At 58.3% G+C, this 68,213-nt stretch overlaps 4 protein-coding genes across 4 annotated transcripts in view; 1 reads left to right on the top strand and 3 right to left on the bottom strand.

Moving 5' to 3' along the window:
* The window catches only part of LOC116647807 (E3 ubiquitin-protein ligase RNF213-like), an 11,168-nt gene extending 4,099 nt beyond the window's left edge, over nt 1-7,069 (bottom strand). Inside the window, exons 1-2 of the mRNA XM_032429329.1 lie at nt 6,998-7,069; nt 5,131-5,272 (exon numbers count right to left, since the gene is read on the bottom strand). Of these exons, the coding sequence (XP_032285220.1) occupies nt 5,131-5,227 (97 nt within the window). The 5' untranslated portion in view covers nt 5,228-5,272; nt 6,998-7,069. The remainder of the gene's footprint in view (nt 1-5,130; nt 5,273-6,997) is intronic.
* Nucleotides 7,070-14,097: 7,028 nt separating this feature from the next.
* Nucleotides 14,098-31,881, bottom strand: SLC26A11 (solute carrier family 26 member 11). The gene is made up of 17 exons (XM_032429807.1): nt 31,793-31,881; nt 30,561-30,796; nt 29,852-30,044; nt 29,414-29,499; nt 27,033-27,112; nt 25,783-25,925; nt 24,316-24,491; nt 23,836-23,908; nt 21,933-21,983; nt 20,015-20,075; nt 18,431-18,486; nt 18,215-18,355; nt 17,054-17,181; nt 16,724-16,823; nt 16,157-16,290; nt 15,677-15,749; nt 14,098-14,930 (listed from the first exon to the last, which is right to left on the bottom strand). Exons 2-17 carry the CDS (start codon nt 30,792-30,794, stop codon nt 14,839-14,841), a joined length of 1,821 nt encoding a protein of 606 aa, XP_032285698.1. The 5' UTR covers nt 30,795-30,796; nt 31,793-31,881; the 3' UTR covers nt 14,098-14,838.
* Nucleotides 31,882-31,999: 118 nt separating this feature from the next.
* On the top strand, nt 32,000-39,723 carry SGSH (N-sulfoglucosamine sulfohydrolase). The gene is made up of 8 exons (XM_032429871.1): nt 32,000-32,109; nt 33,034-33,194; nt 34,599-34,704; nt 34,945-35,095; nt 35,417-35,573; nt 35,943-36,024; nt 36,716-36,919; nt 37,720-39,723. The coding sequence occupies exons 1-8, from the start codon at nt 32,013-32,015 to the stop codon at nt 38,277-38,279; spliced, it is 1,518 nt and encodes a 505-aa protein (XP_032285762.1). The 5' UTR covers nt 32,000-32,012; the 3' UTR covers nt 38,280-39,723.
* Nucleotides 39,724-39,774: 51 nt separating this feature from the next.
* On the bottom strand, nt 39,775-62,820 carry CARD14 (caspase recruitment domain family member 14). Its single transcript, XM_032429989.1, has 20 exons — nt 62,610-62,820; nt 61,264-61,401; nt 59,820-60,145; nt 56,502-56,669; nt 55,501-55,620; nt 54,844-54,969; nt 54,463-54,612; nt 53,344-53,460; nt 52,720-52,862; nt 52,480-52,574; nt 50,836-50,896; nt 50,431-50,623; nt 46,818-46,944; nt 46,310-46,547; nt 45,391-45,454; nt 44,544-44,667; nt 43,806-43,979; nt 41,936-42,057; nt 40,889-41,004; nt 39,775-40,344 (listed from the first exon to the last, which is right to left on the bottom strand). Exons 1-20 carry the CDS (start codon nt 62,818-62,820, stop codon nt 40,137-40,139), a joined length of 3,021 nt encoding a protein of 1,006 aa, XP_032285880.1. The 3' UTR covers nt 39,775-40,136.
* Nucleotides 62,821-68,213: the final 5,393 nt, after the last annotated feature.

The raw sequence follows: 68,213 nt of genomic DNA, 5'->3' as shown, positions 1-68,213 counted from the left end.
CACAATCCAGGGGCAGCTCTTCCTGCCCACGGATCCTGTCCCTGTGTTATAATAAAACCACCCTTTTTGCACCAAAAACGTTTCAAGAATTCTTTCTTGACCGTTCGCTCCTGAACCCCACTTCAAATCACATCAATTCACACCAGCATGTGATATTTCTATGATCATCAAAATAAAAAGGAATGTAGCTGGATTCAGGAAGAGCAAACCTTCCTTGGCACTTAGTAGACACTCTGCATGTTAACCCATTAAGTACTCGCAGCCACCCAATGGGGGAGGTGCTTTTCCTGGCACCTTACTGTTTGGTAGACACAAATATGGAAGAACAATGGGGGAGCAGGGTTTGAACCCAGGCATTGGGCTGCCTCCCATGGTTTCACAGAAGCCACGACAGGCCCTGGGGACAGCTGTTGGGGCCATGGTCCTTGCCCACAGGACATTTTGGCTGAATCAGAGCAAATTCCTGTGCCCCACCCCTGAAGCACGCATGCATGCTGGGAGGCATGATCTCCCCTGCGTTGCTCCTGCAAACAGGCATTCCTGCAGGCAAACAAACCTAGGGCTATCCAGAGAGCCAAGTGGGTCTGAGCGCCTTCAGATCCCAAAATCAGGTCACTGGCTGATTAGTACAGGAATGAGGGAAGAAGGCAGAAGCCTCACCAGCAACCCCAAATCATTGCTACAACAAAATGTCACACAAAATTAGCTCAACCGAAACCAGTCAGCCACGCTGACTCTGACACCCAGGCTTCCTTCCAATGAGAGCCCCAGAAGCAGGCCTGGGTCTGCAGCGCATGCGCCCTTGGGACGGCCACCAGCTAGCCCGGGGGCCCCCAGCCATCCGGGCCTAGCCCTCAGCTGGAAAACACGGGCTGCAGCCTTCCCTGTCCTGAAGGCTAAAGCAAGTAGGCACGCTTCCCACTCTCTCACGAGGTCCATAGGGGAGTCACATTCCCAGAGTCAGAAAGAGGATGGTGGGTACCAGCGGCAGTGGGAGGCGTTAGTGTTTACTGGGGACAGACTTTCAGTTTGGGAAGATGAGAACGTTCTGGAGGGGGAGGTGGGGATGGCGGCACAGCAGTGACAATGTGCTTCCTGCCACTGAACAGTTACACGCCGTTAAAACCGTAAATTTCAAGTTATAAATGTTTCACCACAATTAAAATAATAAAACCCAGCGCACTGAAAACACAACCCTCCAGGTCCACCTGGCCCCCACCACCACCTAAGTCGGTGCAGCGAGCACACACCCACAGCCTGTGCGGGTGGCCACCAGCCCCAAGGCACGAACAGGCAGGATGGCTCCATCCCTGACTGGTGACCCTCCGCTGCCTCCTCAAACCCCCCTGGGGCCACCCCCATCTGTACCTGTCCTGCCTCCGAGCTCCCCCGGTGGGCCCAGCCCTGCCCGGGATGCCTATAGGGCCTCAGGCTCTCATCTTTTTCCCATTATAAAAACATCAAGGACACTGGGAAATAGCGGAAAATAAAAAAGTGAATATCATCTCCTGATAATAAACTTCTAACACGCCAGGTCAAGTCCCACTGAGTCCCCTGGGGCACCTGACCCTCTCCCCTGGCCCTACCCTCCACCATCGGACTGGCCCGACATGACCCGGGCAAAGTTGGTCACCCTCTGCCCAGGATGGGCTGGGACTCTCCACACACTCCCCTTCCACGCCTTTATCCACGTGGCCCCCCACACCCCCAAGACCCAGTCATCCAGTGACGGGGGGAGCCAAGGCAAAAAGAAATGGTAGATAAAACTAAATTTCCTTGACAAACGCTTGAGGCAGGCAGAGGATGAAGTTCCTCCAGGAACTCCCAAGGGCTGTCATGTTAATGTCTTGCCAGACCCAAAAACTACCTTAGCTCAACAATGGCCAGGCCTCCCGGATCCTATAAGTCTTCTTTAACATGAAAAAACCCTTTGAGGGGGGTGCCTGGATGGCTCAGTCGTTAAGCGTCTGCCTTCGGCTCAGGTCATGGTCCCAGGGTCCTGGGATCGAGCCCCGCATCGGGCTCCCTGCTCCGCGGGAAGCCTGCTTCTCCCTCTCCCACTCCCCCTGCCTGTGTTCCCTCTCTCACTGTGTCTCTCTCTGTCAAAAAATAAATAAATCTTTAAAAAAAAGAAAAACCTTTAAGAAAACCCTTTGGGAAATCTCCTTTGTCTCTACCCGTCCTAACTTAAAAGTATATAATCAATCGCTCCTCACGACCTCAGCACAGCTCTTTCTGCCCGTGGGTCCTGTCCCTGTGCTTTAATAGAACCACCATTTTTGTTTTAATAGAACCACCATTTTTGCACCAAAAACGTCTTCAGAATTCTTTCCTGACCATTCACTCTCTGGGCCCCCAGACCCCGGCCCTGCCCACCACCCCAGAGCCCCTGGTCTGGCGTGCCCCCAAGCCCCGGCCCGGCAGCCCTGGGAGGGCCTGACAGGAAGAAGACTCTCCGGGGCAGCTCCAGCCCTGCCCCGGCAGCTTGGTTTCACTTTGCATTCCTGTAAACAGAGGCACAGCCCGGCGTGAGGGAGGGGCGAGGCGGCGGAGGGGCGGGGAGGCAGGAAGCACCGTGCCGGGCGGGGGTGCTGGGGGAGATCGCCATCGCTCCTGAGACCCCGGCCCTTGGGGATCCCCCGTGCGCCCCGCCAGAGGGACCAGGACCGGCCCCGCTCCCGCCAGCCGCAGGGGAGGGCCCCCACGTGAGAAGCCAGCGCCCCGGCCGCTCTCCAGGCCTTTGCCAGCCTCTCGGAGGCAGGGGTGGGGACGCTTGGGACCTGACCAGCCCTCCCTACCTGCTGGGATGAGCAGCGCCGTGGACGGTGACCCCCGGGCTACTGTGAGGACGGGGAGACTTCATGGCATCCTGTAAAAATGCCACACGCCCAGGCTCCCACACAGACCTTCCTTTGCCGGTTCTGTTGGCGAGCGCCTGGGCTGCCCCCTGCAGCGCGCTGAGACCCCCTCGCAGAAAACCGGAGCAGGGCAGAGGTACTGCGCTCCCCCGGAGACCCCTGGGAGGAGCGCGCGTTCCCCCAGAGAGGTGGATCTCCAGGAGGCACCAGGCACTGGACCCAGACTCCAGGAAAGCCCATCGGGGTCCTCGGCCTATCCGTCCAGGATCCCCCTGCTTTACCTGGTCACAGTAATTCATTTCCACCCTGGAGACCCACACTCAACCTCTGCCCCACACTCACCCTGCCTCACCCCTGACCCCTGACCCCCACTACAGGCAGGGCCAGCAGGGGCTGGAGCTGCTTATCCACGCAGCCCAGGTGGTGGCACTTCAGAGCAGACAGAGGGGGCCGCCAGCAGCCCCCCTTCCCTCCCTTCCCTTGGAGGCTGCAAGACCACGGCTTCCCCCAGGGCACAAGCCCTCCAGAGCCGCTGGCCTGGGTTCAAATCCTGTCTCTGCCAATTGCTGGCCGTGGGACTGCACACAGGTTACTTAACCTCTTTGCGCCTCACCCTTGGCATCCGTAAAATGGGAATTTATGATAGCTCCCCCCTCAATACTTAGCACAGCACCAGGCTCTCACCAACTGATCTGATTTGGGGTTTTTACTCTCTGGGGTCCCAAAGACCCCCCTCACAAGGTCTCCCACTCAGGATGTTGTAGTGACCAGGGTGTGGAGCCCTAGCAGGTGGGAAATTCCACCTGGACACCGGGAGCTCAGCTACGCCCCGGTTCCATATCCAGACAGCAAGGAATCCATGAGGACAGCGGACACCAAGCCAACTCAAGCACGACTGCGTGAGTCCAGTCCCTCGTGTTCCAAAGGAAAAGACAGACTCCCCAGGTCTGACTCCAGCCAGAGCTCCCCCCTAAAGGGGCAGGAGCAAAAGAAAATCAAACAAAAATTGATAACAAAAGCAGTCGCCTCTTCGTACGTCTTACAGTCAGTCCAATAAAAACATCTGTGATGTGAGCACTTCGTACGCACACAGCAAAAACGAGTGAGTAACGAACCAGTGACTCCCCTTCACACCTAACACACAGTGCACCCTTGCCGATCACCCAGAGGTCGGCAAGCAAGAAGGGCTGGTGCCGAAAGCATTTACTGACTCCCGTGCAAACACACACAAGCTGTATTTAGAAAACACACATGATCTTCTAGAGGACTTTCTTTGATTGGTCCAGAAATTATTAGTCAAGCACCTACTGTGTGCCAGGGACTTGGAGTAAAGCAGCCAACAAGAGAGCAAAGGTCTTGTCTGGAGCCACACACTGCCGTGGGCTAATGCTAGAAGGACACACAGCCTGGTAAAGTGCGGGCGGGGAGGGGGGGCGGGCAGGTGTAGTTCTCAATGGGGTAGTCAGAGTGAGCCTCCAGAGGAGAAGGTGGAGGAGCAAAGACAGGTGAGGGGGTAATGGTGCTGCCCTCAGAGGAAAGGTATATTCCAAGCTGAGGGAACAGGCAGTGCAAAGGTCCTGTGGTCCAAGAACACCTAGGAAAGGAAGGAAGGCAGCCTGTGGTCCTGGACACCAAGAGAATTAAGGACTGACCTGAGCCGGCTGGTGAGGGGGCCACCTGACATGATTCCCCTTTCAGGCACTGACCTGCCACCGGGAAGGGTCCCGTCCAGGCTGTGGGGACCCCGCACTCCATCACAGCACCTGGGACACCACTTCCACACAGCATCCTCTGAAATCCACTAAGATCCCTCAGTTCAGCCTGACACTTCCCAGTCCCGAGAAGGAGGAGAACCCTCAAGTTCTCTCCAAGAAATGAAATTGAAAGTTTTGTTTTTGTTGTTTTTTTTAATTTGTCAGGGAGAGAGAATGAGAGCACAAGCAGGGGGAGTGGCAGGCACAGAGAGCTGAGCAGGGAGCCCGATGCGAGGCTCGATCCCAGGACTCTGGGATCATGACCTGAGCTGAAGGCAGCTGCTTTACCAACTGAGCCACCCAGGCACCCCTGAAAGTTTTTAAAAAGCAACAAAAGCTTCCAGCAAAGGACCAGATGAAACTGTTCTTCTAACAAAAGCGCTTCTAGTAAGAGTTCCTCCAGCCATAGAAGACCTCATACTACCCGACTGAGCTGCCTGCTGGCCACAGTTTCCATTTCAGCGAAGGGAAGTGGGACTGGGCTGCTGCCTACCCCACCGCCCCCATTCGGCCCTTACCGGCTACGGGGGCTGCAGGAAGCAGCCTCTGTCCACACTGGCTGCAGAACTTGGGGGCTTCATCTTTGGAGACATGCCCACACGAAAGACACTTCATTCCTCCCGGGATGGGTCTTCTCCAGGCGGGAACGCTCCTGCAGATCTGGAAGAAAAAGGAAGGGTCCCCAGGCAGCTGACTATATACTGAGCCACCTGTCATGTGACCACAGCCCTGCTTCAGTTTCATTTTCTGGGAAAGTGAAATAACAGCGCCCAGAAGGTCCTCCGGCTCAATCGAAACCTAGCGCTAGCACTTCCCCACCTGCAGCACTCATAGCCCTGGGCCCCCGACCAAGTAACCGCCCCACCCCCGGCTCCTGACCGGGGGCATCTCCCCCTCCCCCACCAGGGGCTCCAGCACCCTATTCCCTTTCTGCTTCCCCAGCCAGGCTCGCCCCTCCTGGGCTCTCCGTCACTCAGTGAGTCTAAAACTGTCCCCCCTGGCTGAGACTGGGGGCTGGGACAACTGAGAACTAGGTGTGGGCGGAGGGGGGTTTGTTCCGGGCAGAGACACAGCCCGTGCAAAACCCTGAGATAAGGCATGGTGTAAGAGTGCACTGGACAAGGGGCACAGAGACAGAAGCACCTGCTCACAGGTGACATGGGATTAGGCGAGGCCGACAGCACCGCAGAGATGCCGGAGCGGACCGAGGGACCCGCCTGCGCGGGCGGCCCAGAGCTAACAGGACTAGTGCTCAGGACTCCTAACAACGGGCTAACGGGCTGCGTCCTGCTGCTTCCAGCCAGCTGCCCGCCCCTGCCTCCCCCCGACTTGGCTCACTGTCCACCAGATAGTGAGCTCTCAGGGGCAGGGCAGAGCTACACTGGTGTGTGCCAGGCTGCCCGGCTCAACCCGACACCGCCAAGCCCTGGCCCCCACCTCGCCCCTCACCACCACATGACCACGGAAGTGACCACCATCCTGGTCTGGGCTTTCGCTCTGTGACTTTCAGTGACTCCCCACGGCCCAGGCCTCTACCCCTAAGCTGTCCTCCTCCGCAAGGCTCTGCTTCCCCACACACCAAAAAAGTCACAAGAAGGCTCAGAAATCCTCCGTGAAGCGTCCCATTGTTTCTCGCCCCCACCAGGGGCCTAAGGGCATAAACGAGAACCCAAGAGAACACGCACAACACTATCCAATCGCTTCCGGACTCTTCCCAACTTCAGAACTGCGCCAAACTCAAAGCCCATCCTCCCAACCGCCACCAAACCAAGCCTACCAGCGGGGGTGGGCGGTGGGGGACAGGGAGCGGGGGCGGGTCAGGGGCGGCCGGCCGCCCCCATCTCTGCACTCGCTCCTTCTCTGGCCTCCCCGCGGCCACCTCGTGGCCCTCAAGGCTGTCGCGGCAGAGGTGCCCACCCTGGCCTGGTGACCGTGGCCGTGGGCAGCCCTGGAAACCGGGGAGGACGCTGCGCTCCGGGCGGCGCGGTTACGGGGGCGGGGATGCCGTTCTCCAGAAAGTTACTGTGGACACACATAGGGGCACAGCGTGGCTCCGGTGTGGCAACTCGAGAGAGCAAGGATTCCGCTCCCGGGGGAGGCGCGGCGCCCGGGACTCCCCCGCGCACGCCGCGCGCCCACCGGTGCCCGCGGCCCGGGGGTGGGGTCCGCACGGCGCGGGGCGGGGCGGGGCGGGGCGGGGCGGGGCCGGGAGCCCGAGGCGAAACCGAAACCAGGCGCCGCCGGAAGAGGCAGCCGGGAGGGGACGGCCCGCAGCGCGCAGGCGCCACGACCCAGACCTGAGGACCCGGCGGCCCGCCCCGCGCCCTCTGCCCGGCGAGGCCCGGCGCGCCCCCAGCGGCCCCGCGGCCCCGCTCCCGCTCGCACCTGCGGCGCCCCGGCGCGCAAGCCTCCGCCGCCGCCCGGTTTCGTTTCTCTGGTCCGGGTCCCGCCCCTGCGGGCGTGGGGGAGTTCGGGCGGGTGCGGCCAGAATGCCGCCCATGGCGCCCCCAGCGGCCCCGGCGCCAGGCCAAGGGGGAGGCGCCGCCTGCCGCTTCCCGCGGGGCGGGGTGCCGGGGAGCCCGGATTCCGGCCCAGCAGGGGTCTGCACCCCCGTCTCCCCCAGCAGCCCCCAGCCCTGGAGCCCAGCACCCTGGACAGTGCCCCCCGCCCTGGAGAGCCAGCGGCCGGCCAGGGAGGGGCACAGAGGACGCGAGGTGGGTCACTCCGGTGCAAAGAGGTCACCAGCCCCGTCGCATCGGGACCTTGTGCAGATGAAGTGACCGCAGTGGCCGATAGTCGTAGAGGGTTTCCAGCCCGCGCTCGACCCTGGATGGTCACTGATAACCAAGAGGCCACCCCAGCCTGCGTTTGCACCCCCTACCCCTCCATCCCTCAGTGCCCTCATCTGTGAGCTCATAGTGCAGCATCCTAGGGCTGCTGGAGAATTTATCATTAACAACAACAATACAGCCAGTGCCGGTGTTCCACGACCCAAGCAAAGTGCGTGATGTGTATCACTTACTCCCTACTTTCCTCACGGCCCTCTCCCCCAGAACCAGCGCGGCCTGAGAGCACTTGTGGGCCCCTGTGCTGCTACAAAGTCCAGCTTGGATGATTATGATCAAATTTAAAACGCTGGGGTTCCTGTGCCGCCCGTCCCCAGCTCTCTCCCTTCCACAAGCTCCAGACACATTACCCTTCCTCTGGCCTATGAACAGCAAGCTCAGTTCTCCTTGGGCCCCTCCGCAGTGCCCAGCCCTCGCAAGTCTGGCTTCTTCATTCAAACCCAGCATCACAGAGTTCAGGCGGGGCTTAGCGGGTGCTCAGCACAGGTTGCCATGATTGATCTCGTATTTACTCAAAGCCACAAACCCCAACTCACGACCAGCCACCCCCACTGTCTAGTTCATCGGGATCTGGGCAGGATCTAAGCCGTGTCCACTGCTGTGGCCTTTGACCTTGTACTGACCTCATGTGGGGCCCAGGAAAGAGAACTTGTTCTGAAAGAAGGGGGCTCCAGGCAGCGTGCCAGGCTGGGCAGACTGGACTGGGCTGTCCCTGCTGGGTCCTAGCAGGAGAGGGGGCTTAGTCAGAATGCAGGGAAGGCTCTGGGAATCTGGGGAATCCTCTGGGAATGGCAAGTGAAGGGAGAGCCCAGCCCTACCCTACACTGTCCTGTGCCACCGTTAGATTTGGGGAGACGCCAGCAGAGCAAAACCCAGATGCCCTTCCAGGCCAGTGACGAGCTAGCCCTGCTGGCCAGGCGGCACTTCCTGCGTGTGCTCCCACGGGAAGGCGTGGCTCGTGGGCTCCAGAACCCTGAGCCTGCCCCAAGTAACAGGGAGTGGTTGAAGGACCGGCAGAGCGGGCACTGTGGTCAGCACTCTGCAGCCCGGCAGGGTCAGGAAGCCACATCCTGGATGAGTCAGGTGGCTGAGAAAACACCCTGACCTGCGTGGTGCAGCCTGTTTGTCGTAAAACCCAACACAGCCTTAGGAATGAGGATGCTTCCAGTAGAAACACCCCACCAAGGGAGACACCCTTTGGATTTTAAGGCCATTTTAATGTCCCCAGGGAATCTTTCCTGTTCCCTTCTCTATGTTCTTGACCACTCCCTAGCAGGAAGCAAACTGTAAAAGGATGTTTAGAATCTCACCTTTGAGAGACGGCGATTGCTGTCCTGCCTTACCTGTCTCTGCACTCCCAACTTAACTTGTGGCTCAAGATCAACGAGGCTTCAGCTGGAGTATCAGGTCACCTCCTCTTCCCTCAGCTGCTAAGAGCGCATCTAGCCAGGCTACCTCAGAGCTGGGTTGTCACCTGCATTTGCAGGGGTGACTTTGGGTGACACCAACCTCCAGAAGAGGAAGCCTGCCTAGAGCCAGGCTCCGACTCCCTACTTTCTGAGAAGTCTTAGGTAAGTGGCATGGTAGGCGTGGACATCCTGTTCTGACAGGCGCAGAAACAAGCCAGCAGGTGCTCCGAGGAAAGCAGAGGTTCCGAACCCTTCCTTCTCTAGGCGCTGAGAACCTAGCGTAAGTGGTCCTGTCGTCAGGACACCTGCACCATAAAGATGGTTAGCGACCCAAAGAACCAAATCAAAACTCACGCAGTACACCAAATAAAGACAAAACAAAGAAAAGATGGAAAAGCCAGGTGTTACGAGCCCGTTGTGAGTACTCAGAGAAGACCCCTTACATTCTCTGGTCTTGACACATGCAATAAACGTATACGTTGGAATAGGCACGCAATATTTGAAAAAATAATATATATATAGTATGACAAAAAATAACATATATGATCTAATACCATTAGGAAATAAGAGAAAAATAACAAAATATGAGGACAACAGTAGATGTGGTTTCCTTTGCGGGGCTGAGCCAAGATCAAAGACTGATGTCAGTGCAGGAGGAGGATGGGGTCATGGGATGAACAAAGGAGGGGGTGAGGAAAGGTTGCAGGTCGTGTCAACCTCAGCCTTGTCCCTACACATATGGTGGCGTGGAGCCTGCAGCCTTGAATCTCTCCTTGGCCCAGCGTTCACAAAGAACCTGACCCCTTCTTGGGGAAGATCTGCTGGTGGAAAGCCTGCCCGCACACTCTTCCCAGGGTCAGCTGCGTGACGTCAGCGGGGAGGAGCCCACTGACTGAGCCATGTGGTCTGCCTGGCCAACCCCGGCATAGAACATCTTCCAGTTTCCATGGATGTTGGAGCGTTTGAAACGTCCTTGATCTTGATCTGGCAGCCGCCAGTGTTATAGAATGGATGCAATGGGACCCAAACTTATCTTGTTGGCCGGCCTTGCTCCTCGCCTGCGTATACTGAGACTCCCGGGGTCGCCTGCAGGAAGGACGCTCCCCTGCCCGGGTGCAGCGAGCAGAGAGGCACCCTTTGCAGGGAGCGTGAGTGCGGGAAGGGGTCGGGGGAGGCCGAGAACAAGGGGGCCTTATGAGGAGAATCCAGGCCCGAGGGCATGTGGTTCTGCCGCTGCCCGCAGCACAGCCCTGTGGCCCTGGTCCGGACTGGCGCATCCAGCCATCTCAAAGCCGGGCTTGTATGGCCAGGCAGGGCTGAACAAAACGCTCTCATTTATCCCAGAGCTGTATAAATAAAAACCATACAAAACAAGAGGGGCCTGCAGCTCCCGGCTTTGGCTGCGTCTACTCACCAGCCTGCCTCAGGTCTTCTCTTCAGCTCTGGTTTTTCCCACGAGAAGACCACAGATCTATTTGAGAGAGGCTTGGCAGTCAAGAAATAGGCTTTGGGGTGCAGATGTGTTGGGGCTGAGTTTGGCTGGTGGGAGTCAGTGTTCTGGGCCTGGATATTCTCGACCAGGGATTGTACTCTTGACCCCATGGAGCAAGAACCGTCCCAGAGTCAGATGTCCCTCAGGCTGAAACGGTGGGGTCCAAACACCTCCTCCACTGGCACCGACCGAGCCCCCACGTGGGCTGCAGGCCCGCACAGACAGAAGGGCAGCCTTATGGAGGTGCCATGGCTCCTTGTGTTTCGGGGGCGGGGGGCACAGAACTGAGAAGAGTAACCAAGTGACTTCATGGCATTCTCCTTACCTGTGTGTCTCCGTCCCCCCAGCCGTCCGATTTAGGGCCACCCCGATCCAGTGTGACCTCCTCTGAACACAACTAATGACATCCTCAAAGACCCTGTTTCCAAATGAGGTCAGAGTCCCAGGCTTCTAGGGTGAAGAACTCAACTCTTTTCAGGGGACAGAATTCAACCTACTGCAGGCACCAGCTCCGTGGGCTTCGCCAAATCTGCTCTAAAAGATGCGGCCACCTGGCACCGCAAAGGGTTCCTATGGTTTGGATAAACTTGGGTCCTTCCACAGGATTAAAACTATTCTAAAGTGGGGGGGGGGGCAGGTTCTCGGCCAGCATCACTAGCTGAATTTACAGAGGGTAGGTAGATCTACGCAGAACAGAGTTTCTACAAGTAATTACATTACAGCCAGAAAAAGGTTTGCTGTTGGCTCCCAGTCAGCCTAGGCAGGGTAGCCCGGCTCCAGGCCGACTTTCTATTGAAGATGGAGGTCCCCGCCCCACTCTGGCATTCACGGGGACACCCACTGCTCCCCACATCAGCATGCAGAGCACCCTGACCCATGAGGAGGCTTCCCTGGGTGTGGGGCCTGCGGGGACGTGGCCACCGAGCCTACAGCTGCCACCGTAAAAGCTGGTGACACTGGGGGGCCCCTCCACGGTGGCTTCAGACTGCAGGCAAGATGGAGCAGTCACACGGGATCCCCTCACCCTATCCTGGTTCATTTCTCTGGGGCAGGGGAGGAGCACGGCATGCAGCCTGAGGCCTAAAGCTTCCCTCCTACCCTCACCTCCACCCTCCCCGATGTCTCCATCCTCAGAGTCCTCCATCAAGCTGCCAGAGTTAGGACAATGCCAGGAGGTCCGGTTCCGAGTAGCGGCGGTTCCTCGGTGCCTGATACACGCCGGTCCCTCCTCACCCTGCCCCTCAACTCCACCCCTGCAACGGCTCTTCGGAGGAAATTAAGGGCCAGGGAGATTAGACAGTTTACCCAACGTCACGCAGTGGGAAAGCAGAACAGCCTGGACTCAACACCGCTCTCTGTGAGCCAGCCACAGCATGCTGCCTCCTCCTCCGTCACCACGTCAGAGATTCTCACAACCACCCCCAGGGACGGAGTACAGGCAAGCACGGGCATGAGCCAGGAGCTCGGAGCAGCCGGGGCCTCCAAACCACCTTGGAAGCGGACATCTCAAACCTGGGGTATCCGACACGGCAGCCACGGGACACGTGGCACGCAGCCCTCGAAGCGTGGCTGGTCTGAACTGCGGCGCGCCGTGGGCGCACAGTCCACAGCGGGTTTCGAGATGTCGTGTGAGCAAAACAAGGTCAACTGTCTCACTGCTGAGCTGTCTATAGATCACGGGCTGAAAGTAGTATTGTGGGTGTAATGGGTTCAATATAATATTAATTTCACCTGCTCCTTATTCCACAAGGCGACTGGAAGTGGGAAGCTGGCCCGCGTGGCTCAGTGACGGCGTGTGTTGTACTTCGTCGAGGGCGCGGATCTGGGTCACTGTTCACTGTATAGTCGGGGCTCTGGGAGCTGCTGTGACGGGGGCAGTGCCCATGGGCCGCTGCTCAGCAGGTGCCCTCCTCCATGCCCGCTGACCCGAACTCGGCCATTCTCGGCACGTGGCTTCCCAGGGCACCGGTGAGGTCCCGCGGGCCAGCCAGCCGGCCGGGGAGCGGAATGAGCTTGCACGAGCCAGCACCGAACGCCTCATTAGTCTGCCCGGGCTGCTGCCTCAAAGCAGCACAGACGAGGCGGGGCCGAAGGCCGGGATCCTGGGGTCAGCACGGCGGTCCCTCTGAGGCTGAGGCCTCTCTCCCAGCTGCTGGGGGCTTGCTGACAAGTCTTCGCTGTTCTTGGCTTATAGAAGCATCACGCTGACTTCTGCCTTCTTGTTCAGGTGGCCTTCTCCCTGGGTGTGTGTCTGGGCCAAACCTCCTCTTTTTTTAAGGGCTGAGCCATACGGATGAGCCATCCTACTCCAGGATGGACTCACTTAACTAATTACACCTGCCATGACCCTATCTCCAAATAAAGGCATATTCTCAGGTACCGGGAGTCAGGTACTTCAAGTCAGCGTATGAATGTCGGGGACACAGTGTGACCGCACATCTCAGGGACATGGCCATGCTCCCCAGAGGGGCTGGGACTGTGTTGGTGCGGGGGACACCGTCACCCCGCCAGCCAGCTGTAGGCGACTACACCAGCCAGCAGCACCGTCAGCCCCGCCCCGCGGGCCCTGGGGCACAGGCCGAGGCCCGGGGGGGCGCGTCTGCTGACCACCCAGCCCCACATCCTCGGGCACCGAATTCCAAAGTCCTTCCACACCGTGGTCCATTCCAGTCTTTTCTCTTTTTCTGAAATGAAGTTTTAATTATAACTTAATTATAAATTTAGTAAGTTCATAATTTAATAAATTATAAATTAATTTTAAACTTAACAAGTGTATAATTTAATTATGTTTTATAGTAATATAAATTAATTTTAAGCCATAATTTAATTTTTAACTATATACTAATGTATCGTTGAGAAATTAAACCACTCATAGATGGTTAAAATCAACCCAAGCAGTGTAACGTCAACATAATTCCTTTTATCAGTTTGATGTGTATCTTTCCAGGACTTTTTTTAAACTCGTACAGACATCGCCGCATCGTTCCGTGGGTGTGTTCACACAAATGTCTCTTAAGATGAGCATCGCTCTGCAACTTGCTCTTTTTCTTCAGACACCAGTGTGTAGAGATGCACAGCTCCACCCTGTTCCTTTAACTGCCGCACAGCATCCCAGCGCGTGTTGCGTGGCTAAGACATTCCTAAATGGAGACATTCAGCTTGCTTTCATTTTCTAAAATTGCTAATGAGGTTGTGCTAACCATCCTTGGATCTGCTTCCTGGCAGACACGCTCGGGCTTTGTTGGAGTGGATTCCGAGTCACAGGTGCGGCTCTGGGTGAAGATCCTAGAGCCCAGGTCCTAACAGAGCCAACAGATCCGCCTCCTCTGCGAATGGGAGGTCTCTTGGCTCAAGAAGGGGCGTGCTTGGCTTGGGGGCCAGGAACCACTGGATGGATGCTCCACGGGGCCCTGGGCAGGGGTGGCCCAGCGCACAGGGCTCCAGGACATGCTCGTTTGTGCAGAGAGAGAGCTGCTCGAGGTAAGGAAATGCAGATTCAGGGGTGGGGATTGGTCGGGGGGCCAGAACATGTCTTGGTGGGAATGCTGGGGAGCTCCACGGGGCCTACCCGCACACTGAGTTCTTTCTCGAAGAAGGCCCGGGAGCCCAACGTTCCTTGGCTGTGACGGCAGGGGTGGAAAGGTATACACACCTGGGACGAGAGAAGTCCACACGCAGAGTCTCGGGGAGTCCATTGTGACACAGACACAGAATAAAGCACGTTGCAGATGCTGCAAATCATGTATTCTCTATTTATTATCACAATGAGTCATTCACAGCAAGGACTGCATGAAAGTATGGGTCACAGAGCACCATGTATGCAATGACCCCATCCACACGCGGCTGGGGACACACACCCGCATGCTGACGTACAGACGGGGCGGGGGGGAGGGGGCCTGGACTGCCACCCAAGTGGATGGAAGAGAGGATTTCCTGTACGTTTTACAATAAGCATTTACGGTTTTTACAAAAACAGCAAAGCTCTTGCTTTTTTAATTTAAAAAACACTGACAAAATTATCTTTCACAGACACGTTAAGTCATTTCACACATCTCGGTTTCCTTCCCCACAGCAGGACAGACGCCGCCACCCAGACTGGAACCCTCCTCGGAGCTGCCCAACCCCACCGCCCCCCGTAGCCAGGAAGGGGCTGGGCTGTGAGGGCCCTTCCCCTGGACCAGGTGGAAATCCTGCCCCTTTCTTCTCACAGGTCTGTCGTTCTAGAAGGCTCTCTCCAAACTGTTCTTCAGAAAAAGGTTCCCGCACAGGGAACAGAAGGGAGGTGATTTTTCAGTCACCCCAAAGAAAGCCAAAGAGTCCCACCTGTGGATCTCGATGCATGCATGGCTTCCTTCCTCCTTCGGGGGTCACCAGCTCAGAGCCCTCGGGCCAAGGCGTTTATAGGGCAGCATCCAGCATCACAGCGTGGAGAACCTTCCGCAAGACTCCCCAGGCATCAGACGCCCATCAGCGCCCCCATCAGGCCTTCAGCAGGGCGATCTTGTGCTCCGGAACGGAGTCTTCGCTGACGTTGTAGGGCTGGGTCCCTGGTTCTTGCCTCAAGTATTTCTCTGCAAAAAATACGAGGCGTGCAAGCACAAAAGAGGTAAAGTGAGGAAGGGTCACGTCCCAGGATGGAGTGAAGAGCCGGCGCTTCAGAGTCCTGGTGCACAGGGAGTTGGGGTCCCCCCGGCCAGCACCCCCAGCCCGGGCAAGGTTCCGCCTAAGTCCCGGTCAGCGCCTCATCACTGTCCATGCCCGATGACCCTTCCTTAGTGCCGCGTGGTCCCCCAGCATGGCCAGGCCACGTCTCTTCCCTGTCTCCTGTGGGTCGGCATGTGAGCTGCTCCCAGCGACGACACCCCGTTAAGCCCAAGAAATCAGACACAGAGTCCTTCTGATCCCAGTTACGTGACATTCTAGAACAGGCAGAGCTGACCCATGAGGGAAGGAACCCGAACAGCGGCTACCCCTAGTGGGGGTCCTGAGAACGGACTGACGGCACTTTCTGGAATGATGGAAACGTTCCACATCGCCTCTGGCTATCCCCGCGCACGTGAGGCCTGTGCATCCACGGAGCGGACGCCGCACGTGAGTAAAACACCCCCTACAGCGACTCCCATCACAGGAGAGCCCTGACCGTGCCCTCCGCGTCGCCCACCGTGCCGCACCCGTGCTCCCCACGCTTACACTGGGGCGCCCGACCCCCTGACCCTCCTGGTGCTGAGTTTCGGTCCTGCGGTCCTGCCCCCCATCCCGCGGGCTGTGGGCGCGCTGCGCTGCCGTGGGTCTCTCCAATGGCTCGGCCTGCACCCACCTGCCTCTTCCAGGGTGGAGAAGTACTGGACACCCTTCAGGTCGGCGGACAGCAGGACACGGAGGACAGGAACCTGCGGGGCAGAGAAACTCTAATTCCAGGCAGGGTGCCCCTGCTGCAGCGCGCAGGCACGGGTGGGCTGGGGCAGGCCCCCCGGCCCAGCGCCACCGTGTGTCACGGCCTCCCCCAGTCTCCCGGCAGGGACAGCTTCACCTCCGCTCAGGCAAACGGAGAGAAGAAACTGCCCCTCGGCTATGCTAGAGAAGGGAGACTTTTAAAGTGATTATTCTCTGAGAGACACAAAAACGAGCTCTCTGCGAACAGAACAAAGGATGTAACAGGAGTGAGCTCTGGAGCCGGGGCGCCCAGCACCCTCGCATGTGACCTTGGGCAGGTCACGCAGCTTCTCCGGCCTCGGCGCCTGCGTCCTGCCCCAGGGAGGATAACAACACCGACTCACAGGCCGGTGACGACACCCACCTGCAGGCCGACGAAGGCGAGGGAGATGCCGTGCCTGTGGAAGTCCCCCACGAGCTCCTCGAGCCCCAGCACCACGGTGTAGTCAATGCTGCAGACGTGCGTACACTCCAGAACCGCGCAGCGCGGGGGGGATGCTGCGGAGACGGGGGCCAGCCGGTCACACGGGGCCCGGGCGGCGGCACGCAGCCCTGGCCAGAGGCCTGGGGCACGGTGAGGCCATCAGAGCTCCATCCCCCCGCAGGGAGGGGGCGGGCAGGGGCGGCAGGATCCCCGACGGCTGCAGAGAGCAGCAGTTTCCTTCAGAAGACGAACAGGCCCCCTTTTCTCCCCTAAATACCAACTCCCCAGAGAAAGGGATGGGTATTTAGGAACGGACATTGGGAACAGCCCCCCGTGCTGCATGCGGACACACACCACTCCAAGATACCCAACGTCCTGGACCCAGGAGTGGGCGAGCTCCCGAGAGCTGAGGACAGGGCCTTGGGGTCCTGAGGCAGCAGACTGGGGTGCGGAGTCAGCGGCAGGAGCTGGGGGTGACTGCAGCCCACCTCATCCTGGCCCACGTACCTTCCAGGGCCTGGGTGAGTAAGGCCTCCCGGAGGGCCTCCACCGCGGGGAAGTGCAGACCACTGGCTGGCTGCAGGACCAGCACCGGCCCCTCTGACACCTGGGGACAGGGGGACAGAGGAGGGGCAAGCCTGTATGTCCTGGAGGCACATCCGACCTGGCAGCTCGGCTAGGGTGGCCTGCCCAGGCAGGAGGCCCCCACCCAGACCGACAGAAGTGAGGGGAGCGCAGAGCTGACGAGCGGGCGCGTGAAGCGTACGGCACCTTCACCCCACCAGGCCCCCCAAGGCCAGCGGATCCCTCTTGCAGGGAGAATGGATAGGCTGGTACCTGCATCTTGGGTCTGGCCACGGAGTGCAGGAGAATCAGCACAGACACCAGGGTCCCGGCCAGGATGCCGTACTGGACCTCCCAGAAGCAGAGCAGGAACGTCAGGCAGAGGGGCAGCAAGTCCAGCCCTGGGAGAGAGCGGTCCAGCTGAGGGGCAGTCCCCCCTCGGTAAGCTTGGGGGGGACTTGGGGACTGTTCTGTCGGACACACTGGTCACCTCGGAAGTCTCCCATCTTCCCCCCAGCTGGGCTGGGCTTGGAGCTGGGAAAGGGGAGAAGAGAGCTGAGGGGGAAGAGGCGGAGGAGGAGAGAAGAAGAGAACAGCAATGCAGGGAGAGGGGAGGTGGGGAAGTGGAGAGGAGGAGGAGGAAGAAGAGTGTAGGAGGATGGGGAGGAGTGCAGGAGGAGAAGGGGGAGGAGGGAAGGGGAGGTGCAGAGGAACAGGGAGAGAAGTGGAGGAGAGAAGAGGATGGGGAGGAGTGCAGGAGGAGAAGGAGAGGAGTGGAGGGGAGGAGGAGGAAATGGAGGTGGAAAGGAGAAGTGAGAAAGGAGAACAGGGAGGAGTGTAGGAGAGGAGGGAGAGGAGTATAGGAGAGGAGGGGGAGGAGTGTAGGAGAGGAGGGGGAGGAGAAGAGGAAAAGAGGGCGGTAAGGGTGCAGGAGGAGGGAAAGGGGATAGACAGGAGGAGGGAGGGGAGAAGGGGGAGGGGAAGGGGTGGAGAGGAGGAGGGAGGGGAGGGGAGAGGGGAAGGGGGTGGAGAAGAGGAGGGGGAGGGGAAGGGGGTGGAGAGGAGGAGGAAGGGGAGGGGGGTGGAGAAGAGGAGGGGAAGGGGGTGGAGAAAAGGAGGGAGGGGAGGGGGGCGGGGAAGGGGGTGGAGAGAAGGAGGGAGGGGAAGAGGACGAGCAGCGGGGTACCCTGTGAGTTGCAGACTCGCTCAGCACTGCATGGAGCTGGTCTGGGCGCTCCTCGGCCAGAGGAGTTGAAGGAAGCCCTGACCCAGGACCCCCTCCCAGAACAAGGATAATGCCCAGCTCCAGCCCTACCACCTGGGTCCCGGAAGGCAGCGGGGGAAGAACCCAGGATGCGCGCACGCGTGTGCGAGAGAGAGAGAGAGAGAGAGAGAGAGAGAGAGAGAGAGAGAGAGACAGGCGAGGGCGCGTACTCTTCACGCGCCAGAGCGTCCCGAAGATCCTGGTGTCAAACAGCGGAGCCACCGCCGTGATGATGACGGCAGCCAGCGCCGACTTGGGGATGTAGTAGAACAGCGAGGTCAGGTAGTCCAGCGACAGCAGCACCAGAATTCCTGCGGGGAAATGGGGCACCTGTGACCTCCGGCCGCGCCCCCGCACGCGCCCCGGGCACAATGGGGGGTGCTCACCTGTCACCAGGCCCCCCGCTGGGGTGCACACCCCCGACTGGGCGTTCACAGCCGTCCTGCAAGGCGACAGACGCCGTTAGTGGCTGTGGGAGCCTGGAAGCGCAGGGGAGGCGGGTCTCCCGGGACAGGAGCGCCGAGGGGACATCGGGGCCCCGCGGACACTGGCACGTAAGGGGGAGACGCTGAGGAGCACCCTGACCTCAGACTTCCAGCCTCCAGCGGGGGAGGAAATAAATGTCCCCAGCCCGTGTCACGGCAGCTCGAGGAAACGCATCCACTCCCCGCTGCCATTAGAAAGGATGACCCTTGTGTTCACGGACAAGGAGAGACGCGGTGACACCTTCGAGTGGGGCGACATCCCGCTTATGACCCTGGCATCTCCCACACGCACACGCACACGCACATACACGCGTGCGCTCGTCAACGCAGAGAAACACCAGACTCTGACTGCAAGCTCCTGCCAGGGCAAACCTGGAAGTGAACTTGGCTGTTCTGCCTTTTCAACTTTCCTTTTTCCTTTTGTCTGTTTGGAAAACTGCATTCAGACCCGAATCTCTGCCGAAGAACTGGTCCTGGGCCCACGTTTCCCTCTGCCACCGTGAAGACCACAGAGGAACGGCCACCTGATTTCCGCGACAGTGAGGATTCTGCCTCGCACGCGCTCCCCACCACCCTGGCCGTGACCTGTGCCCGCCGGCACGTCCTCTGGAAATACGTCCGTCCGTCTGTACACGCCCACAGAAAGCCCAAGTCTCCCTTCGCTGCTGCGCAGTTAGGCAGGGACCTCCTTCCTTAAGGACGCACCATCACACACGAGGTGCCGTGCCGGACCTGGGGCAGAGACCCGGCGAGCCTGACGCACGGCTCGTCCAGCAGAAACAGCTGAGAAGTTACATCAAGGAAACCGAGCTTTTATTCCACGAGCGGCCCCTGGCACTGCTGTGCACACCCTCCGTGTAACCTCCAATAACTCTGACAAGGCCCCGCTGTGACTCCTATTTACAGGGGGAACACTGAGTATGCCCTGGAGCCCCTCGGATGCCGTGCTGTGGGCGTGTCGGGGAGGTCTGGTACTCAGACTGGGTGGGGCCAGCGGTTCCGGGTACTTGGGCCCCGCTAGCTGATGCCCCCTTGCCTCTTCTCAGCCCCAGGTCACCCTCTGTCCTGCCCCCTGCCTTGCGAGGCTGTGTGTGACCCACCCCCCTCTTCTCCAGGCAGAGTGCGGAGCTTCCTGCCCCCACTTCCTTTGGGAATGCACTCTGTCACGAGATGCAGGAGCACTGCCACATGCTGGGAACATTTTAGAAATACAGCTCGGGGCTATCAGAGAAAACCACATGAGATCATGGTGAAGGACAGCAGAGCAAGCCCCACTCCTGCCTCCCACGGACACCGCTGATCTAGGGATCTCTTCTGCCCCAGCTGCCGGCATGGGCAGACTTCTGCCCCAGAGAAGAACGAAGTGGCATCGAGACGTGGCCAAGGACCGGGCAGGCTCTTTGAGGTGGACGCGGACCGTCTGGCCTGGGCTGGGACTCCCCCCTGCCCCCTGAGGCACAGGGAAGGAAGGACATGGTCACTCACCGTCCAAAGCTGCCTGTGACCGGGTAGGAAGAGACGAGGGAGCCCAGCACGTTGGTCAGGCCTGGGGAGAAAGCGGAAGGAAGGGGTTTATCCAGGAGGGAGAGGGGTTTAAAACAGATGGGGGGTGGCAGGGGAAGGGAGGCCAGAAACCAGAAAGGAAACAGAAGATAGAAGGCCAGAGGAATCACCCAGGAGGGTCCTATGTCTATGTCCGTGTGTCTGTCTCCGGGAAGGAAGAACAAACCATGATCTCTGCCAAGTTCACTGACCCTCACTGTAACATAACTCTGGCCCCGGCCCTGCCCCGGTGAGCTAAATACACCTTTTCCCACGTGTAACAGGGAGAGGAACCCACCTCCCCAGGAGGGACCAAGGACACTTAAGACTGCCTGGCAGCCAGCTGCCCACCCGCCGTACCCGAGTTCCTTCAGACCCACACTTCTCTCATGAGAGGACCAGCTGGGACAGGAGGTCATGGCTAGTAAGTGTCCACCCCGTTACATTGACCCACCCACACCTGACAGAACCCTGCCAGCATCTGGCTTACCCTGGCACCTTCACAAACACCACAGTGGGGTCACAGGTCCAAGACCGGCTCGAGACAGCTCAGGGTGGGGCCCGCTCAGAGCCAGGCCCTCTCGGGTCCCACAGCCCAGCACATGCCGCGAGAGCAGGACAGACATCGGTGGACGTGGCAAAGGCCATGAATGGACCACACGTGGTCACCCTGACTCCTTACGATGGCCCCTCGAGACTCAGGTCAGGGGCCCTACTGCTTGAGGAGCGGGGATGTGTGGATCCCTCCCCGTGCGGTGTTCTGTAGGGTCGATGGAGGCCTCTTGCTACGTGGCTGCTGGAGCGCTGCCTGGCCTCTCTTACACCCCGGGTCAGCAGCCCCTGGGGTCCACGTGTCCACCTTAAGAACCTCAGCTTCGTGACTACTCCTTGCCCATCACTGCCGAGAAGCAGAGGAGTCCTATGCTATTTGCGGAAATGGAACGGAGAGGCTCCCAGGACTCCTACCCGGAACTGCTACTACTGAGTGTGGGGAAGGTCAGTCTACAGACTGCCTCTGCCTGGGGGCGAGCCAGGCCCGGCTAACTCCACCTCACCAGCCACCCAGGTGATGCCCGCCACCACGGGCTCAGAGAGGAGCCCCCCCAAAGCTCCTGTGACCCATCCTGGGGCCCCACGCCCTCTGCTGTTGGGAAAGCCAGTGGCTCGGGTCCAAACAGCTGCCGCAAGGTGAAGTGGTAACGGGGGAGGTTCCCGTGGACTCCGCTGGGAAGGCACCCGGGGCTGCTGCCCGCTCCGACCCATGCCCACCTCACCAGGGGCAGGAAGCAAAAACAGACAGGCCTGGTGTCCACAAAATTAAAAGCGGTCATGACAACTGAATTTAAGATTCATGTCACGTCCTCAGAACGAATCACCAGAGAGGTCAGACAAAACAAAACTGGGACGCCGGGCACAGATCCGTCCACAGTGGGCCCTCCCCAAGTCCTCACGGAGCCACCTGCCGGCCTGGAGGGAGGCCCCGGGGCGGGGGGCCAGGGCAGTCAAGGTCCCACTCGACCAGCAGGTCCCGCCTGGCCACGTTCCTCAGCAATCTGACCCCAGGTGGGACATTCCGGCGCTCCCTGACACGGCACAAGGCTACGGGCCTCGGGGCCGGGTACGGAGCCAGCGCTTAACAAGCCTCGGTCAGCACGGGCGCCACAGCTCAGCGGCCTGCTCCCAGGGATTACACCGAACCGTCTGCAGGCGTAAGGATGACTCCACACAAGGCTTTCAAAGGGCCCAACTCAGGGCCACCTCTGCTCCCTGAAGCTCACCGCGACCATCCCTACGACCTGCGCAGCTCAGGCGAGCCGCACAGAAGCATCTCGGCCTCAGAGAGCCACCGCGGGGGGCTTACCAATGGCCAGCAGCTCCTGGTTGGCATCGATGCGGTAATTATTTTGAGAAGCTAAAGAGAAAGGACAATGAAAACACCGTCACTGGACATACGACGCCACTAAGAAAATATTCATGAACCGAGAACGCAGATTATAAACCTCTGCCCACAGCACCGTCTCCTTGTCGTAAATACGGCACGTGAACACGTATAAAACACATGTGCATACGCGAGCATACACGTCTGTGTCGCTGTGTCACACGAAAAGCAGACAGACGTGAACCGTAGATAAGCGGGGGAGCGGTGGACGTCGCAAGCGATTCGCTCCTTTCTACGTTTCGGCACTTTGGACGTTTCCTACCACAAACACACGCTGCTTCTGTGAGAAGCGGAGAAAGTCTGAAACTAAACCCTGACTACAAGTGCCGAGGACCAGAGGTCCCAGCCGGGGCCGTGCAGACAGAGGGGCCGGCAAGCTTGCAGCGGGGACACAGGGCGGGTGAACGTTTCTGGGAAGGGCCGGCTGGGAACACTGCAGGCGCTGCGGGCCACGGCCTGTCGCGACGAGTCGGCGCCTGTCGTAGTTGGAAGTGGCCGTGGGGACCTGAAAACACGTGAGCAAGACCGTGTTCCACGAACACCTCTTTATATAAACACTGCGATGCAAATTCCACACGCTTTTCGTGTGTCACAAAATCCTCATCTTTGGAAATTTTTTCGAACGTTTAAAAACGTAAAAGCCACTCTTACTCTTGGGTCGCGGGCTGTGGTTCTCCAACCCTGGTTTCGGAGAATGACAAGCTTACGAGTTAGGACGGGACATCAAGTGATTTCAGAAGAAGACAGTTTTAAAGTCACAAGAGGCATAAACGCTGTAAGAGGCAGACTCCAAAATACGCCCAAAGCTCCCCACCCGGAAAAAGATCATCAGAAAAACAGAAGCTGCACGAGGAAGGCTTGATCGGAACGTGCAGCGGGACCCGGAGCAGCTGGTGGTTAGCAGGGATGGGCCCTCGGAATGCGCATCAGGCACGAGTCTCCTTGGCAGGACGGGGTGGTCGGGATGCTGCCACAACCAGATCCGGTCCATGTAGGTACGGCAACGTGCATGCCCTTTATTGGGTTTCACCTTTAGAATCGACCTGTACCCCAGTGCGACAAGAGCGTAACCATCGTAGAACGAAAGGAAAATGCCATCCACGTGCACAACACAAAGCCGGACGCCCCGCGGACCCAAGGGAGTGGACACTCGAGGGATGGAGCAGCCTCAGCTCTGACGGAGGAATCCGAGTTCTGGGCGAACAAATAGGCACTTAACTGGATTACTGCGTCCCGGCCGCCTTGGGGGCGGGGAGAGCACAGGCCAGGGGTGCTCAGCCAGCTGGAAAGAGCGCATTGCTAAATTTTTAGGAATTTTGGGGACCTGTCATTAAATACGGCCATTATTACCTATTAGGTAAAACCTTTCAATGACATAAATTACATCAAAACTAAAGACAGACCTAAAACGTATCCCTTCCTGACCTACTACGTTTCACTACGACCCACGAAGTTATTTAACCGCGCGTGTCCGGCGGGTGGACGCCGCGGCATCTCACCCCGAGATGCGATCGATCAAACTCCGCGAGCCCCTGGGAGGCAGCCCGCGGGAGGGCACGATTACGCCACGAGGCGAAGGCGTTGAAACGCAGGGCCTTCTCCTTCCGGACAGCAGGCTGGCACACGTTACCAGCCACCACTACATGGGGGTTTTTGTCATAAATCCACTTTCACTACACGTTTTTTTGTTAAAAACACAAGCATGTGTTACTTGGATAAAAACTTAAGCTGTTAAAAACCAAAGCAGATAAGAGCAAGCGAGAGAGCAGGCAAGCAAGGCCGGCTCCGGGACACCACGAGGAGGCCCCGACGGCGGGCATCTTACCGAAGGACTTGGCCACCGCGATGCTCTCCAGGAGACCCACCAGGGGCACTACGGCCAGCCCAGCACCCATGTCCTGAGAGAGGAGAGAAGGACAGTGAGCGGGCCTCTGGGGAAGGCGAGGAGGGGCCGGCCAGGCAGTGACCCACCAAGGCTGGCACGCGCTCTTCCGCGTCTGACCGGATGCTGTGCTTCAGCTGCAGGGCCGGGAGCTCAGACGCGGGGCCGTACGCAGAGCAGAGCACAGGACACATCCCTGCTCTGCCAGTGTCCACTGTGCAACTAAACGTGGTGTCCTTTGAGGTCGGGCCCAGACCCTTCTGTGCCTGTCCCTGCACCCAGAGGCCCTCGGTCCCGAGGACTCAGCGGTCCTAGCCGGGCTCAGAGCTCCTTGTTACGAAGCAGATGCATGAGAGGCACGGAACCAGGCCCAGAGGCCACCTCAGCCCCACCTGGCAGGCCTGGCTCCCCGTCTCCACTCACCTGTACCATCTCGGTGAAGGAAACTGTCCCATTGGCCGTGGTCACTGAGAAGGGCGGAATCCGGACTGGAGGGAGCCCCTCGGTGGTCTTCCCCGTTAGAACGAAAGGCTGGTATCCGGTCACCTCGAAGGAGTATGCGACCAGGGCGGCAAAGGAGACGACCAGGGCGTTGCGGGCTAGGACAGAAGGCAGACCTCTTGGTGAAATCTGGCTCCTCTGGGTAACTGGGGCAGTAAATACACCCGGGGAAGCAGGACACCCACCCCCAGCCACCACCCCCATCACTGCAGCCTGGGAAATAGCACACACACCAGCGACCGAGAGGCAGGCATGAGCACATGACGCCACAGCAAACGTGAGATGGCGGGACAGGCCCACAGTGACACACACGTCGTCTACTGGTCACCTCGGGTCCCGCCTCTCGGCTCTTGCCTGAGCTGTGCTGCCCTCTTTCCTATTTTTTTTTTAAGATTTTACTTATGGGGCGCCTGGGTGGCTCAGTTGTTAAGCGTCTGCCTTCAGCTCAGGTCATGATCCCAGGGTCCTGGGATCGAGCCCCGAGCCCCGAGGGCTCCCTGCTCTCTCTACGAGACTGCTTCTCCCTCTGCCCCTGCTTGTGCTCGTGCTCTCTCTGACAAATAAAATCTTAAAAAATATTTTATTTACTTATTTGAGAGAGGAAGAGAATGAGCAGGGGGGAGGGGCAGGAGAGGGAGAGAGAATCCCAAGTAGACTCCCCACTGAGTGCGGAACCCAACACACGGCTCGATCCCACCTGATCAGGACCTGAACCAAAACCAAGAGTCAGACGCGTAACGGACTGAGCCCCCCAGGTGCCCCTGTGTGGCTTCTTAAATGGGGGTGATATCTCTTCCCAGAATATGAGCCCCATCACCGACCCAGCTCTCAAAAGGCCACATCACTCTTATCACGGATGTTGTCGTCAGGACTACAACTATTTTAGCTGTTTACAACCTTCCAGGGCGCAGGAAAGGCCCAGGGCCCTGCTACCCATTTGTGTGATGGGAAACCCAGGCTCAGAGCTGCGCGGCTCAAACAGAAGCACGTGATCCATGTGATTTCTCCCTCGGGGACCAGCCAGGGCTTCCCAGCCTCACACCATTGACATTCTGGACCAGATCTTCCTTCGCCATCGGCTGTGCACTGCAGGTGTTCGGGGGCCTCCCTGGCCTCTCCCCACCAGGTGCCCATGACAGCCCCACCCAGTAGTCTCGACCAGAAATGACTCCAGACATTGCCAAGTGTCCCTGGGGGTGGAAATCGCCTGTGCTTGAGAACTCCTGCTACTAAACGCCGTTCTGCACCCTGGCCGTGGATCAGAGCCTGCTGGCAAGTTTCAATATCCAGTGCCCAGGTCACGCCCAGCCCAGCGACAGGAGAATCTCGCGGGGTGCACCCCGGTGTGCAGAATGGCTGTGGCCCGTCCTCGGCCGGAGCACCGCTCACCTGTGGTGGCAGTCCAAACCAGCCCGTGGCTGAGCCGCACGCCCGGGGGCATCTCGGGGTGCACGGGGGGTACGTGGTCCCGCATCAGCTTCAGCACCAGCAGCAGCACCATGCACACCAGCCCCAGCACGGCATCGCCCACCCTGCGGACAGACACCGGTCACGCCCAGGCCAGCCCGGGGCGGACACCTCTGCCCCTCCATCGCCCCTTCTGCCAGAGAGCCTCTCTCTCGACTGCTCTGCTCGCTTCTTCCCAAGACACATGCATCCCTGTTCTCCTTCAAGACTTGATTCAGCACTCAGCGACCACGCAGGCCTGGGAGTCGAGGCCCAGATCACAACGGCGGTAGGGCTACGGCTCACATTTACAGCCACGTAGCTCTGTGGCTTCGGGTGCCTCATCCGTTCCAGAAGGTTCACTTCTCACAGCCTCTGAGGCTCTCTGACCCGTCAGTCTCCAATTCCCCTGCCCCCCCCATGAGGACCCCCCCCCCCCCCCACCAGGCTGCACGTCCTGGGCCAGGGAGCCCCTGGCTCGGATGGATTCAGCCCCGGGAAGCTTCACAGCTGATCAGAAGCGGAGGAGAAGACAGCCGGTCACAGGTGTCCCACCCCCTCCCCCCAGCAGCTCCCTCCAGATCACTGCATCCTTTTGTTCCTCCAGCCAAGGAGAGGTCCTGGCTTCCAGCTGCGCTCCTCTAGAAGCATCTCCTGTCTGCCCTCTGGGAGAGGCCCTTCATCTGAAGGAGCCCCAGAAGCGGCGGTCTGGCTCTCATCCTCTCTCCCTGCACGTTCTGTTTGCACCTGCCTCCCCCGTGCCCTGTGTTCTCCTCACTGAACTACAAACCTTCAGAGAGACCGCTACTCTTCCTCTGCTTGCGGCCCTCCCACTCCTACCACCCACAGAGGCTGTGAGCAGGGGCACGCTGACCGGCTCTCAGGCCCCGGGGCAGAGCTTCTCAAACTTCAGGGTGCACACCCACTCCCTGGGGCTGCTGCTGAACCCCAATCGATGCAGCAGGGCTGGGCAGGGCTGAGGGTCTGCGTTTCTAACCCGCTCCCCTGTGGTGCTGCTCTGGGACCCTGTTTGGGCGGCCAGGCCCCAGGGGACTGGAGTACATGCCACCTGGGGGGGGGGGGGGGGGGGGGGGAAAGGGCCGGGGGGGGGGGGGGGGGCGCAGCGGGAAATGGGGCGGGGCCTTGGAGAGGGGCTCCGGAACCAAGAGCGGGACCACACAGCCGGCAGGTACCTGGTCTCTCCGACCTTGCGGAAGGTCTGATACACTTGCAGGAGAAACTGTCTCGGGATATCTTGCAGTCCCAGGAGGTTCTGTCCAAACAGAGACTGGATTAGACAACCTTCCCCCACAACATCTCAGCACATCTCGGCCCCCTTCCTTGGGGGCACATCTAGAGGCTCTCCGGAGACCATCTGCCCATTCCCAAAGCCCCCAGGGGCAGGAGAGCAGAATTATCCTCGGGAGAAGAGGCATTTCATGTTTGTGGTCAAAGACATCTCTTGGTGAGTAATTCTCCTTTGTGAGAAAAATCAGTCTGGGTGATCTCAAAGCAGCCATGCCCTGGTCAAGGGTCCAAGGTCACTGCCTGCCTGCCCTGTGGGCCCCACGGCCCTTGACACACCCTGCCCTCATTCAGTGCGGGCCCTGCCCCCCTTTGCCATTGGCCAGAGGCCCACCTGCCGGGCACTGCCCCCAGCAGAAGGAAAATGAGTGGAGCTGTGGGCAGAACCACCAGGGGCTCTGAGGGCCTCCAGGGAAGGACCGCTGCGGGGGCGCAGGCAGGCAGGATCCTTGGAGGGGAGAAGAGGCTCTCCTCTGTGTTTTAGTTCTTTATCCCACTTGACACCGAGTGGGGAGTGTTAGTGGGGTGGTTGAGGTGCAGACCAAGGATCCCAAAACCCATGCACACAGCCCCGAACGGGGACAGACACCGGTGTGGAAACACAGAATTCTGGGACCCAGGGGGCTCCTGCCAGGGCCGGTCAGGAGAACCCCCCACTCCTGACCCCAACCCTGGCCTAGGGCTCTCAGATGGCTGTCATGACTCAATCGAGGTGTTAAAGATTTAGGGAACCTAGCATTGCCAAGCACGAGTACATAAAGAAGCTATCTTCTGTGTGTTACAACTGCATAAAAGAACATTCCTGACACCAAAAAGGAAAGATATTGTTTCCAGAATAAAGGATGGACCATCCCACGAAACAGCACTTGCTGAGCTTACCATGACATATGTGTGTATAGCATACACAAACCGTGTCCACCCACACCTAACAAATTCCCGCCTCTCTACGTGCAGATGATGATGAGCCTGCCTCCCGGAGGCATCAGGACAATCCGAGACAAGGGAGGGTTTAACCCAGCATCCGGCACACAGTAGGAATGCAGAAAGGGTCTGCTCCTTTCCTCTCGCTCACACCCCCCCGTCCCTGACTCTCAGTCCACCTCCCTCAGGAAGGCTCTCCCGGGCCAGCCCGGAGCAGAGCCTGGCCACGGGAACCATGCCTTAGAGAGGAGCGGTGCTGACGGCAGGCCCTGAGACGGGGGTGGGCCCTCAGGCTGCTGTACAATCTGGCTCAGCTCCGTTCTGCACACCCAGCTGAGCACTCACCTCCTTTCATACAAAGCTCGGGGCTGGGTGGCCACAGCCGCAAGCAAAACCATACCTGCCCTTCGGGAACCTAACACCCAATCAGAATAAATGATGTCCTCGGCACACTGATGATGATCGCTTCTAATATTTTTTACAGATTTTTTTAAAGGTTTTATTTACTTGTTTATTCAGAGAAAGAAAAAGTGCAAGCGGGGGAGGAGCAAAAGGAGAGAAAGAGATAATCTCAAGCAGACTCCACGCTAAGGATGGAGCCCCACAGGGGGCTCAATCCCAGGACCCTGAGATCACAATCTGAGCCGAAATCAAGAGTCGGATGCTTAACTGACTGAGCCACCCAGGAGCCCCTCTGTTCAGTATTTTTCAAATGCCTTGCCTCTTTATATTTCTGTTTAAAACATCATCTGTAAGAGAGATGCCTGGGTGGCCGTTGGTTAAGCATCTGACTTCGGCTCAGATCGTGATCCCGGGGTCCTGGGATTGAGCCCCGCATCGGGCTCCCTGCTCAGCGGGAGTCTGCCTCTCTCTCTCCCCCAGCCCCTCCCCCTACTTGTGCGTGTGCTCCCTCTCTCAAATAAATAAATGAAATCTTAAAGAAAAAATCCTGAACAGAAACTGGGGGAAAAAAACATTAAAATAAAATCACCTAGCTAAACAAGCATGGAGGAATAATTTGCTCTTCAACACGTTAATGGTATGCTGACGGCCTAAGAGGCCGAGGGAAGGCAGCAGAACGGAATCGCCTGGTGAGGTGGACCAAGCATGCTGGCCCCAAAGCTCCAACAGGGGTGGGGCTGCTGTTACCAGTCACCCCAGTTACCTGTCGTACGGTCCCACCATCACCCAGCATCTCCCCCGAGGGCTCCCGGAATTGATGGAGACCCACTCGAGCACCTTGTGCTCTGAGCTCTGGAAGAGCAAAACATGAACTGGCCCACACGTAGGGAAGCCAGCCTCGGTCCTACTACCCAGGAGGGGCCTGGCCGCCAACTAGCGTGCCTACCTTGATCTGCCCGAAGCCGATGGTGATGGTGGCAGCGGATGTGAAACCCTTGATGATGGGGCAGGAGATGAAGTCCAGCAGAAAGCCTGGCCAGCCAAGAGGGAATACTGAGCTGGGACCACCAGTCCCAGAGAACGTGGGTGGATATGGGCTGGGAGAGGTGGTCTGGGGGGACTGGGGCTAAGCACTGTTGGACCACACACCCTGTCTGGACAGGTTTGGACAGCGGGGAAGGGAGGGTAGGGTCTGAGGCCCTGGACACTTCCCCAAGTGTCTTGGCCTCTAAGCAGAATAGCGGAGGGCTGAGGAGAACCCCCCCACCTTCACACACGCACAGGAACAGCCCTTTAGAGGCAAAGATGGAAAGGCTGAGGGCCAGGGCATCCCCAGGAGGCAGGTGCCTGGGTACCCCCTGGCAGGAAGGCCCGACAGTCTTACCCAAGCGCAGGAAGCCCATGGCTAACTGGATGCAGCCAGACAGGAAGGCCAGCAGCACAGCATAGGCAGGCTCGTGGAAAGTGTAGAAGGAGACCAGGAGGGACATGATGGCCGTTGGGCCCAGCGTCACATCCCGGGAGGTGCCCAAGAAGAAATACACGAAGCATCCCGTGAAGGCAGAGTAGAGGCCATACTGGTGGGGAGACAGCACTGAGCATCAACGAGGTGCACGGGGGCCCACAGAGTCCCGGGGGGAGATGTCTGAGCACAGGATCTGTGGGGGCCGCTGTGACTATGGGCACAGCAGCACACACAGGGCAAAGCGCTCACCCCGTTAGCCATGGTGCGGACCCACGGCGATTAGGGGCCTCTTTTCTACCGTACCCCACTTGGGTGCCAGCAGGGACGCAAAGGCCTGGATGCTTGTCTCAGTCTGTGAGTCTAAGAAAGTGTCCTTGAGCCCATGGTGAGTCATCCTGCTGGCCCCCTCGGACAACCCAGAACTAGCTCAGTGCCTCGCGGGTTACGGGGGCGTGCATCTGCCCCAAGACAGTCACGTGCTATAGACAGTACACCAAGACCTCTGGGGCCCCACGGGGCTGGAGTTCTGGCGCACCGCTTGTCTGGAGGGGGGGTGAGGCATTCCTACTCTGCTTCTGGGCAGTTGCTGAGGCTGGGGTGGGGGTGGCGGCCGGGGCAGCCATCTCACCTGGGGCGGGAGTCCAGCCACCTCAGCATAGGCCAGCGCCTGGGGAATGACTGTGAGCCCAACCGAGAGTCCAGCGATGAAGTCCATCTTCAGCCACTGCAGGGAGTAGTCCGGCAGCCAAGCCAGGATGGGCAGCCGCCTCTGCACGGCCGCAGGGGAGCAGCAGTGGGTCTGGGGGGCCATACTGGCACCCGGGGGCCTGGCTTGACCCAACGCCTTCACAGAAGACGGCATGCCTGGGGTGGGCATGGGGGCCACAAGACCAGCAGTCAGGGTCTGGGCTTGGGAGAATGCAGCAATAGGGCGGGGTCTAGGGCCCTCAGGAGAGGCACATCTGTCTCCCCCAGGGGGTCTAAGCCAGATGTTCTGAAAAGAAGCCAAACCTGTGCAGAACGGGCCTCAAGAAAAGGTAATCCCCCACCCTGGCCCCTGCTCGCTGCTCTCGCTGAACCCCAGCTGCCCCAACCAGCGGCCTCCTTTCCACGGACACTTGCCAGGAAGAATACGGTATACGATTTCTCAATGAGAAACTTAACACACTAATGAAACACTATATTTCTCCTCCCGAAAAATTGTATTTCTTCTCTTTCGCTCCCCGAGGAATTTAGCGGGGAGCAGTGCGAGAAGTAGCAGGATCCACGGGGGCACCCTCGTCCGGCTGGGGGCGTGTGCGCGGGGGCGGGGGGGAGACTGCAGCCATGAGCACCCCAGGCTTTCCAAGTGCGTAGCACGGCGGACTCCACCCACTGCGGCGCTGGCGGCTGGGGGTCTCCCACCCTGAGGCCGCGCCGTACCCCACCCCCCACCTGTGGCTTTCCCGTCCCTACAGCAGCGCCCAGAGACTCTAGCGGGCTCTGGGAGAGCGTCCGAGGCCATTAATTCAGGACGCGCAGCATCCTCTAGGGTCCTGGCGCCCCCCGCGCGCAGAGCCGGCCGCATACCACCCCTCACCCCCCAACCGGCTCTGGACACACCCCGCCTCCCACCCCCGAGGACGCCTGCCCCGGACCCTGCGGTCTAGGGGGACCCCACGCCAGCTGACCAGTCCAGCAAGGCCGAGGGCGGCGGGGACCTGGTGGGGACGCGGTGGAGACACAGTGGGGAAGGGTCCCCGCGGGAGGAGCCCGCACCCTCGAGCCCCGCGCCACCCCCGGCGACCCCGGCCCGTCCCCCGAAGCTCGCCCACTCCGCCCCGGGCCGCAGGCCCCGCTCCCCGCCCGCCGTGGACTCACCGGGCGCCGCAGCTTGGGGTCTCCGGGTGTCGCCGCAGCGGGGTCCGCAGAAACCTCAAAGGGAGCGGGAGGGAGGAGAGAGAGGGGCGGGGCCTGGAGCGCACGTGATCACCCGGGGGCGGGACCTGGGCGCGCGTGACCACCGGGGGGCGGGGCCAGCGAACGCGTGACCGCGGGCGGGGCGGGGCGGGGCGGGGCGGGGCGGGGCTGAGCCGCCGCCATGCGCCGCCGAGGGCCGACCTGCTGGGTGCTGCTGCTGGCCCTGGTCCTCTGCCGCTTGCACCGGGCGCGCCCCCGGAACGTGCTGCTGATCCTCGGTGAGTGCGCCCCAGCCAGCGAGCCCCGCAGCCCTTCGCGTCTGCGCTTCCCGCTGCCCCAGACCCTTCGTGGTCGGCTTCTTGGAGAGGGAGGCAGGGGCGGCCTCACCCACCGCGGGTCGGCCAGCTTTCAGCACCCGAGTCCTGCCCCCGGCTCTGACCCCCCACCCCTACCCGTGCCCAGATCAGCCAGGGCGCCCAGCTCGGGAAGCTGGGCGGTTTTCCAGAACGCAGTGTTGTACAGTCCCTAGAGGGGATGCTGGAAGAGGGGCTGATGCCCAAGTCCCCAGAGACGTGGCTGCGTCCCCGGGACGCCCCGCTCTCCTCTCCTCCCCAGCGGTGTAACCCTGTAAGTTTGCCCTTGCGTTTTCAAACCCGGGAGCCCTGCGGCTCAGATCTCCTTCTGGCAGAAAAGCACAGCCCACCCTGCCCTCTCCCCTAACCCCAGCCCTTCCCGGAAATCACAAGTTCCTCTAGTGCCCAGCTGTTCACGAGACTTGGTGACCAGGGCTCCAGCTGTCATAAGACAACCCTATTCTTTCCTCTTTTGAGGTCTGGCGTTGTGCCAGACGCGCTCTCTGATTAACTTTGTGGTCTCCAACCAGGCCTTGCAGCTGATTGTAGCATAAAACAGTTCTCCCCTAAGGGCTCCCATCAGCATCTCCTTGCTGGGGACACAGGTGCAGAAACCGCATCCTCATGCAGCGTCTGCCGAGCTCGGGACTGCCCAATCGTGCCCACTTGCTAACAGGGCCACCTGAGTATCATGCCCTCTGGGTGTCATGACCCCCGGGTATCAGTCCCAGGCAGGTGTCAGGCCGCCTAGATGTCATGCCCGCTTGGGTCATGCCCATCTGGGTATCCCACTTGCGTGGACCTCACTGGCCCAGGCCACCACGGCCTCAGTGTCTCTGCCTTCCTCAGCGGATGACGGAGGCTTTGAGAGTGGTACCTACAACAACAGTGCCATCAGCACCCCTCACCTGGACGCCTTGGCCCGCCGCAGCCTGATCTTCCGCAATGCCTTCACTTCCGTCAGCAGTTGCTCTCCCAGCCGGGCCAGTCTGCTCACTGGCCTGCCCCAGGTGAGGGCCGCAGGGGTGCAGGAGGAGGGCGCGGGAGAGGGAGAGCCCCTCCCTGACCTCTCCTGGGATGTGCTCACCTTCTCTTCCCCACCACCTGCCCACCATGAGCCCTGGCTCCACTGCTCTGTGTGACTGTGAGCAAAGCACTATTTGTGCACCTCGATCTTCTTACCTGTTAAATGGGGTCATGGTAATACCTCGTTCATGGAATCATTATGGGGTTGGCCAAGCTCGGGGTTTATACGTAAAGCACACGGGAAGGTGTCTGACACGCACTTGCTCAGCGTTAACTCGTGTTACGATATCGTCCAGGAGCTTGAGTGCAGGTAAGAGGTGCCCTGTGAAGCACTTCCTCCGTGTTTGCTCTGCTAGGATACGCAGAGCGTAGAACTTACCCTTTCAATCGTTCACAGATGTGCAGCTCAGTGGCATCAGGTCCATTCACACTGTTGTGCAGCCATGCGTCCATCCGTCCACCTCTAGAACTTCTTCATCTTCCCAAACGGAAGCACTGTGCCCGTTAACACTGCTCCCCGCTCCCCTCCCCTGGCCCCTGGCAACTGCTCATCGCCTCTCTGTCTCTCTGAACTTGGTTACTCTAGGGGAGTCCTACAGTGTGTGTCCTTTTGTGACTGCCTCATCGCACTGAGCAGAGTGCCCCTCAGGTCCCCACACACTGTAGCACAGAACAGCCTTCCTTCTCGTGGCTGAAAGGGCTGATGAGCGTCCCGTCCTGTGGGTATGGCCCGTTTTGTTTACCCGTCCATCTGTCCGTGGACACTTAGGTTGCTCCTACCCGTGATTGTGATGAGTAGTGTTGCTATGAACGTGGGGACGCAGGTACTTACTTTGGACCTGTTGCCTCGTGACATCCTCTGACGGTGAGCCGCTGTGCCCTATGCGTCCCCATCCGAGAGACCGAGGCGCACATGGAAAAGGAAGCTGTGGCCTGTGCCCCCCCCTACCCCCCCGGAAGGCTCCTTGGGCAGCCGTGGGCCGCAGGAGTGAGGACAGGGCTGCCCCATCGCACCTTACGTCTTTTTGTAGTCTGACTTTGTGATGAGTCAACTATTTTCTTTTTTTGCACTGTAAAAGATCCAGTTAATAGAGGTTTGCTGCCCTTTTTCCCACCATGGTACGTACTCATGACAAAAAAGTTGGGAAGTACAGGTAGACGAGAAGAAAATAAAAACCACTCCTAATTACGGGTACGTTTTCCCAGTCTGTCGTGTTTCCTGCTGGTGTCCCATGAACGGGGTGGGGCCCAGGAGAGGTGGTGAGACTCTCCCAGGATGCTGGCCGCCGGGGTCTCCAGGGGGGCCCAGGAAGGGCCGGGTTGAGGAGCCGTGGGGAGAGTGGGAGCAGGCAGGGCGGGATCCCGCCTCACGGGCGTCTCTGCCGCAGCATCAGAACGGGATGTACGGCCTACACCAGGACGTCCACCACTTCAACTCCTTCGATGAGGTGCGGAGCCTGCCAAGGCTGCTTGGCCAAGCCGGCATTCGCACAGGTGAGCGGCTTCGTGCCCTGGTGGGGTGAGGCCTGGTCCTGAGCCACCCTCCGCCCATGTCACGTGCTCTGAGCACCCAAGGTCCGGGGCCTTCTCCCTGGGCCCTGGGTCCGTGAGAACAAGGGCCTGGGCTGATCTCATAGCGGCCACGCCAGGGCCGTGGGGTGTGGGGGCGGGGAAGGGAAAGGAGGACAGTGGGATAGCTCCGGGACTCTGGCAGGCCCATGTCCCCACCTCCAGGCATCATTGGGAAGAAGCATGTGGGGCCCGAGACGGTGTACCCGTTTGAATTTGCGTACACGGAGGAGAATGGCTCCATCCTCCAGGTGGGGCGGAACATCACCAGAATTAAGCTGCTGGTCCGGAAGTTCCTGCAGACTCGGGATGACAGGTGTGAGGAGGCCCCTGTCCCCTCCCTCCCACGGCCAGACCTCTGGGCAGTTAACCTGTGATGCACATCCCAGAGTCTTTAGTGGGGATTCTTGGAGGCCCCAGGTGGAGGAGGGGGGGGGAAGGTTCCAGAAACTCAAGTTAAAAGGAGAGGAGACACGGGGAACCTGAGACGGAGGATCCCAGGGAGACTTTCAGTTCTAGAGGAGTGAGCGACGCTGAGGGGTGTTCCCTCCTAAAGAACAGGGCTCCCCAGAGTAGAAAGCCAGGTGGCATGTACACCAGCTGACCTCAGGACTTAAGCCCCTCCCTCCCTGGGCAGGCCCTTCTTCCTCTACGTCGCCTTCCACGACCCCCACCGCTGTGGGCACTCCCAGCCCCAGTACGGGACCTTCTGTGAGAAGTTTGGCAATGGGGAGAGCGGCATGGGGCGGATCCCAGACTGGACCCCGCAGACCTACGACCCACAGGACGTGCTGGTAGGAGCCCCTCGCCATGTTTCCAAGATGCTCGCTTACCCTTCCTCCTCCACCTCGTAAATCAGAGGACTTGGCTGCCCTGGCCCCGGGTGTGTGACTTCACCATGTTTAAGAGGAGACTCTGTGACTCAATGGATCTGGGTTCCCGTCCACGGGGCCAGCAAAGAGAGGCGTCAAGATGTGGAGTGACGTGTCCAGAAGCAGGGACGTTCTGGGCTCAACCGTTCACTGGTGGAGGGTGATCTCAGGCCCTGGAAGGAAGGCTGACTCCTCCATCTCCTACCCCAATTCAAGGACTGGCCACCCCTTCCCCCTGGCTTGTCTGCCCGTGTGTTCTAGCCCTGACTTTGTACCCGCGTGCCCCTCTAGGTGCCTTACTTCATCCCTGACACTCCCACAGCCCGAGCAGACCTGGCTGCTCAGTACACCACCATCGGCCGCATGGACCAAGGTGGGTTCAAGGAGCCTGGATCATGGGGTATGCCCCAGCGTGGGCCCCCATCCCAGACCAGAGCTCCAAAGTCACAGTGTTGGCGGGGCCGTGTCCCCCCTGCAGGCCCTAGGGGACAGGACAGTCTTCCTGCCTCTTCCAGCGTCTGGTGGCCCCAGGTGTTCCTTGCTCCTGGTTGCATCCCTCACCTCTCTGCCCCTGTCCTCACACAGCCTGTTGGGTGTCTTCTCAGTGTCTCTTCTATAAGGACACTTGTCATGGGATTTAGGGTCCACCTGGGCACTTCGGGACAATCTCCTTGAGATCCTTGACGATTGCATTCGCAAAGACCCCTTCTCCAAATGGGAGAACAGCTATTAGGTGGTGACCTGGGGAGGGGACAGGCGTAGAGGGAGTCCTGTCTTCCAGCCACCGCCCATACTGCCCAGTTAACCCTGCGGGACAGGCATGAGATTCTGGAAAACAAAACAAAAACCAGCGTCTGCAGGTAGCAGCTGCACGGGGTGACGTGGACGTGCTGAGGGATGGCCGACATCCCTGGCCTACTGCTGGATGGGGTGCTGGGTGGGAGGGAGGGGCGGCAGGGGCGCAGGGTCCAGCAGCCCAATGAAGAAACGTGTGAGCGCACGCACGTTCCCGCCCTTGCGCCCCCGGCCGTGGCTGAGCTCTGTTGTCCCCTCTGCACCCCCAGGGGTCGGACTCGTGCTCCAGGAGCTGCGCGGAGCAGGTGCCCTGAATGACACCCTGGTGATCTTCACATCCGACAACGGGATCCCCTTCCCCAGCGGCAGGACCAACCTGTACTGGCCGGGCACGGCCGAACCCTTGTTGGTGTCGTCCCCAGAGCACACGAGACGCTGGGGCCGGGTCAGCGAGGCCTACGTGAGCCTCTTAGGTACGGCCCTGCAGCTCACACGGGCAGGGGCGGGGGAGGTGGAACGAGCAGCACCACCACGTCCAGGCAGTGCTCTGCGCCCGCTGCCTTACGTGGTGCCCACACCACCTGAGCAAGGAAGGGACGGCCACACCCTTCTACAAATGCAGCAGTGAGGATCAGAGAGGTAAGTTGCCCAAGGTCCCACAGTTCGTAAGCGCCGAGCTAGGATTCTAGCCTGGGTCTCGCGGTCTTTGAGACTGCTGCCCTCCCCACTGGCCCGCTGGTGGGCGCTGGTGGGCGCTGGCCTCGGCTGGAGCGCTTGTTAACGCCCACCCGGCAGGCCCCACCCCCAGAGCGTCGGGTGAAGTAGATCTGGGGTGGGGCCCGAGAAGTAGCATTTGTGACAAGCTCCCAGGTGATACTCATGCTGCAGGCCCCTGTTTTGAGGGTTCAGGGCAGCAGGGCCCATGCAGCTTGGGGCCCACATCTCCCTTTGGCCCCAAAGCACAAGTCGGGGAGCACTGTGGCCACAGCATAGGGCAGGGATAGCTGTGCCCCCTCCGTGGGGGCTTCCTTACTGATCCGAAGGATTCTGGTAGGATCCTGAATATCACCAAGTTGGGGCCCTTTTGTTAAACCATTAAAGGCATCGTGTGCTAGAGGGCTGAGACAACCTTGACATGTGGGGGGCCCACAGCGGCTCCTCCCTGTTGGTGACCCGGTGTGCGAGGTGGCCCACCAGCGTTCCAGAGTGGCTTGGAGTCAGAGTGGCTTGGTGGCTGGAGGGCCGCCGTGCTGAGACACCACCTCCTTTCCAGATCTCACGCCCACCATCTTGGACTGGTTCTCCATCCCTTACCCGAGCTATGCCATCTTTGGCTCAAAGACTGTCCGGCTCACGGGCCGGTCCCTCCTGCCGGTGTTGGAGGCAGAGCCCCTCTGGAGCACCGTCTTTGGCAGCCAGAGTCACCACGAGGTCACCATGGCCTACCCCATGCGCTCCGTGCACCACCAGGCCTTCCGCCTCGTGCACAACCTCAATTTCAAGATGCCCTTTCCCATCGACCAGGACTTCTACGTGTCGCCCACCTTCCAGGACCTCCTGAACCGCACTGTGGCCGGCCGCCCCACCGGCTGGTATAAGGATCTCCACCATTACTACTACCGGGAGCGTTGGGAGCTGTACGACAGGAGCCAGGACCCCCACGAGACCCGGAACCTGGCTGCCGACCCCCAGTATGCGCAGGTTCTTGAACTGCTGCAGACCGAGCTGGCCAAGTGGCAGTGGGAGACCCATGACCCCTGGGTGTGTGCTCCCGATGGCGTCCTGGAGGAGAGGCTCTCCCCCCAGTGCCGGCCACTCCACAATGAGCTGTGAGCATCCCTGGGGCACGTGCATGGCCTCCCCAGACCGGGTCCCCACGCGGCCCATCTGATGAGGGCTCTCCCCGATGCTGGTGTCATTCTGCCACCGCCTGGAGGGGAGAGCAGGGCGTGTGTCCCGGTCCTTCACCCCTCTGTGGTAGGGGACACTGCTGTCCTTGTGTCTGAGCCCTATAAGCGTAGACATTCCAGGGGATCCTGGAACAGGGTGGGTCCGCCAGTCCGTGACAGGTGAGGATGGTCTGGGCAAGGAGGTCTCGTGTCCTGGGTCAGGCTGGGGACCTGCAGAGAGAAGGGGCTGGGACCTGGGGCTTGAGATCCTCTTCATTCTTTGGAGCCCCCAGATGTTCCCACTTCCAGGTACCACATGGGTGGCGGGAGGGTTCAGACTACACTCTATGTAGGGACACGGTGTCTGCCTTTTATCAACCTCTGGTCTTGAAAAAATCTGTGAACACGCCTGGGGCTTGTTTTGCTCTGCCCCACGGTCAAGTTCCTGACCCTGGCTGGGTTTCCACTAGGCCGCTGATTCATGGCAGGCTCCCCACGTGCCGAGCTTCATTCTGTGGTCTATAGAGGCAAGCTCGTCCTTTTTGAATGTCCGAGGGGGAAGAGCCCGTCCTCTGGCTTGGGTTAGTTCTGTCCGGTTGGACTCCAGGGCTGTGGCACGGATGTCGCTCGCAGATGCTCCACACCTGCCCGGCGCCCACCTGCTGGGAAAGCGGAAGGTCTCCCTGGAAAGCCCAGAACATGGGGGCTTTTTCCCTTGAGTGGTGGGCTCCCGCTCTCCCCTGCCCTCCCCCACCAACGCCATCCTGGGGGCGTGGAGGAAGAGCCACAGTCTAGGACACTGTAAAAGCCTTTTATTTTAGTAAAACATGCAGAAGGTCATTTTCTGGCTTGTTTATGAGCACGCCGGCCTGAATTCTAGAACAACTTCCTGAGGCACTCGGGTCCAGGCGAGTAAGATCACTGCTGCCAAAATGATATTCAGTCCCCACAGTAGGGGGCAAAGCCAGGTGCTGGGGGCCGGGGGCTCGGCCCAACCGTGCCCATGTGTCTCCTGAGCCCTGGAGGTGGAGGAAAGGTGCTTTGCCCTGGAGAAGGGGCTGAGTGGGCTGCCCGGTAAAGGGGGCAGATCTCGGGCTCAGGAGGAGCCCGGCCGGTGTGCAAGGGTGTCTGTGGGAGGCTTCTCCGGGACACCCCCGTGGGTCCCTGAACCAGGTATGGTGGCCACCAGGCAGAAACCCACGAAAATACTGTTTCCTTTGCTGGGAAACCATATTTCCCAGTTTGTACACACGACTTTCCAAACTTGAGTCACTGAAGCAGGTATCAGCCATCAGAAGCTGGGAAAGCCAGGTTACCTTACTTACAAGGGGGTCTGTTCCTCTGCTCTGGGCGGGGATGGCAGTGACTTTGGGGGGCACCAGGGCTACCAGCCCGCTGCCTCGGTGGCTTTGGAACAAGCCCTTTGGCACATTGAAATGCAAAAGGGAAGAATTGGGTCAGACAGGTGGTTTTCTGGAGACCTCTGGGGCCTCCCGCTGTGGGAGGGTGCAAGAGATGCCAAACCCCAGACGTGTTCTCGAGGCCTCTGGTTCAGACCCTGGCAGCCAAGCCTTGGAGGAGGGGGAGATGGCTTGCACAGGAAGGTGGGCGGATGGTTTGAATGCCCACCTGTGACCTGCACAGAGTGGGGTTCAAGGTTGGACCCCAGTGAGAGGGGAGCAGATGCTCGGAGAGCTGGGCTTGTGTGGTGAGCACCCCCAAGGCTGTGCCCGCGAGGCTCTGAGCTCAAATCACAGGGACTCAGAGGTCCCCACAGGCCCTGGAGGGGACTGCGGGGCCGTCAGCGGGGGCTCTGCTCGGTCCACACGACCTTCTTCTGCTCATCTCCGATGGCGTAGCGCACACAGCCGAGCAGTGCTTCCGGGTCACCCCAGCCGTCGGGGGCCACGCTGCCGTATAGACAGGGCGCTTTGTCCAGCTCGGACTCCTCCTGCCTGCCCGCCTCCAGGAGCTGCTCCTCGGACGTGCCGAGCCGCTGCAGGGCCTTCCTGCGTGGGCCGGACACGGTGGGACACGCTTAGGGAGAGCCGCATGCTGGCTGCCCGGAGCAGAGCCCAGCTCGGAGTCCAGGGGCCAGCGTACAGACCCCCGCTTCAGGGGCCCAAGTGCCTCGTAGAGGACACGCGAATCAGGCCCCAGATGACTTGCACGGGGCGGGGGGTCTGGTTTACAAGCTCAGCTGACACATTATAAGGGGGCAACAGGACGTCTGGGTTTGTCCCCAGCCGTAAACCAAGTAATGGTTTTCAGCCTCTTCTCACCTAGCGCAGGTGGACTGTCAGCTGTGTGTACCCCAGTGAACACGGGCCCTTAGTCAAGTCAAGGCAGGCTCCAGGTCTCGCCTCACCGTCCCCCAGGCTATTGCCTGGGGGAGGGCAGCAGGTCCTTTGTCCCAGAAGCTGTGGGGGAACTGCCCTGCCACGCTTCCAGGGGCTGGCGCAGGGCGAGTTCCCGGAGACCCCCCGCCCCATGCCCTGGAGGCACGTGGCGCCAGGTGTAGACCCCACCGCCAGCCCTTGGGGGCACACCTACTTGAGTTTCTTTGCTGCCCTCTCATTGATGTGGATGTGGATGATGATGGGGAAGATCTCCATCCTGTGCAGGGCACAGATGCTGTCCAGCTGGATGTCCAGGAGGGCGTGGGTGTTCTGGAGGGGACGGGGGAGATGGATGGGTCAAGGTCCTTGGCCTCGGAGACAGCAAAGGGAGCCCACGCCCGGGGGGGCGCTGGGAAGAGAAGCCGGGGATGCTCTGTGGTGGCCGAGGGCACTTGTTCTACAATCAAGTCTGTCCCTTTGGTTTGCCATCTGGAAAATCTAGGAACTGCAAGCCATTGGAGTTGAGGGAGACTTTGAGGGGGGCTGGAACCCGAGGGGTCGGAAGCCTCCATCAGCCTCTGCGGTGGGGGGGGGAGGCGAGGGGGCTGTTGGGAAGGGGGCGTCTGCCTCTGGTGCACAGCTGGGCCTGGCCCTCTTAGGTCCACATAAAACTGCACGGTTCACTGTAAGCTGCCTTTCATATATTTGTGTGAGCCTCAAGTCATGGGGTGTTATCTCTATCTTACTCATTATTTAACAATATTATTCGGCATTTCCTGTGTTGAGGAACCGGGCTCAGGGATGTTAAGAGGCTGGCCCAGAGTCCCACGGATCCCAGATGGCAGAGACAGGCTGGATCTTTCTGCACTCCTCCCTCTGAACACAGAGCCAGAGACAAGCTGAGCACCAGCACTGGGGGTCCCTGGCCTGCAGGTTGGTGACCAGGGTCCCCCAGATCTCAAGGTCAGTCCTTCCTGCCCTATCCCACCACCGTCCTCTGGAGATGGTCCCCAAGCCCCCAGAGCAGCCCCCACCCGCCCCTTACCTTTTCTTTTTTTAAAGATGCTATTTATTTGAGAGAGAGAGAGCAGGACTGAGAGACAGGGAGCATGAGTTGAGGGGAGGGGCAGTGGGAGAGGGAGAAGCAGGCTTCCCGCTGAGCAGGGAGCCTGATGCAGGGCTTGATCCCAGAACCCCAGGATCATGACATGAGCTGAAGGCAGACGCTTAACTGACTGAGCCACCCAGGTGCCCCCCTTACCTTTTCCATGAGGGACTCGACAGCCCGGCGGGTCACCCAGTAGCGGCCACCAGATGCCTCCCCCTCCTGGATGATGTCCCCTCTCTGGCTGGAGGCATCGTATTCCTTCTGGCTCAAGTACTCTGAAGGTGACAGTGGACGGGGACATCACACTCTGTGAGGTCCTGAGGGAGCTCCATGCTGCACGTGCCCCCCCATGGTCCCCCACCAGCTCTGGGGGACACGCCTCCCAGGATGTCCTCTTTATAAACCTGACCCTGCTCTTAGCACTCGAGAGGAGTCTGTGCCCTGCACACTCAGCGATGCAGATAAACGAGCCCCTCCCCATCACCCCCACGTAAGCTCCAAAAGTGCAAGTGCACACATCCAGCTTCTCACACCTAGCAATGCCTTAGAGTCCACACGTCAGTGCTTCCCAGCTGGGCGCGGCTATACCCCCAGGGGACACTTGGCAACGTCTGGAGACGTCTGTGGCTGTCACCACTGGGGGGGCATGCTACTGTGTCTACTGGGTGGAGGCCGGGGTGCTGCTCGACGTCCTGCAGGACCCAGGACGCCCCCACACAGGGGGAGGCAGCCCCACCCGACTTGTCAGGGCCAAGGTTGAGAGCCCTTGCCCTGAATAAACCTGTCAAAACACCCCGCTTTTGCTTTTCTTCCTGAATCGCCTCTGTCTGAGCGCGCGTCCTCCTCGGTCAGACCTCCCCCCGCCCCCACCCCTGTCACGGGGACTCCAGCTCACGGACAGCTGCTCTCTGCGGCCTTTCCTCCCCGGCGTCCTGCACCTGCACCTCTGGCCCCCGGGGCCGCACGCGCAGCACCTCCGCCCGGCCTGCGGCCCCCCCAGCTCCTGCCTGCCCGTCAGAGCCCAGCTGCGCCCCTGTCTTCTCCAAAGCCCCTGTCTCCCCCTCTGGGCCACTTGTGGAGCCAACGCCCGGCAGCCTGTCTGTCTGCAGGAGGCTTCCCCTCTCCAGCCCCCCTCAGGGAACCTGGCATACGGGAGGTGCCAGCTAGAGGAGCCAGACTCGCTCACCCCTGTGCCCTCTGTGAACCCCAGGGGGTCCGGACAGAGCCCTATTCCCCCTCTGGTGGTAACCCAAGGCTTCCCGTAGCCATCGGCCAGTGACGAGCTGATGAATGAAAACCCACAAAGCTGCTCTCCAGCTCGCCAACCTTGGAACCACCTCTCTTGCTGTGCAGACACTCAGACCCTGTCCCCTGGGATCCAGGATTCCAGATGGCCCGCTCCTCTCCGTGACTCTCCACCAAGCAGCTCTGGGGGTGAGCAGGTGGACAGAGCCATTTGGGGGTCCTGCCCCACTTGCGTACAAACCTATCTGCCACCAGTAACTGCACCGGATTGAATAGCAACCCCCAGGATGTGTGACTGTCTGGAACCTGGGAATGTGACCGTATTTGGAAATAGGGTCTTGGCAGATGTGGTTAGTGAAGATGAGGTCGCACTGGAGTAAGATGGACCCTGAATCCATGACTGGTTCCTTATAAGAAGACCGTGTGAAGACACAGAGAGACGGGAGGAGGCCAGGTGACAAGGAGGCAGAGACAGAAGTGACGCAGCCACAAGCCAAGGAACCCCAGGACCATCAGCACCACTGGAAGCCAGAAGAGGAAAGGAGTGACTCCCCCTGAGAGCCTCTGGGCGGGACGGGGGCGGGGGGCAGCACAGAGACGCCTGGATCTCAGCCTTCTGGACTCCATCACCACGGGGGAATAGACCTCTGCTGTTCCAAGCGGCCCGGGACACTCGCACAGTGACCTCCACACTGCTCTCCCGAGCGAAGGCAAGCATTCTGCCAAGGCCTTGCCCTGCCACGCGGCAGGCAGGTGGGGCTCCCAGGTGACGGCGTACCTGCTGGGCATTTCTTGAACCCTTGGAGGAGGCACAGCTTCTCGCTCAGGATCTTCCCTACCACCCTGGGCACGAAGATCACTGGCCGGGGCTGGCTGGGCCTGTGGGGGTGCACCAGGGTGTAGGGCACCAGGGTGAAGCAGCTCTCGGCCCAGAAGCACGCGGTGGAGGGCTCTGGGGGGGAGAGGAGGTGTGAGCGGGCCGGGCGCCAAGCTGGGCCGTCCGCCAGCCTCTCAGGCCGCAGGACAGACCGAGTGTGTTTGGGGCAGTAACAGTAACACAGGCTCAGCCCGCACCAGGGACATGTGCGTCCCACACCCCGTGGCTGGTGGTTCTTCGCACCCGTTGATGAGGTAGCTCTGCGTCTCTCCGGGCTCAGCTCCCCAGGCCCACAGTGGGGATAGAGAAAAGCCGTCCTCTTCCTTTCCAGCATGCTGCAAGACCGCTGGCCCCAGGGTCCTCGCCCTTGCTGGACCCACAGCACCAGGCCTCCCTCCCTCCTGGTCCCTGCTCTTCTAGATTGTACTTCTGTTTTCAATAGTCATATCATGCACCCAAAACACTTGCCAAAAAGAAGAAAATTAATTCAAAACAATTCACCTCGCTCTCAATCCACTCCCACTGTCTTCATTGCAGGGTTTGACCTGATAGGGGTGTGTGCCACGCTGACCTCTGTCATGACCTCACACCCACACACGTCACACAGTGGCGATCAAGGGCCCCCTCGGCCTGTGCTACCCGCCTCACCTTCCAGCTTGCTGGGCTCCCACAGGGCCCCATCGAAGGATGAGCGCAGAGGGCTGGCCTTGGTTCTGTCCACGCTGACGATGCGGACCAGCTTCTGGGGTCCCCCGGAAGACGGCTGGAGGAGGGAAGAGGGACGAGCAGGTGTCCAAGCCGACAGGACCCTAGCCCACTGCAAAATCCAAGCTGGTGCCTGGGCCACCAGGCTGTGCCCACTGAACAGCCAGGAGGCTCGGGCCCCATGCCAGAGGGTGGGAGCCGAAGGGAGGCAGGACAGGGTCCTCAGGCAGAGCCCCCGAGCAGGGCACCCCTGAGTGTGGCGTCCAAAGTGAGGGCAGGCTGCAAAAAGCAGGAGGGAAGACTAGGGGCCCCCACAGCCTAGCCCTGCCCCAATCCAGGGAAGCTGCCCTAACATCCTGCTGGGGGACAGCTGAATGTTCTATGTCGGGACATCAGAGGTTCTAGGATGGGGTGCAGATGGACAGGCAAACGAGATGACCTGGGAGGGTGACAGAGACAGCCTATGTGATGTGTCTGCGCACACAGAGGAGCCTGCAGGCTGGGTGTGGTGTGTAGGCCCAGGTGAAGGCCTGGAGGGACCACAGGGGAGAGACACGCCAGGTCACACCCATGGGGTCAGCAGCCTATGGGCCCTGTCCCTGGGCCCCCAGGCCAGCACCTGCCCCTCTTCTAACCCACCCCAGATGGGGCCAGGACCCTCCAGGCGGGACCCACCCCAGATGATGTGAGCCAGGAGGAGGAAGGCCAGGATAGAGAGGCAGGACCCACCGCAGCAGGGCCCTGTGTCCGGGATCCGGGTTGGCAGGTCTCACCACCTCACCTTGCGGGCGATGGTGCTTTGCTGAGCCATGTCCTGGATGAGGGCGATGAGCAGCTGCTGAGCCCTGTGCAAAGGAGACCGGCCCTGACCCAGGGGCAAGGAGGACTCGAAGAAGAAGCAGGCCCCTGCCCAGCACCCCTGAACCCACCCCTGCGGCCCCACCCTGGGGGGGGTGCATTACAGTCCCCTGGGGCTTTTGGAAAACTGCAAAGCCTCAGCCTGTCCCCTGCAGCTGCCAATGGAATTGTTCTGAGTTGGGACCCAGGTGACTCCGTGGGAGCCTGGGTCTGGGCCACGCTCTAGAACCTCGACAGCCAGCCTGGCGTCACTGAGAGCGATGAGGCTTCGGGGCAAGACGCCCTGCTTTGTGCACTACGGTTGATCTAGAACACGGTTCTCAGCAGGGCTGATGCTGCTCCCAAGGAGGGCGGCCCACTGTCCCAGTTGGCCCAGGACTGAGGGGTTCCCCAGGACACGGGACTTTCCCGGCTTTAACCAAAATAGTCCTGGACACACCAGGATGGTGGTCACCCAACCCGCAGGAGACACTGGGCAATGTCTGGAGACATTTTAATTGTCTTGGGGGCAGAGGGACTCCTGGTGTCCAGTGGGTGGATGCCGCTCACCGTCCTGCAGTGCCCAGGATGGCTCCCCGTGACCGAGTGAGCCAGCCCCAAATGTCACGCTGGTCCTGAATGCTCTAGAATGGTCTAGGACCAAGGGTCATCCCTTTCCACAAAGAAACCCCATCTAAGTGGTGACATTGCGGTGGCACACTGGGGATTCCACTTTGGGGTGTCTCATCATGCCCACCCTCTCCTCTTGGGCAGGAGGGGTCGTTCACAGGAAGCCAGCCAGGCCCCCGGCTGCGCTCCTGGCCCAACCTGGGGTGGTGTTGGAGTGCACTTCCGCTGCTCACCTGGCGTAGTTGGGGATGGTGCCGTGCTCGACGCCCTTCGTATTGTAGGGGCCCACACGGTGGGCGTGCCAGCAGCTGCGACCCTGGAACATGGTGTCGCTGACGTGCAGAATGTCACTGCATCGCACCCGCAGCTCCCCCTCTGCCCGTGCCTCCATGGCCAGGTTCACCCGGATGTAGAAGGAATCCCCTGAGGTAGCCACTTTGGCCTCCAGGTCCTGGACCAACTTCTTATAACCTGATCAAAGATAAGCCCGGGGCCATGATCCCACTCGGGGAAGGTTCTGGAATGTGAAAGAGAGAAGGAAGGAACCTCCCCCAGAGTCTTGGGAGCCATTCTGGTGCTGGAGCCAATGGCAGGAAGGAGATCCCCAGCTGCCCCACAGCCCTCTGCACACTTAGGGCACAGTCTGGTTCTGGGGTGCGTGAGAGGGCTGGCCTCGCACAGCCAGGGGCTCAGGTCTCAGGTGGTGGCCTCACGGGGTGGGCGGGGTGCGGGAGTGTGTACCCTCCATGTTGACCTTCACAGACAGGCAGCAGAAGCCGTTGACCCTCTGGAGAAGTCCGACAGCTTGCTCCAGGGTCGTGTCCTCCAAGGTGGCCTTGAACAAGGGCTCTGTTGCCTCATAATCCACCTGAGGGAAAATCACCAGTGTCGGCCTCTTTTGACCTGGATTCTGGACTCTACAGTAGGACCTGCTCACCCTTCCCAGCCATCCACATGCACCCACCAGAGCCCTTGCCACCGGCCCTGCTTCAGGACATCTTGATGTGGTCTCCTCCAACTACACTCATTCCCGTGCCGAGAATCAAGCACCCACCCTTCCCCAACACGCGGTGTGCCAAGATTACCGCTGAGGGCCGAGTTTCCACTCTTCAAGATAGATTCCACTCTAGAGCATTTCAGGTCAGGGGTTCTCAGCTTGGGACTATTGACATGTGAGGCCACTGTTCTGTGCTGTGGGGCTGGCCCCAGGCCCTGCAGGACGTTGGGCGGCAACCCTCCCCCCCACCCTTTTGCTGCCCTGGTGGTGAAAGCCCACAGGCACAGGGCTCTCGCTGTCCACCCCACTCATTCGCTCAACCCTGGGTGGTTTTAAGTTTAGGAGAGTATATATTTTTATCATGAAAAAAATATTCTAGCTACCGCATCAGACAACAAAAAGAAATAAAAGGCATCCAGATTGTTAAGAAAGGACTAAAACTTTCATTATTTGCAGATGACAGGATACCCTATGTAGAAAACCTGAAAGACTCCACCAAGAAACTGCTAGAACCGATCTATGAACTCAGTAATGTCACAGGATCCAAAATCAACGTACAAAAATCCATTGCATTCCAATACACCAATAATGAAGCAGCAGAACAAGAAATCAAGGAAACAATCCCATTTACAATAGCACCAAGAATAAACCTGACCAAAGAGGGAAAAATATCTGTCCTCTGAAAACTATAAAACACTGATGAAAAATATTGAAGATGACACAAAAATATGGAAAGACATTCCAAGCGCATGGGTTGGAAGAACAAATATTGTTAAAATGTCTCTACTACCCGGAACAAACTACACATTTAATGCAATCCCCATCAAAATACCACCAGCACTTTTCACAGAACTAGAACAAACAATCCTAAAATTTATATAAAACAAAAGACCCCAAATAGTCAAAGCAACCTTGAAAAAGAAAAGCAAAGCTGGAGGCATCGCGATTCCAGACTTCAAGTTTTATTACAAGGCTGTGGTCATCGAGACACTATGGTAACACCACAAAAACAGACATGTAGATCAATGGAACAGAATAGAGAGCCCAGAAATCGACCCTCAACTCTATGGTCAACTAATCTTCGACAAAACAGGAAAGAATATCCAATGAAAAAAAAGACAGTCTCTTCCATAAATGGCGTTGGGAAAATTGGGGAGTTTTTGCTATGTGCAAAAGAATGAAACCGGACCAGTTTCTTACACCATACAGAAAAACAAATTCAAAGTGGATGAAAGACCTAAATGTGAGACCTGAGACCATAAAAATCCTACAGGAGAACACAGGCAGTAACTTCTTTGATCTCGGCCCCAGCAACTTACTAGACGCGTAGCCAGAGACAAGGGACTCAAAAGACATAAAAATAAAAAGCTTCTGCACAGTGAAAGAAACAATCAACAAAACTAAAAGCCAGCCTATGGAATGAGAGAAGATATTTGCAAATTACATATCCAACAAAGGGTTAGTATCCAAAATATATAAAGAACTTACAAAACTCAACACCCAAAAAATAATCCAGTTAAAAATGGGCAGAAGAAAAAAAAATGGGCAGAAGACATGAGTAGATATTTCTCCAAAGAAGACATCCAGATGGCCAACAGACACATGAAAAGATGCTCAACATCACTCATCCTCAGGGAAATGCAAATCAAAACCGCAATGAGATATGGCCTCACCCTTGTCAGAATGGCTAAAATCAACAACACAAGAAACAACAGATGTTGGCGGAGATGCGGAGAAAGGGGAACCCTCCTACACTGTTGATGGGAATGCAAGCTGGTGCAGCCACTCTGGAAAACAGTATGGAGTTTCCTCAAAAAGTTAAAAATGGAGCTACCCCATGATCCAGCAATTACACTACTGGGTATTTACCCAAAGGATACAAACATACTTATTTGAAGGGGCACCTGCACCCCAATGTTCATAGCAGTAATGTCCACAATAGCCAAACTATGGAAGGAGCCCAGATGTCCATCAACAGATGAATAGATAAAGAAGCTGTGGTATTGGGGCGCCTGGGTGGCTCAGTCGTTAAGCGTCTGCCTTCGGCTCAGGTCATGATCCCAGGGTCCTGGGATCGAGCCCCGCATTGGGCTCCCTGCTCCGTGGGAGGCCTGCTTCTCCCTCTCCCACTCCCCCTGCTTGTGTTCCCTCTCTCGCTGTGTCTCTCGCTGTCAAATAAATAAATAAAATCCTAAAAAAAAAAAAAAAAGAAGCTGTGGTATATACACACAATGGGATATTACTCAGCCATCAAAAAGAATGAAATCTTGCCATTTGCAATGACATGGATGCCACTGGAGGATATTATGCTTAGTGAAATAAATAAGTCAGAGAAAGACAATTATCATATGATCTCACTCATATGTGGAATTTAAGAAACAAAAGAAATGAGCAAAGGGGAAAAAAGAGAGACAAACCAACTCTAAACTCTAGAGAACACACTGATGGTTACGGAGGGGAGGTGGTGGGGAGATGGGGGAAACAGGTGATGGGGATTCAAGAGTTGGGAAGAGCAGCGGGTGATTACCAAAGTGTTGAGTTACTGTATTGTACACTTGAGACTAACATAACACTGTATGTTAACTAACTGGAATTAAAAACTCAAAAGTAAATAAATAATAATAAAATACATTAAGATATCAGGACTGTCTCCCCAAACATCATAAAAGTTGCTTTAACCACAATGTAGCCTGTTAGCGGTGAGGGAGAAGCCGGCGGGCCCAGGGCTCCGGAGCAAAGGCGGCGCCTGCCCACACTTCTCAGCCTTCGCCTCCGCCGCAGGCCGCCCCCACCTCACCCCAGGCTCACCCCAGGCTCCTCCTGGGGGAACCAGCCTCAGGAACAGGGTGACTGTTTTCTGCTTCCAGGCCACATCAAAGTCACCTCCCTGCCCACATATTCACTTGATAATAATTAGTCAAGCGGTATATTTATGGGTTTTGCAGTTTAACGAATATTTTGCAATAAAAAAGGTTTAAAGATGCCCCCAACGAGATGGTGAATTGTATGTGATGGCTGTGTATTTTACTACATACACACAACGTGATCAGCACAGTAAAAGAACGGGCTATGGCCCTATGGAAAGGTCCGGGGTCAGGGCCGCTGCAGCCAGAAGCCTTCTCAGATGGCAGGTGGTCCTCGCCTGAGCTCGCGGGCTCACCCAGCCGAGTTCACGAACGTCAGGGATCCAGACGGGGCGGGGTTCCCATGGGAGTCAACTGGAACGTAGCCTTTAAGTGAGTGTAACCTCAGCCCGAGAGGGAGCCTGGGCTATCCTGACAACACGCCCTTGTCAAGTCAGACCCCACCCGGAGAAGGTCCCGGGGCGGGGGCTTGTGGGGCGGGGGCTGCACTCACCATCATGATCTGGGTGCCCGGGCGCAAGGCCATCTCGTCCGCCGCCGAGCAGGGGGTGACCCGGTGAATAAAGATGCCCGTGAGGTTCCCACCGATGATGCTTATCTGCTCCAGCAGCGCGTCCCCCTGGAAGGCCAGCACGGTGACCTGGCTCAGGATCTTGCGGGCCGGCCTCCTCCGCACTGGGACGCCGCTGCAGGAGGGGGGTGACAGAGCCCACGAGCCACCAGAGCAGGAGGTCAGGCCAGGCCCTGGCCCCGCTGGCCCCAGCATTCTGGAATTCTCACACACACACACCCCAACCATGACCTCATCCTCAGAGGGGCCATCACCTCCCAATAGTGATAGGACACAGCCCTCACTCTGCCCTGCCACCTGCTGGCCCCGGCCCCTCCCGCCACTCACCTGGACGACAGGGTGAGGCCCCCGGCCCACGGCTGCAGGCTGCTCTCACACTCAGGAACGTCTGAACGGAAGTGGAGGGCTCAGACAGGCCAGGCCAGCCCCCCGGCTCTCCCCTCCCGACGGAGCTTTGCTTACTCGGGCAACCTCGTCCCCCCACCCCAGCCTTGGGCAGCACCCCATGCTGGTCTGTCTCCTCCTGCTGAGGCTGAACCTCCCTGCCTCTTCCCTTCCTCACTGCTTAGAATCTTGAGGTCATCTTCCCCAAACAGGAGTGGGGTTTGACTTATAATGTGTCCTTATGAGATAGTTGAATGACTTGCCAACATTTTACAGGATAGGGCAGCTGGAGTTTGGATGTCTGGCTTCATTAAAAATCAAATCTAGGTGGGGGTGGGTGGGTGAAATAGGTGATGGGGATTAAGGAGTACACTTGTTGTGATGAGCACTGGGTGATTAAAATAAAAACTTAAAAAAAAAATGGGCCGCATTTCTGCCTGGACCTGCATTTCTGCCTGGGTCAACGGTTGCCGAGCTCACAGGCAAAACTCCATCCATGATTACATTCAGAGTCAAATGAAAATAGTATACTCCTGATGTACTTGAGGTCAACTCCACTAAAAGTGTATAAACTAGGACGCTCTACAGAATTGTGGCAGAAGGAAACAAAAAGGGGCGCCTGGGTGGCTCAGTTGTTAAGCATCTGCCTTCGGCTCAGGTCATGATCCAGGGTCCTGGGATCGAGCCCCGCATTGGGCTCCCTGCTCCTCGGGAAGCCTGCTTCTCCCTCTCCCACTCCCCCTGCTTGTGTTCCCTCTCTCTCTGTCTGTCGAATAAATAAATAAAATCTTAAAAAAAAAAAAAGGAAACAAAGAGCATCACATCCAGGATGGATATGCCCTGGGGGGACCCTCTCGGTTAACCCCATCTCGCAGGGGGCAAGGTTTCTGGTCAAGTGACCCACTGGGAGCCTCGGACCCCACCTGCCCTAAAGGGGTGGATGTTCTGAACAGCTCGAGGTTTGTGCGCCCCCTGGTGGCCACTGGGGTGAATTCCAGACAGGGTGCTAAGCACCTGCTCTGCACGAGGCCCACGGGGGGGAGGCAGGTGTGCAGGGTGGAAAAGGTGAGGAGGCTGTCTGTGTGGGGCCCATGGTTGAGAAGGAGAGGAGACAAGCCAAGTCACAAATATGAGGAATAAGCCACAGGAGATGTGGGAAGGTCTCACGTGCCACACCTGGGGGGAGAGATGCTCCCAGCAGGTGCCTTTTCCAGGCGTGGGGGACTAAAGCCTGCTGCCTTCTGATGTCGCCATCAGAGCAGGGAGGGATGGAGAGAACACGTGTGTCCAGAGCTACCTGAGCGGTAATGCTGAGCTGGACGGGAAGATGAACACAACTCCCTTGGCTTCAAGGTGAGAGACAGAAAGGATGCCCAGTAAACAGGGCATGGGCTTAAAGGACCAGGTAGTCAGGATTCCCCAGAGGCCCAGGGCGGGGCAGCGGTGAAGCTCGCCTCCTCAGCCCAACCCTGGAGAGGTACGGGGCTGTCTCACCTGCCTCCCTGAAGACCCCTGTTCTCACTTCTGCTCAGCCAGCCCAGCTCAGGGGAGGGGGGGGCTGCAGAGGCCCAGGTGGGGCGCACTCACCTGCCCTGTCTACGATCTCATAATCCAGGTCTGCGTCACCTGCCCTCGCCCCCGGGGAGGGTCCCCGGTCCACCTGCAGGATTTCTGGGAAGCCACTGGAAAGCACGGGAAGAAGGCCGCTCGGGCTGCCTCGCTTGCTCCCCGCTCAGACCCAGAGCCCCTGCACCTGCCCCGCCCTCAGCCCGTGTCCCAATGAGCTGCCGGGGCCCGCGCCATCTGAACCCCATTGCCAGTCGTTACCTGAAAGACCCGGGGTCTTCCCGGAAGTCCTCTGTGGCCCTCTTGTACAGGGACTGCGGACTGGGAGGCACGGGGCTGCTGGAGCGGAAGCTGTCCACCAGCTCACGGTTGGACGTGGCGTTCAGGTCAGAGCAGAGCTGAGACTGGGGGGGACAGGGCAGAGGTGGGCACAGGGCTCCCACGGGACCCTGCTCGACACCCCCCCGCTGCTCCACGGCGTGAGGGGAAAAACCATAATAAACCGTGGTCCCCAACTGTCAGGGCAGGGGCGGTGAGAAGGACATAGCACAGAGCAAGGTCACGCTAGCTGACCTCCTACTGTGTGCCAGGCACCCTACTAGCTGCTTTCCGTATCTCATGTTGCTCGGTGCGGCCGGATAAATCTACACGGTGGGTAGTATGGTCCCACTTCACATACGAAGCCACTGAGGCCCAGAGAGGCCCAGCGCCCGGCTGGTGAGGGTCACGTGCGCAGCGGGGCAGGCGTGCAGCACAGATCTGAACACAGGCCCGCGTCCACGTCACGAGGACGTCTTCAGCACCTGCGTGCGCCAGGCCCCGCCTGTCCCTCCAGGTGAGCGTGCACCTGGCTTGGCCCAGGAGGGGAAGAGGCCCCCGCCGTACCTCAGGGGGGCCGGGGCAGCCGGAGTCGCTGTCATCCCGCGGGCAGATGGCAAACATGCGCACCAGTGGCTGCTTTCCCTTCGGACAGGGCTCCCTGGCGCCGGCTTCCTGCTTAGGCTGCCGAAGACGGGCCCCGGGCTGCTCAGTTCAGGCACGTTTCCTCTTGGATGCTCTTGGGGGTTTCCAGCAAGTCCCCTCCCTCCCGCCTCCACCTCCCGCCTCCACCCTCCGGGCAGCCTCCCCTCATCATGTCCCCTCCTCGGAGCGTGGAACCCCCAGCACCGCAGGAGCCGACCCCCGAGGAGACGGAAAGGAACCAGCCTGGTGAATGCTATTTCATCTCTTTTAGAGATTACATGTTGTTCCTTACCGGTGACACAAGTAACATGCTACATGTATTATATTCCTAACTCCACATAGAATACTGGGGGCAAACAGAACTGAGCAGAGAAGAAAGCAAGGTTCTCCCATCCTCCACACTCAGGGACAGGAAAGTTGGCATCTTGCGGTCTACCTTTTTAAAATACGTATATATATATTTTTGGAACGTGGTAGATGTGAGGAGGTTGAAGGAGGAAGGGCTGGGGGCTCCGCCTAGGAAGAAGAGGGTCTGCCTAGGTCTCACCGAGGTCCCGGGCGCCTCTGAAGGGTCTCACCCACCCACCGGGCGCCTGGAGCTGGAGCTGCAGACGGACCATAATTGGAGGTTTTGTAATCATTTTAGCTCTTTGGGAACATAGTTCCCTTCATGCATGGAAGTTGGCTCTTGGACATCGGACTTGCAAACATCCCAGGAATGCATCATCTACAAAAGCGAGTGGCTGCCTGGCCCAGTTTCCTAGGCTTTCTTTCTTCATCGAACACCGTACGTGACAGCTGCCAGAACCTTCCATCCAGCCAGCTCTTCCACGACGTGCATATGATTACCATCAAAGGAGGTACAGACACACACTCAACTTGCCTTCAGTGACTTGGCAACAAGGTTCACCCCCGAGAGCCAGCGTGCGGCAGATACGGCCCGAACCCGATGTCCCCGCCGGGGCGGCGCATGGCCTGGGACCCGCCCCACGGGCGCACACAGCCGCCGGCCTCCCTGCGGGGTGGGAGGGAAGCACTCACCCCCTGCGGGGACTCGGCCTTCGGCCTGCGGAGCTGCTGGCGTAGTTCACAGACCTGGTCTGTCAGCTCAAATACTTTCCTGCGGAGGGCGTCCTTCTCCGTCAGCTTCTGAGAAATCTCCATCTGGGCTGCGTCCCGGGCGGAGTAGGCCTGGGAGCCAGACAGGAAAGGAGGGAGGATGGCACGGGGGAGCGGGTCGGTAGGGGACGGCGGGGGGAGAGAGACGGGAACCTGGAACAGCTGCCATCGGGTGGTGCAGGGAGCCGCGTGACCCCAGCCAGCCCGGGGTCAAACCCCGGAGGCTTCTCGAGGAGCCTCGGCCAGGCGACACATTCTGCCACCGCTCAGCCGGGGGCCCGGGGCCCTTCCCCGCCGAGGTACCTGGTCGCGTTCCTTCTGTAGCTGCTGCAGTTGGCTCTGCAGGGCGTTCACCTTCTCCTTGTAGAGGTCACAGTCTACCTTCGTCCTCTGGAACTGGAGCAGGGTCTGCTCCTTCTCCTCCCAGTACTGGCCGGGGACAAACACAGCCCATGCAGGCCAGCGGTGCTGGGGGTCGGCGGAGCATGGGGCGGGGCAGGGGGGGCCTCGGGGACAGAGGGGGCGGTTCGGGAGGTGAAATCGGTGACCTCCTGCTCGTTTCTTAAGTGCTAAATTTCAAGGTGCGTCTACGGAGTTGCTATGCTGATTATATTTGCTTTCAGTTCTCAGAACACACGTGGATGTTGCAGGTATAACTACGTTTTGTTCACTCCATGTCCCAAAAGACATAAATAATCTCCCTCCACGCTGCCTCATTCTCTCCCACTGTCCCCTTCCTCCCAATCCTCCCCTCGCCTGTCGTAGCAACTAAATAAACCTCCCCCCCCCCACTGGAAAGCACCGAGTTTTGTTGCTCGTGTGTCTGATCCTTTTCTGACCACCCACAAACCAGGCGGGACCGCTAGCCGTGGGCCACGAGTGCGTGCTCCATCAGGCTTCCACGAGGGCTGAGCGCTTGCGAGAGCCCGTCTGCCCCGCCCGCTGCCCTGCCGGGGTCACCTGCTTGCGCTGCCCCTCGGCGGCCACAGCCCGCTCCCGCAGAGAGTGGATGCGGTCCACCAGCTCCTGCTTGCTCTCCAGGGCCTCGTCCAGGTTCTGCTCCAGGATGTCCTTCTCCGCCTGGGGCAAAGAGAGGTCAGCCCCGGGACCCCGACCTCCTGAAAGGCAGGCCTGCCCCTGGGAAGCTCCCCGTCGTTCTGCCCCGAGAACAGGCAGCAGGAAATTTCGGGGCCGGGCGTGTGGATGGATTCAACCTTATCCCTGCACACTAGGCAGGAGAAGAGGCAGGGTCAACAATCAAAATGGGAAACGTGCATTTCCCTTCTATTTCTCTGGGCTCAAGGATAGAAAGTAAAGGAAACCGAATGCCTCTCGGGGTGGCCATCCCCTCTTGTGGGCCGGGTCAGGCCGCTCTGTCTACAAATCCACCAGCACAGTCTCCGACGGAGGACACACCATTCCCTCTCTGGCCCACTGCTCAGGAAGGGGCTTCGGAATGGTGGCACCATCCAGGCGGGAGACCGGCCGCAGCGGCCCGCCCTGCACCCAGGGAATGTCTACTCATTGGGAGGAACAGCTCTATAAATAGACATTTTATTGATTGAAAGGAATCGACGAGGAGGGGCAGAAGTTTGCATAATTCCAGAAGTTGGCGTCACCCGTTTTGCGGCTTCCTTCCAGAGCGCGCCTGGGTGGGACGGCAGAATATTCTGCAGGCAAAAAAGTACCCCCCCCCCAACCTTGAATCCCGTCATTTATAATCAGCCTAATTCCCTCTAAACCAGCACCGCAGCAGCTGCTGAGCTGAGGGGGGCTTAGCTCAGCACGTCCAGTAGCTGTCCATCCTGCCACGTTGGGGGCCGGCGAGGAGCAGGAAGGGAAATGTAGGGTGTCCCTGGATGGGCTCCCGGTCCTCAGCCACCCGTCTGCGGACCACCTGTGAGAACCCCCCCAGCCTGCGGGAGCCCCGGGCAGCTGCTGGGGACGGGAGCCGGACCCACCAGGCTGAAGGTCAGTGACCGGAGTTTCTCAATCTCCTCCTTCAGGTGGCTCAGCTCCTTGTCCCCGGGCTCCAGGCCGCCGGCAATCTGCAGGGACCGCTCTCGCAACTCCCGCTCACAGGAGGAAGACATCTTCTGGCGCTGCATCTCTTGCTTCATCAGGTACAGCTGCGAGGAGGAGGCCGAGAGGAAGGGCCGAGTCAGGGCTGGTTCTCCACGAGCCCAGGGGCCCCTGCTTTCCTCACCTTTCTCCTCCAGGAGGATGCTTTTCATCCTTAGAGGGGCTCCTCCCCGGAGATTTCAAAATCCATTAAAGAGTTTTACCTAGTAAATAGTTCCAGTTCCCCGGGGAGGAGAAAGGCATTTCTAGCTTTATTTTTTAGATGAGGCGAGCCATTAAATCACTGGGGTGGGGCCCAGGGAACAGAGGAAGGAGCCCGGGAAATCAGCTCTCAGACCCTCTCTAGAAACTCCGGGACCCCAGCAGCTGGTGGGTGGTGAGTGGCCAGTGAGTGAGTCCTTCAGCACGCGCCCTGGCTTCCCTGCCTTTCCATAGTCTGCTAGATACATTGCATAAAGGGAATCGGGATTCGTGAAAATCAGTAAGTGAGAAGAAAGGGGAAATCAAGTCAGATGGGGAGCAGAGATGCCTGGTCTATGCGGACGCAATCCACATGCAGATATGTGCCCACCCCCGCCCAGCGGGTTGCGTGTCCAGGGCTGTGGTCCTCTGGAAGCTACCTGGCCAGGTCCTGCTGGCCTCCAACCTGCAGGATAGTGCCCCAAGAGAAACTCAGACCTGGGAAAGCACCCCAGGTGGGTGTGGCGCCCCCGGGTGGGGGGAGGGACGTTCCCCAAGAGGCAACCCAGGAAGTCTGGATGTCAGGGTGGAGTCAGCACTCACTCTGGGGTCAAGAGGAGAAGGAAGAACCTTCCCACTTGGACTTTTTCCCTCCCGACATCTCCATAGCAAATTTTCCATAAGCAATTACACAGTTCCTGCTACGGGTCACCCGGGTTAGACGTGTTATACTCCATATATTCAAAAAGTAAAATTAAATCATTAAGACCTGAACGGGGCGGGGGGACCTAAAACTGAAAATAAACCTAAGCAAATGAACCTGATTATATTTCAAACACTGTAGCCACAGCGATGGGAGGGAGAGGGACTGAGAGCCGGGCAGCCACAGGAGCGCGTGACCTGCAAGCCCTCAGCTCTGCTCAGCAGCTTTGTTCACTGGGCTGGTGTGGGCACAGCTATTGTGAAAGTATTTGCCATGCCCTATAGGATTGAGCAAGTGAGCGCTGGTGTGGGTGGGAGGATTCTCACCGCGGAAGAAGGGGCACCCGAGGATCGAATGGGGGAGGCAAGGACACGCCCTGAGGATTGACCGGAATTAGAGGTGTGGGTGTGACCTCACAGTTTCTAAAATACAAGTATGTCTGTGGACATGCATTCTTGCATGCATAATGCAAATGCATATCTGTACGTGTCTGTGTACGTATATATTTACGTGCACGCTTCCTAGGTCTGTCTGCTGAAAGGGCCAAGGAGCAAAGAGATCCCGGGAGCAGTGAGCACCCCTAGAGCCCCGATCTTGGTCTCTGCAAGAATCCAGGGCCTTTCAGGGAAATGGCTGAGCCCAGAGCTGGCGCAGGGTGGGGACGAGACGATCCCGGGAACTCTTGCAATACCAGCAAGGGAGTCTGTGCTCAGAAAATGAGGGGTCATGCCACAGGACACTGAGGAGATTCAAGGGGCCCCCCTGGCCAAATCTGGGACAATCTGTGCAAACCCATTCAGGACAGTAATATGTTACACGCCATTGGAAATGGGAACCCACGTCCCTGAGCCAACAACAGATGCACAAGCTGGGGGGATTAAAGGCTCCCCCTCATGGGCAGGATGTTGAGGGCCAACAGGTGGACCAGAGCAGTCACTGGAGATGGGGGCTCCTCATCTAGCAGCCACCAGAGTAAAGATGAGTCCAGGCAAAAATCCCCAGTGAGGCTGTCTGGGGGGGAATGTCCACGAGCCGCAGGGTGTTTGCTGGTTCCCTAGCTGCCCGCCCCCCAGACTGCTTCTCAGGAACAGGGAATGAAAGCAGAGGAAGCAGGCAGCAGCTGAGCCAGGTGAGCGATACGAACATCCCCTGCAAGGGGCGCTGGGCCTGGCGCCATGGTGGGGCCACTGGAACCAGGCCCAGGGTCCCTGTCTGTGCAGCGTCCTGCCAAAAGGGCATAATCCCCCATCTCCTTACGAGGAGACGTGAGACAAACCCAAAATGGGGAGTGGTCTATTACAGAAAAGAGGGGGGCCTTGTATTCTTAAAAAATATCCATGCTGTGGGGCCCCTGGGTGGCTCAGTCGGTTAAGCTTCCGACTCTTGATTTCAGCTCAGGTCATGATCTCAGGGTTGTGAGATCGAGCCCCGCATCGGGCTTCATGCCTGGCATGGAGCCTGCTTGAGATTCTCTCTCTCCCTCTACCCTTCCCCATCCTCTCTCTGCCTCTCAAAAAAAAAAAAAAAGAAAAAGAAAAGAAAACCCACGTATAACTTTTGAACCTCCCTCCCGAGACTTAACTCCTAAGAGCCTTCTGTTAGCTGGAAGCCTCACTGATCCCATGAATAGCCGATTAACACATTCTGTGTGTTATATGTATTATACACCGTATTCTTACCATAAAGCAAGCTAGGGCAAAGAGAAGGTCCTTAAGAAAATCATAAGGAAGAGAAATTACATTTACAGTGCTGCATCTATGGAAAAAAAATCTGGGTTTAAGTGGGTTCGTGCAGTTCAAGGGTTGACGATAGATATTTTTATTTGTATTTTTTTATAAATTTGAAATGATTTCTAAATATAGTTAAGATGTAAAAACTAAAAACAAACACACCAAGCCACAGTTAAAGGCAACCAACAGATGCCAAGATGATAAGGAATGTCCTCAGTATTTAAAGAACTGCTACAAATCAGTCAGAAGATAATGGCTCCCAGCAGAAAACTGAGTAAAGGTGTTTTGGGGGTCTGAGGGCCTCACTGATGACACTCTGGCCTATTGCACAGACCCAGGCCCCGCTGAGAACGATACAGGAGGGGCGGGCAGAGGCCCACGGGCCCCAGGTTACCAACAGCGCTGGAGCGAGGTGGATCCCAGGTGTGTCCACGGCGGCGGGGCCCAGGGCGGGCCTCCCCACCCACTGAGGGCACCTCCCGGGCCAGCCAGTGCCCAGGGGATTCCAGGCAGGGCAGCTCATGGCTGCACGGGCCAGCACCGGAGGGGCCCCGGGCGGAGGGCTGGGGGGCCATCTCACATACCTCCTCCTGCAGGCTGCGGCAGCGCGTGGTGGCCAGCTCCCTCTCCTGCAGCGCGTTGCTGTAGCGTAGGGACAGATTGAGCATCTCGTCCTTGAGCTTCAGCACCTCGTGGAAGTGGGCACTGACCTCGCGCTTCAAGCGGTCGTGCTCGGCCTCCATCTGGCCCAGGCTCTGGGCGCGGGCCTCCGCCTGGCCCAGACGCTCCTGCAGCTGTTGACAGCTCCGTAGCAAGGCCTCCTTCTGCCCCTTCTCCTGGCTCAGCTCCTCCTGCAGGCTGCTGATGGCCCCGGCCAGGCACTCGGTCAGCTTGGACGTCTCCATGAGCCCTGCGGAGGAGGGGCGGGTGGGCCACCTCGCCCTCCCTCCTTGTCCCCCAGGGGCTTTGCTTCCTCCGCCCAGACTCTTCAGCAGGTGCCCCCACCCTAATCTGTGGGTCTCCTTAAAAACTTCCGGGCTCAACCAGACTCAATATTTGGTTATATAAATAGCATGACTGGTGATTTTGGAACGAGGATCATCCCCCCCAGCTTCCCCGTGGGAGCCTGCTGCGCAGACCCAGCTCCCCCTCGTTAGCTAAGGTGTGTTCGATGCCAGCTCACCTCCATGTCATCCTAAGAGAAACATAACAGGGAACACGAATCCATAGAGCAGCACTCTAGCTAACGTAACCATGGACTATGACGCCAAACAGGCAGAAAAGTTTTCTCATCCATTTTGAGTGATGTTGGTCCTGCCCTTTGTATCCCAAAATCTTTCAACAGCTCCTCCAGGGAAGCCTAAAATCACTCAATTAATGAAAATGGCCTTATTTCCCATCAGGTCGGCTAGATCTTTCGTTCTCTGGCTGAGTGAAGGTGCAGAAGGCTGCCCGCTCCTCTCCTCCTCCCTTCCGGCAGGGGCCTCTCCCAGCAGAAGCCTCCCCAGGACCCGGTTGCCCCTTCCATGTAAGCCAAGGCTAGGGCCACCTCAGGAGCGTTTCTAGGGAAAGGACATACACTCCCTACACCCCTCAAATGTAGATTCTGTGCCCCAAGAGGAGTCTCCTGTTGGTACTGCATAGTTAGGGACAGATCTTTTCTTTTTTTTTTTTTTAAGATTTTATTTATTTTATTTGAGAGAGAGAGCAGGCGGGAGAGGGAGAAGCAGACTCCCCGCTGAGCAGCGAGCCCGAAGCGGGACTCGATCCCAGGACCCTGAGATCATGACCCGAGCTGAAGGCAGACGCCTAACCCACTGAGCCACCCAGGTGCCCCAAGATCTTTTCTTTTAGAACCAGAGGCCACGGGTTCCTTCTTCTACACCTGCACATGATTAGTGGGGGTCTCCTCACCCCCAGAGTGCTGGGGGGGTTCAGGAGAAGCATCTGGAAGAGCATGCAGGCACTAGGACCCAGACGCTCCAAAGGAGGCACCCCACCCCCCACCCCCCAAGACCCAGCCCTCACCACTGAAGTTGCTGAAGTCCATCTTGGGCTGCAGCCCCGTGACCAGGGTGTAGATGTCAGGGTTGTGGAACTTCAGGCTCTCCAGGAGGGCAATGGCTCCATTCTTCCCTCGAGTCTCCAGCAAATCCAGCAAGTGCCCTTGGGGGAGAGAACGGTGTCAGCTCACAAGGCTCTGGGTGGGCTTGCCTTGGGATGCACGGTGGGGAGGTGGAGGAAATCCTTGCACATCTAGGGATCAGGAGGTGAAAGCAGTTTTCCAGAATCCCTGGGCGCAGGTGCCCTCACTGCCCTTGTGGGTCCTTTAACTGACGTGTCTGCAGCTGGTCTCCAGAAGGGCCAGGCTGATCTTCCTTGAGCGACTACTATAACCCAAGTGCTAAGAGCTGGCCATACAAGACTCAGGAAGGTGACCTTTGCTCTCAAGACCTCCCAGGTGTGTTGGTGGACAAGTGCAGACACTGTGTACAAAGCTTGTGGGATGAAAGAAGCAAAGGGCAATGCCCCAGGGCCCGAGTCCCAGGGAGCCCGCCATCCCGATCCCATGGCTCTCAGCCTGACTTAGTGGCTTGGATTCCTTTCTCCTATATCTGAGGTTCATAAGGAACAGGCGGAAATAGAATCATGTTAGTAGCGACCACTTACTGCCTGCTTCCTCTGGCCTGGGCTTGGAGATGAGTATCTTACAAGCTGTCTCATCCGATCTCCTAATAATCTGACAACGTGAAGCTAATAGCTTCCCTGGTTTTCAGTGACTAAACATAGCTAGTCAGACTGTCAGAATCGGCTCCAAAGACATCTGGAGTGGCCCCCCAAAGGTACCTCCACCTGGAACCTGTCAATGGCAGCTTATCTGGAACAAGGGTCTTTGCAGATGGAATTACGGTAAGGATCTCAAGATGAGATCATCCTGGATTATCCAGGGGGGCCCTGAATCCACTGAATCCAATGACAAGTGCACTCGTAAGAGACAGAAGAGGAGACACAGAGAAGACCACTCGAGGACAGAGGCGGACACTGGAGGGGTGTGGCCACAAGCCGAGGACCGCCTGGGGCCACCAGGAAGACACAGGGAAGGATGTGTCCCTACAGCCTTCCAGGGAGCGCAGCCCTGCCCACACCTGGATCCCAAACTATGGGCGAATACGTCTCTGCCGGTCTCAGCCCCCCGGTTTATGGGCATCTGTTACGGCAGCCCCGGGAAGGCACTAGAGTGTCCCCACGCCCCCAGGTCCTTAAAGCCCTGCGCTCCCTGCCTGGCCCCGGGCTTCGCGGCACGGCCTGTGTGGAGCTCGCGTGGCAGGGAGGGGGCCCGCTGGGGCCAGCGGCGTGGGGCCGGGGGTCCTCACCGACTCTCATGACGGTGTTGGTGAACCTGGGGCTGTGTAGCACCTCCTCCTCGTCCAGCTGGTCCAGCACCTTGGCCTGGCGCAGGTAGGGGGTGAGGCGGCTGGGGCAGATGCTGCACACGATCTTGTGGCGGTGGCTCTCCAGCAGCTCCCACAGCGTGTCCTCATCCAGCGCTGTCAGCGTGGACTCTGTGCGGTGCAGCGCTGCCATGGCCGGGCGCCCGGGAGCGCTGGAAGGAGAGGGCGGCCGTGGACGGCTGGTTCCAGGCCCGCCGAGGCCTTTCCAGCCCAACCCCCTTGGCCCAGGTCACGGGCGCGGAGGGAAACGACCATCTGGAGAGGATGGTGTCCCATGACCTGGGTGGGGGCGCTGATTATCCATCCTTATTGTTGATTTCAAATCAATTCCTCTCCCTGGAGAAGAGCGAGGACACTGAATTTGCCTTTAAAGCACAGGAAACTGCCCTTGGCCCCGGGGAGCTGATTTACGAGCTTGATCCGGAACATGCATTCTCAACTGGGGTGACGTAGCCTCCAAGGGGTCGAAAATTGGTTCTTGAGTAAAAATTCTTACCCTTATATGTACAAAGCACAGCTGTGCATAAACAGACATTCAGTACACCTGTGATATTACTATCCTACAGGAGCACAGTGAGGGAGGAAATGTCTAACAGGGCTCCTTAAGGGATGAGGACGGCAGAAGGTGGAGGGACACTGCCTGGAATAAATGGGAAGGTTTGGACGGCCCATCCAGCCCCCCAGCAACCAGAGGAGGCGCCCGCAGGCCACGGTGAGGGGGTGGGGGGAACAGGTGGGAAGCAGGGCTCGGGAGAGGGGTGTTTGCACAGAAAGCACACTGCTTTTATTTGGCGTGGCCCCAGGACACTTGTCCTGAGACACTCAGGACATGTGCTAGGGAATGACACTTTGCAAAAGTGTACTAGAAAACAATTCCAAACGAAAACCAAGGACTCCAAGTAAGTAATAAAGGCCACTACCTTTTTGGCCGGCAGGGGGTGCGGATTGAAGACGGGCAGGTCTCCGAAGGGGCCCCACTGCAGCGGGCCTGGGCAGGCTCTGGCTGGGGTCACAAGCGCTCGGTCTGTCTAGGTGCAGATCATGGAGCAGCTCACCCTCAAAGTACCTGAACAGCAGCTCGGGGGCAGGGGGTGTTGGCGCTGACCAACCTAAAATCCAAGACCTTCTGTTGGGAGCACCTTGGAGGGCACCCCCCAGCCTCCCACCCATGGAGCACGCCCTGGGCGCACCCAGCTTTGCAATGAGCCACCTCCATAGCTGTGTCCCCACCTAAGTCTCTCTCTTCCCTCCTGGCCCTGGCACAAGGTCATTTCTAAAACGTTTTTAAATCCTGGGCTGGTTCAAGCATATTTTGGTGGTTGTTTTTTAGAGAGCGAGAGAGAGAGCGCCGTGCGGAGCCTGACTCCAGGCTCAATCTCACGATCCTAAGATCCTGACCTGAGCCGAAATCAAGAGTGGGACGCTTAACCGACCGAGCCACCCAGACGCCCCTAGTTCTAGTCTATTTAGAAAGTTCCACAGGGGCGCCTGGGTGCCTCAGATGGTTGAGCATCCGCCTTCGGCTCGTGTCATGATCCCAGGGTCCTGGGATTGAGCCCCGCATCGGGCTCCCTGTTTGTGGGGGAGCTTGCTTCTCCCTCTCCCTCTACTGTTCCCCCTACTTGTGCTCTCTCGTAAATAAATAAAATCTTTTAAAAAAAAAGTCCCACAAATAGACAACATATCTGTGCACCCATCATGCAGACTCAACAGAAGATTTCTCATTAACGAGAGGTATCGTTAGAGTTGGCTCAGTCCTGCTGGCTGCAACCCGGCATTCTCCCTGTGCCCAGAGGTAGCTACCAGGCCATGTCCTACCCGTGGATGTGTCTACAAATATACACCCGCTGTTACACGATTCTTTGTGGGAAGAGCAACTGAGCATAAATAGTATCTTTCCTGTTGACGCTAACTTTCTGTAAACAGTATCACGCTGGGCATGGTGCGTGGTTTGGCAGATGGATACAAGCAGCTTACATATACTCCTTCCTTTTTTAACTGGTGCTGGATTCAATGATACGAACAAACCCCCGTTGACTTCTCGATGCCCCCGTGGGCCAGCGTTAGGCCGTTTCTACTTTTCCTCCATCCTGCTCAGTGCTGCGGTGGCGTCCTCGGGCACCCATGGGAGCATTCCTCTCAGACCCCTGAATTCCTGTGATTTGGTTCTTTTCCTTTGGAATAACGAGCTGGACCAGCCGGCGTCAAACGCCTCTTGAAGAGGTCTGTCCACTAAAAACGCTGGAAAGCCAGAACAAACCAACCCCGTGTAAACTCAGAAAAATGGGAAACAGTGGTTGGAGGATCTCGTCCCCACGCCCGGCCCCCCACGATCCGTAGGAGGAAGCACGGGCTACAGCGAGTGCTCACCGAGAGACGCTCACGCTCGTTTTCCCAGCAGCTCCTCGCGGTGGGGAGGGATCTGGTGTCCCCTCCGTGGCCAGTGGTGGTGCTGCCGCCGCCCGTTCCTCTCCCTGTGGGCTGTGGGGCAGGACGGGGCCGGACGGCAAAACCCCGCCAAACCAGCGCCAGGATGGGCTGCCTGCGCTCTCAAGCCCCGTGACTTGCTCCAAAACTCAAAGTTCACGCACCAAAGACTAAAGCAAGGAGGAAAAAAAAATAAGGCAAGTTCTGATCCAGGAAATAACTTGACAGATCTTTGACCTCTGTGGTTTGCTCAGTAACTATAGACACTTCCTCAGGCTTGGAAGTAGGTTCCTAGAAGGAAACCGGATCGTGAACTGTGGTATAGTTACCCACCATGTCGTGGGCCCCTCCGGGACTGTGGTGATCGTTGCTCATATCTACGAATATACTAAAAGCCGTAAATTGCACCCCTTAAATGGGTGAATTGTGTGGCACATGAATTATATTTTAATAAGGATTTTTTTTTTTTTTAATGAAAAGATCCCAGAGCTGCCGGTAACTATACCCCGCTTCCCTCTGGCCCCGCTCTCTGCCAGGATGCAGAGGAGGGTGGGTGGTGAGGAGGTCTCCTGGGTAGCTGGCCTGCCCCGGCCTCCCTGAGGCCAGCGCCGGCCACCCACGGCGTATAGGACACCAGCCCCCTATTCTTCCTGCTTTCTGTTAGTCCAGGTTGGGCCTGCAGGTGCCCTGACCATCTAGGGCCCCCAGCCAAGCTCTGTTCTCTGCCCCAGATGTTCCCTGCTGGCCTCCTCCTTTCTGTCCCCAGTGCGTGCTCATTCCAGCATCCGCGTTCCCCTCAGCTGCCCTGCGCCCCTAGGAGCAACTCTCCATATGTGTGGAGGTATCTTCGATGAACCAGTGACCCTCTGCATGGGCGCAGCTGCCTCCCACCGCCTCCAGCTCAGACTCTGGGTTGAATTCAACATATAAAATCAGTCTGGATGGTAAAGGTACTGAATGAAGTGGACTCACAGAATCTCTCTGCCCCAGCTCCTCACAAAGTGAGCCAGAATTGTTGGGAAAAAAAAAAAAAAAGCAGCCACAAAATGAGGAAAGGTGGAAAAGTAAACACTTTCTGCCAAAAACTTTTGAAAAATAGCAGATGAGCCCTGAGAATGATGGGTTGGTACAGAGGGGCATGGGACCAGCGCCTCCCGCAGCCCCCGTCATAGAACCAGGGAAAGGGTCTCAAGGACTTTCCCCACTAATTGCTCATCTCAAGAGAAAGAAACTCTGGGGAAGCCTGCAGAGGTGAAAGAAAGCACCCAGAACTCCCTAGGACTTGTACTGGAGAAAGCTCAGCAGAGGTGGGGGGACCATCTGGGGGCGGAAAAAAGTAGGGACCCCAGTCTGTACTCCTCGCTGCATGGTGAGCCCTGGGTCCATTTCATTTCAGATCTGGCCCCGGACTCCGCAGGACTCCCATGGAAGGTCTGATGGCACCTGACTTTTCATAGACTCCTGCTCCCATCAGAGTGAACACAGAGAATCAGGCCAGCTCAAGCTACATGCTCCCTCACCAGGGCAGCTGAAGACAGAGGTCTCCCGGGGACCGTCTAAACCCCAACTAACTGTGCCTGCTCCTGGGACCCCTGGGCCACACTGGGGTCAGGTGTAAGTGAGTGTAGCTGAGTAGCAGCCACTTCAGACCATTCTTCCTGCACTGAAGCAGCTTCTAATGAAACCCCAAATGGCAATAAAACATGTAGGACTTTCTTTGCAACTCAGGTCTGATTTAAATCGGAGTTAGTCCTAACAGTAAAGAAAATTTACCCCAGAGATCTGCCAGCATATTTTAAACTCTAAAAGTCTCCTCTAACCTTGCAGCAATTCCAGAGAGAACCCAAGGTCATAGGAACCTTGAGCATCTGAGATGGGGGTCCTCCTGCTGGACCTTCCCGTGCCTCCTCATAGCTAAGGGCTCAGTCTTCCCTTGCCTGTGACGGAGGGAAGGAGAAGCACATACATGCATGAGCACACGCACACACACACGCACAGGACTCCAGAATGGGAGGGGATGCGTAAGGGAGAGCTTAGAAAAGTCGGTATAAACCTATAAACACGTCGGGTGAGGCAGACGGTCACCAAGCGAAGAGAGAGGTGCTTTCTTGCACCCCTCAGCTAAGAGCCCACACCAGCGCTCCATTGGAAATGTCTGGCTGTGTCCTGACCACCAGTGAGTGGTGAAACCCTCCTTCCCCTCCACTCATCTCTACGGTGTAGAGATAAGAGCACAAATCAGAGCATTCTTTCATCCATCGCGGCCCGTGCTTGCCAAGGGGGCACTTGGCAGCCAGAGGATGTTTAAGTCATTTAGCCAAGCCGAATGGGACGAGCTGCTTCCTCCTCTGGTCTGCAAAGCAGGCACCTGCACTCCTTATGAGGCAGGAGCCCCTCATTCCCCCGAGGACAGCTCTCAGACTGGCCTCCCTCTCTCCCCTGCTGTGCTGACCTGCTCTCCCTGGGACGGACTCCATGCCCTGGCCTTCCTTGCCGCGGAGAAGCGATGGCTGACCTGAGACTTGGCTGAGCAGCAGATGAGCAGGTCTGACAGGTCCGTCCTTCCGGGCCCTGCCCACAGAGCCCGTGCCTTACGTTGGGTCTCCACGTATCCCTCAGGGGCCAATCCGTTCTCACGGCGGGGAGGACACGTGCAAGAAGTTTGTTTTGCTTTTGTATGAACCCTAGGAAGCCGCAGGTGGCAGTGATCCAGAGGATGATGGAGAATCTTGGGGTGCAGGGAAACTTCTCTCCTCTGGGAGTGTAAACCCCTCAGAAAAATCCTAGGAAGGTCAGGATAAATCTGGAGCTCCTCTTCGGTTCTCAGGATCCGTTGTGGGAAGCATCTAAGTAATTCCAACGGATCTGCCCAAAGTCAACATTTGATGACCGCTATTTGGGGTGAGACAAAAGTCTTGGCTGTTCTATGTCAGGGTAGATCGAGAATCTGGTCACTTCTCACCACTTGCACTGCTGTGCCCTGACCTCTGCAACGACCTCCCAGCCGCCTGCTGCCATGCCCCCCTTGCCAATTCTTCTGCCTGCAGAGCGTTCGAGGATGAGCCACGGCCCGTCGTTGCCTTCTGTCTACAAGTCCTC

This window comes from Phoca vitulina, unplaced genomic scaffold (genome assembly GCF_004348235.1).
Source record: "Phoca vitulina isolate PV1807 unplaced genomic scaffold, GSC_HSeal_1.0 scaffold41, whole genome shotgun sequence".
NCBI classification, from domain to species: domain Eukaryota; kingdom Metazoa; phylum Chordata; class Mammalia; order Carnivora; family Phocidae; genus Phoca; species Phoca vitulina.
The sequence above is the reverse complement of the archived record's forward strand: the minus strand, read 5'-3'. Positions and strand labels throughout refer to the sequence as shown.

Coding starts and splice junctions, on each gene's coding strand:
- SLC26A11 (XM_032429807.1), bottom strand. CDS start 30,794: ATGCCGTCTTCTGTGAAGGCGTTGGGTCAAGCCAGGCCCCCGGGTGCC. Junction 25,926..27,032: donor CGCAAGGTCGGAGAGACCAG/GTACCTGCCGGC, acceptor GTCTGTCCGCAG/GGTGGGCGATGCCGTGCTGG. Junction 24,492..25,782: donor GGTTTGGACTGCCACCACAG/GTGAGCGGTGCT, acceptor CTTCTGTCCTAG/CCCGCAACGCCCTGGTCGTC.
- SGSH (XM_032429871.1), top strand. CDS start 32,013: ATGCGCCGCCGAGGGCCGACCTGCTGGGTGCTGCTGCTGGCCCTGGTC. Junction 33,195..34,598: donor TGCTCACTGGCCTGCCCCAG/GTGAGGGCCGCA, acceptor TCTCTGCCGCAG/CATCAGAACGGGATGTACGG. Junction 36,025..36,715: donor CATCGGCCGCATGGACCAAG/GTGGGTTCAAGG, acceptor CTGCACCCCCAG/GGGTCGGACTCGTGCTCCAG.
- CARD14 (XM_032429989.1), bottom strand. CDS start 62,820: ATGGCAGCGCTGCACCGCACAGAGTCCACGCTGACAGCGCTGGATGAG. Junction 53,461..54,462: donor AGGCCGAGTCCCCGCAGGGG/GTGAGTGCTTCC, acceptor CGTCTTCGGCAG/CCTAAGCAGGAAGCCGGCGC. Junction 41,005..41,935: donor TCGAGTCCCTCATGGAAAAG/GTAAGGGGGGCA, acceptor CGTCCCCTCCAG/AACACCCACGCCCTCCTGGA.